This window comes from Lynx canadensis, chromosome B1, assembly GCF_007474595.2.
Source record: "Lynx canadensis isolate LIC74 chromosome B1, mLynCan4.pri.v2, whole genome shotgun sequence".
Taxonomy (NCBI): domain Eukaryota; kingdom Metazoa; phylum Chordata; class Mammalia; order Carnivora; family Felidae; genus Lynx; species Lynx canadensis.
The window spans coordinates 164,277,410-164,349,498 of NC_044306.2; the positions used below are offsets into that span (position 1 = coordinate 164,277,410).

The 72,089-nt window shown below is 42.3% G+C and overlaps 1 non-coding gene across 1 annotated transcript; it reads left to right on the forward strand.

Annotated features, from left to right (window-relative positions):
- The first annotated feature begins 22,530 nt into the window (after nt 1–22,530).
- Nucleotides 22,531–22,633, forward strand: LOC115513156. Its single transcript, XR_003968579.1, has one exon. It is a non-coding gene; the product is annotated as a U6 spliceosomal RNA (small nuclear RNA).
- The last annotated feature ends 49,456 nt before the right edge of the window (nt 22,634–72,089 follow it).

The following is a 72,089-nucleotide window of genomic DNA, read 5'->3' on the forward strand; positions in this document are numbered from 1 at the left end:
TTTTTACCTTTTTATTTTTTTAAATGTGGCTTCTAGAGATCATAAATTATATTTGCCAGAAGAAAGCAAGCATTTGTGGCTTATGTGACATTTCTGTTGGACAGCATGGTCAGCCATTCCCTTGAGATCAGGTTGGAATCCAAGCAAGGTGCCTTCCATGGGGACTGAGCCAGACAGAGTTTGGGCTTGTCTCTGTGGGTCAATAAAGTGGCAGGGCTGGTCTCTATGTGCATGAGGGCTTTGAACTTGGGGCTGAGGGAGGAGTCTGTTTGCAGCTTCTGGGGAGCAGGGCAGGAATGCTGGAGAAGGAAGGAGGTCTTGGGGTTCCCAAGGCCTCCACAGTACTGGGGAAGATAGACGTATTTCCCATGCCTTGGTCCCTTGAAGACAACAACTCCATTTGCCTCCTTGAGTCCTTGGTTCAGGACAGCTTAGTTGTCTCACCACGCAATTTGACAGAGAATACATAGATGGAATATATATTAAATTGCGTCTCAGTAAATTGTTCACATCAAGTTTAACAGGAAAAATTAAACACAGAGCAAGGCATCTTTTCTATACAACTGCCTTTCAAACACACATGCTGGGATTATATACAAGGCAAACCAAGGGGGGAGAATGAGCTGGGCGCTTCCTGGAGACCAGAGCTGCAGACCATATGGAGCTTTTGAGGCCTGCCAAGGTCTGCTTCATGGTGAAATAGCTTTCAGCTGCTCCTCCGAACTGCCGCTCTCAGCCGGCTTCAACAGCTTGCTTTCTGAGCCCAAGAAGGGGGGGAGATCCCTGAAGGCTGCAATTTAAAAACCAAAACAAAACCTTGCTAAATGTGTTCCAGCTTTTCCTGTCCTAACACAGACAGCTGCTTTGTGGAGCTCATGAAGGTTGCTACCATAGAATATTTCAAATAGGAAGGGAGTTCGTATCATTCCCTACTGAAGAAGGGGGCTCAGCGTTTGGGGTTTGGTGAATTACAAAGTATTGACTGTATGGAAGACAATATATGATGTTTTTCATTACGTGATGGTAGTTGGGAGTAAGGGACAAAATACTGGCATCGGTGGATGAACCACAGACATGGTCTTTATTTTGTGGGTTGGATATGAAATATACCCAAGCAATGTGATAAGCTCTCCTGTAAAATAATTAGGGAGTGAGGGAGACCCTGTGCGCTCAGGAAACAAACAGAAATAGAGCCACGACAAGGCCTATCAGGTGACATAACTTGGCAAGATAATTTAGTGCTGGTGGGTAGAAAAGAAAATCCTTTCAGAAGAATTAAAGGAGGCCGTTAAGGTTTGCGTGGTTTGTTAGAACGTAGTAATGTCTTATAGGGAGTAGAAAAGTAATAATAATAGCTACCCTTTAAAAAAAATTTTTTTTATGTTCATTTATTTTTGAGAGCAAGAGAGACAGAGCACAAGCAGGGGAGGAGTAGAGAGAGAGGGAGGCACAGAATCCAAAGCAGGCTCCAGACTCTGAGCTGTCAGCACAGAGCCTGACGCGGGGCTCGAACCCACAGACCGCAAGATCTTGACCTGAGCCAGAGTCAGATGCCTAACCGACTAAGCCACCCAGGCACCCCATAATAGCTACCTTTGTGGGAACACGCTCTACCTGCCTCCAGACACTCTCACGTTCTCATTCTGATTTTCGTATCAGGCCCGCCGGGTAGGTGTTATCTACGTCCGTTTCATGTCAGTTCTCTTTCCAAAGACAGGCTCTGTGGCTAAGCTGTGTTAATGGCAAGGGGTGAGGCCATATAGAGAGAAAAGAAATGTAAAAAGGCATCACATTTGTAGTTTTTTGCATGAAAGGGTCTCGTAGGAAATTGCACTGATGCCACAGAGAATCCTGTGAGACAAGCTATCCCAGAGGTCACGGAACAGAAGTCCTCACAGCCAAAATTAGGATACTTGAATGCATTTAGAACACGTAGCAAGTAGCCAGAGAAAAAGGGATGGGAGAGGATAGCACCCGGGGGATGGGGTGAACGAAGCATGGCAGGACCACGCTGCTACTTTCCCGATTAGGCAATGTTTACATGCTGCTTCCCCCTCTGACACGTCAGCCTTTCTCACTGACGTGCGGCTGCTGAGACCAGAGTTGAGGTCCGAGCAAGGAAGCCCTGAAGGTGGAAAATACCTGGGGCCAAAATACACACTTGCTTCGCGGAACAGATGTGGGAATAAGTACCCTGGGCCACAGCGATTACTTGCCAGTCAGCCTGAAGAGCAAATTTGGGTTGTTCTTGTGTTTTGTGAGCAGAGGGCACATGGGAACAGAATGGGCATCACCAACAGGAGGCCAAATTAAAACTCTGTGAATATTGAAGGGCCTCATATGCCTCGTGCGTATTTAGTGTTTCACGAATACAGGAAAACCTTGGCTTGTGAACTTGATTCATTCCGGAAACATGCTTGTAATCCAAAGCACTCGTGTATCAAAGCGAATTTCACGACCCAGTGGCTCAGTTGTGATCATGTGACATTCGGCGACATGTACTACTCACATTGCAAGACATCGCTTGTTTATCAATATAAAATTTATTAGAAATGTTTGTTCGTCTTGGGGAACAAGTGACTGACAATCCAAGGTTTCACTGTACTTGGTGCCTCATGAATATCAGGTTTCTCTTGGTCCTTCCATTCCTTTCTATGGTCAACACTGATGGGCTCTACTTACTAACTTAGGTTTATTTCACACGTCATGAATTCTGACTATGCCTCACACTCTGTTTGCTTACTCATTATGCTTAACGCACCTCTGAGTTTCACATCTCCTATGGTAGAATAGAAGAATATTTGAGAACCCTCAAATAATACTGGAAATGCTCATCACAATTAATTACTGTAGATCATTCCTGTTGTGATAAAGTCCTCTCTTGTTAGTCCTTGCCTCTCTTGTTTATTGCAGTATCTTTAACATTTCATTTCTTATGAGTGCTCTGTAAATTGCTGAATGAGTGAACGAACGTCTTAGAAATGGGGAAATACAGAGAGAACAATTAGGCTAAAGAAAGGGAGGATCTCATGAATCAAAATCTCCCTCTGCTAAAAAGCCATGGGTCCCAAGGCCAGTGGTCCCCTCCTTTTCTTTCTTTTTTTTTTTATGTTTATTTCTTTTGAAAGAGAAACAGTGCAAACAGGGGAGGGGCAGAGGGAGAGGGAGAGAGAGGATCCCAAGCAGGCCCTTCGCTGTCAGTGCAGAGCCCAATACGGGGCTCGAACCCACAAACTGTGAGACCATGACCTGAGCCGAAACCAAGAATTGGATGCTTCAACAACTGAGCCCCCCAGGCGCCCCTCCTTTTCTTTATGTTAATCAGGTCTTGTGCTTCCCTAGAGCAGCAGCTCCCAAAAGTGTGGCCCCAGAACAGCAGCAGTAGAAATGCAAATGTTCAGCTCCCCAGACCGCTCCCCATCTACTGAATCAGAAACTCTGAAGTTGGGCCCGGCAGTCCGTATCTTCACATACCTTCCAGGCTCCATCAGGCATGCTTAAGTTAGAGTCACGGTGCTAGGGTTTGGTGGTGTCGTAGGGTTCTATTTCAAGACATTTTCCCTCCAGGAGGCTGTGTTTCTGCCCTCTGAAAACAGGGGTCCAGTTTCATTTGTTTATAAATGAAGCCGCACATGTGTTTGCAGCCACCCAGGATGATGATGCTTCCTTGCCCGCAGATGCTATATAAGCAAGACCTGCATGGACCCCCACAGGCCGGACACGACTTCCATGCCAGCTCTTTCTAGAGTGAAAATCTAACCAGGGAAACAGGGCAGAAGGAAAGGTGGAAGACGGAAATAGCAGAAAAAGCCAGCTACGTGAGGGGATCTGTCTCTAAGGCTTGCCTGGGAAGCTCAGGCATGCACGCCCTTTGTAAAGAGCACGCTGTTTTCAGCTTTCCAATCTCCACCAGCAGATGCACTTGGGATCTAATTTGTGGTAACCCTTTCAAACAGAGAAAGAAGGGCCTGGAAGGTAATTCAGCGTCACGTGCCTAAAACAGCCCAGCTTCGTGTTTACCTTTCCATGAATTTTATTTTTTGGAGTTACAAATACACTTTCATTTTTTTAAATTTTTTTAACGTTTATTTATTATTTTTGAGGGATGGACAGGGTGTGAGCGGGGGAGGGGCAGAGAGAGAGGGAGACACAGAATCTAAGCAGGCCCCAGGCTCTGAGCTGTCAGCACAGAGCCCGACACGGGCTCGGACTCACAAACCACCAGATCATGACCTGAGCGAAGTTGGACGCTTAACCGACTGAGTCACCCAAGAGCCCCACAAATATACTTGTAAATAATACTCTGCTTAATTCTTTTTTTAAGTTTATTTATTTATCTTTGAGAGGGGGGAGGTGCAGAGAGAGAGGGAGAGAGAGAATCCAAAGCAGACTCTGCACTGTCAGCCTGACATGGGGCTTGATCCCAGGAACCATGAAATCATGACCTGAGCCGAAATCATAAGTTGAACACTTAACTGACCCAGGCAACCCCTCTGCTTAATTCTAATTGTAAAAGTGATATGTTCATTGCAGAAAGCTTGAAAAACATAGAAAAGGATAAAAAGAAAGTTTAAATCATCCAGTACCCACTGGCCGAAAAGGACCACTCTTAATATTTTGGGGCATTGCTTTTGAGATAGATAGAAAAATAAATAACTGCTTTTAGGAGAGCTAGACTCCACCTTTAGCTTTGCCAGAGATTTGCTGTGAGGTCTAGAACAAGTCACTTTTTCTCTCTGAATGTAAGTTTTCTCATTGTTAAATGAGAGGGCATAGGTTCTTGCATCTCAAACAGAAGTATTGTGCCCCTGAGTTAAAAAATATAAAGCATTACTTTTATATTAAAATAAACTCATATATATTATAGAGCAATTGAAAAACTGAGGTTTTTTTTAAAGATAAAATACAGGGGCTCCTGGGTCTTAGTCTATGTTCAACACTGATGGGCTCTACTTACTTAGGTTTACTTCACCTATCATGAATTCTGACTATGCCTCAAGCTCTATTTGCTTAATTATCTACGCTTAACACACCTAGTGAGTTTCACATCTCCTATAGTAGAATAGAAGAATATTTGAGCGGATGGCTCAGTTGGTTAAGCATCTGACTTTGGTTCAGGTCATGATCTCACGACTTGTGAGTTCGAGCCCCGCATGGGGCTCTGTGCTGACAGTGCAGAGCCTGGAGCCTGCTACAGATTCTGTGTCTCTTCCCTCTCTGCCCCTCCCCCGCTCACTCACGCTCTCTCTCTTTCTCTCTCTCTCAAAAAACTAAATAAACATTTCAAAAATTAAGATAAAATACAGAACTTCCTCCTTGTATTTAGCCAGTTATATTTCTCCCCCAGACCTCCCTCAAGTTTGTGCTCGCTATCCTTGGCCAGTAAGGGCATGTCAATGAAAAAGTCTGAGAAGAATTGGACTGGGTGATCTTGCATATTGCTTACAGTCTGGTTATTCTGTGCATAGAGAGTCCCTGGCATATAAGCTACAATATCTTTAGGACATCTTCCAGGTGTATAATTTAGTCTTCATCCTGGGATTGGGATATTTTCACACATTTTTCTATCGATCAGCTTAATGTAAATTCAGGTTTAAAAAAAATTCCGGAATGTATTTTATTTATTTATTTATTTATTTATTTATTTATTTATTTAAATTCAAGTTAGTTAACAAACAGTGTGATCTTGGCCTCAGGAGTAGAACCCGATGGTTCATCTCTTATGTATGGCACCCAGTGCTCATCCTGAAAAGTGCCCTTCTTAATACCCATCACCCATTTAACCCATCCCCCACTGCCCCCCTCCAGCAACCCTGAGTTTGTTCTCTGTCTTTAAGAGTCTCTTGTGGTTTGCCTCCTTCTCTGTTTTTATCTTATTTTTCCTTCCCTTCCCCTATGTTCATCTGTTGTGTTTCGTTAATTCCACATATGAGTGAAATCAGGTATCTGTCTTTCTCTGATTTATTTCACTTACTATAATACACTCTAATTCCAACTACGTTGTTGCAAATGGCAAGATTTCTTTTTCAGCACTGAGTAGTATTCCACTGTGTGTGTGTGTGTGTGTGTGTGTGTGTGTGTGTGTGTATACCCCATGTCTTCTTTATCCATTTATCAGATGATGGACATTTGGACTCTTTCCATAATTTGCTATTGTCAATAGTACATGTGCCCCTTCAAATCAGCATTTTTATATCCTTTGGATAAATACCAAATAGTGCAATTGCTGGGTTGTAGGGTAGTTCTATTTTTAATTTTTTTAAACCTGATCAATCTGCCCTTAGCCCACAGCTATTCCACCACACATCACACTGGTTCATAAAAGCTCACCTTCGTGTACTTTACTCACACATTTATTTTTGTTCAACACTATTAAGTGTCTGTGTGTCAGACAGCATTGCAATGTCAAGTACAAAGATCAATAAGGTATCATCTCTATCCCTATCTTCTAGGAGTTAATCATTATTTCTCATAAAGCATCCCAGAAAAGACCCAATATCAATAGAGATTAGTTAAAAAAAATAAGTGTTCACATCAAATATGTTTGGGCAGTGCTGAGTTAAATTGAGTTAAGCAGCTTTGTTTACTGGGGGACTTTTCAGAGCCTTTAATATACTAATCTGCATTGTGAAACCTCAACAGGGACATAAAACGTGCAGTGTTCTGAAAGTTATTTGTTCAGGAAACTCTTCATTTGTGGGGCATCTCCAGGAACTACAGACCCATGGCACACAATTTGAGAAATGCTGGTGTAGTAAAATCTGATCAGAGTGTTTACTCAACAAATAGATAGTACTTTTATAGATAAGCCATGAAATACAGAAGAAAGTGAAGACAGATTCTTCCTCTTGAAGAACTTTCAATCTAATAGGAAGCAGAGTCCTGAAACACACACAGGGAATATGCACAAACAAATGAAAATCCGTGTGACAGTGTGGAGACAGGCGTGCAGTTGGCAGAAAACCATGAAGGGAAATAGATAATCACGGAAGGTTTTATGGAAGAAGTAGGTTTTGGAGACAATTTCTCTCACAAACCAAGATTCCAAAATTTTTCTTATGAAAATAATGTTGTTTATTAAGGAAAAAATGTTTTTTCTATTTTTTTTTGTTTTACATTTATTTATTTTTGAGAGACAGAACACAAGTGTGGGAGGGGGAGAGAGAAAGGGAGACACAGAATCCGAAACAGGCTCCAGGCTCTGAGCTGTCAGCACAGAGCCCGACGCGGGGCTCGAACTCACGGACCGCGAGATCGTGACCTGAGCCGAAGTCGGACGCTTAACCTACTGAGCCACCCAGGCACCCTGGAAAATACATTTTAAATACAGAAAAGTAAAGAAACACTCCTGCCCTGCCCACATACATATGTACTTATATGTGTATGTGTATTTATATAATTTTTTTCTTTTAATCAGTAAGGATTTTCTTTTTTTAAGCACATTTATTTATTTTGAGAGAGAAGGAAAGAGAGAATGCAAGTGGGGAGGGGGCAGAGAGAGGAAGAGACAGAATCCCAAGCAGTCTCCATCCCATGCTGTCAGCACAGAGTGGGATGCCAGTCTTGAACTCCTAAACCAGGCAATCATGACCTGAGCTGAGGTCAAAAGTTGGTCACTTAACCAACTGACCCACCCAGGCGCCCCTCTTTTTTTAAATGGCAGACTCTCAGTATATCTTTGTTGAATGTACTAATTATAGAAAGTGCTTTCTAAGGAGTATAGGTTCTATTAACTGGAGAATCCTTTATTTTGCTGAGTCCTTGCAATGAGTTTCCCAGTTTAGGGACAGGAACAGAGGCAGCTAAATGGATCTGGCAAACAGAGGGCAGAAGAATTTGAACTTCCCAGGGCAATCTTCGACTGAGGGAACCAGGAGAAGGGATAGGCACTTCATGGAGAAAAGGAATGAGGGGACATCTGGGTGGCTCAGTCAGTCAAGCTGCCAACTCTTGATTTCAGCTCAGGTCATGATCTCATGATTCGTGCGATCGAGCCCCGCATCAGAGCCTGCTTGGGATCTTATCTCCCTCTCTCTCTGCCCCTCCCCAGCTTGTGCTTTTGTCCTCTCTCCCTATCTCAAAATAAATAAATAAACATTAAAAAAAAAATAAGAAAACAGAGGCGGGGAGAAGACCATTCTGGGTGGAGACTGACGTTGAGACAGGACTTTGGAGAACCTGAACATCTTCATTTTTTGGTTTTTTAATTTAAGTTGCTTGCCGTAGGATGGCAAGACAGACCGTCTCCGTCTTTTTTCAAAGTGCTTCGCAAAGGGTGCCTTACTTACTAAAACTTCTGTGTGGGTAGATTCTTTGGTGGGGGAACTCGCAGAAGGGCTGAGTCCCTCATCGATGGCCACGCAGGGGGTACAGGAGGACAGCAAGTGGGTACACAGGAGTGGGAGAGTGAAGCAACAGGCATATGAGTGAAAGAATGAGAGCGATCCCTCTCCTGAAAGACACTCCCCTCTGTCTGGTGAGCAGAACTCCCAGGGCTGTTTTAAAGCGCAGGTGGTTTGAACCCCTGGTGTAGAGTAAGTGGCTGCGGTGTGGATTGCCTACGGGCAAGCGCTTGTGCACGTCTCAGTTTTATTGCACATTTCCTGACGTGCCTTCCTGGAAGAAAACGTCTGTGACTTCTCACGCGCTGCCTCTCAAATGTCTAAAACTGCACGGCTCGCAAACTTTGAGTTTCGAGAACAGGTTCCTTTTAAACTTCGTATCTAACGATGAATCCTGTCCGCTTTATAGCTCTCCCGTCCCCTATTTCAGATCTGAATTTTGTTAGGCAGCCAATCCAGAGTGGCTTTCGGCTCTCACGGGGCTTTTAGGATTTCATTCTCTTTTGATACGTGCACCTGCAGTCTACATCAGGATGAAAAGGAAACAGCTCTGTTTCCATGCTTGATGTCTACGTTTATGGCGAACGAAAACCGTGAGCCTGACTGAATGACTTTCGTATTTAAAACTGACTCCACCCTCCCGTCTTCCATCTGCTTGTAGTAGCAGAGAGCACAGTACTAGTCGCAGGACTTTGTGGAATTCCCTTTGTAAAAAAACTTCAGTGAAGCTAAAAGCGGCTAAGGGGCACAGTAAAGTGGCCGGGACAGCAGAGTTACTGGTTGTTGACCTACTGGGGAGGCTTGCTACCTCTCCCTCTCCACTTCTTCTTCCCTCGCTGACTAAAGAGCATAATTACTCATATCCTTTATGAACATTTGAAATGTTGGTTCTTAAGGTTTCAAGAAGGAAATTGGATAAATTCGCTTTACGGCCACATTAAAATCCTGCACCCGTTCAGAGTGCGTTGATGTGACTCTGAACTTCCTCTTTGGGGGCGCCTGGGTGGCTCAGTCGGTTAAGCCGTCGACTTCAGCTCAGGTCATGGTCCCCACGGTTCCTGAGTCTGAGCCCTGCATCGGGCTCTGTGCTGATAGCTTAGAGGCTGGAATCAGCTTTGGATTCTGTGTCTCCCTCTCTTTCTGTCCCTCCCCCATTGGAGTGCTCTCAGTCTCTCTCTGTCTCTCTGTCTCTCTCTCAAAAATAAATACGCATTAAAAAAAATTAAACTCACTCTTTTATTCCTGTGAAGTTTTCCTTTTTACCATTTATTTAATTTTCTTATTACAAATATGATTCATGGTAACACAATAAACAACATAAAATATAGACAAGGCTTCTTGCCCTTTATATCTCATGACCTAATTGATCTTTTGATTGAAGGTGACGAGCAGTCTTCCAATGTATGCTAGTCTTTATTGTGCCTCAAACAATTGATCTACTCCAGTTGTTTTCAAATATTTTCTTGGAATGTGATCATGATTTTGAAAATAATATTTCAGGTACGGAACACATTTTCTCCCTCTCTTTCATGAAAGAAAACAAAAAGTTTCTCAAAAGAATACGTATTCTTCCCACATGTGCTAAACATTGAAGCCTCCCATTCTATTCTTTTACTTAAAAAAATTCATTCTACTTCCCTTCCCATCTTTTTAAGATTAGGTTTTTAATGTTCATTCCAGCATGGTTATACTGGATTATACTAGTTATAGTTAACATACAGTGTTATGTTAGTTTCAGGTGTCCAATATAGTGATTCAACAATTCTATACGTTACTCACTACTCATCATGATAAGTGTTCTCTTAATCCCCTTTATTTCCCACCATCCCTCCACCCACTTCCCCTTTGGTAACCATCAGTTTGTTCTCTGCAGTTAAGAGTTTGTTTCTTGGTTTCTCTCTCTTTTTCCTTTGCTTCTGTGTTTTGTTTCTTAAATTCCACATATGAGTGAAATCATATGGCATTTATCTTTCTGACTGGCTTATCTCGCTTAGCATTGTGCTCTCTAGGTCCATCCATGTTGTTGCAAATGGTAATATTTCATGCTTTTTTATGGCTGAATAATATTCCATTATGTATATATACCACATCTTCTTTATCCATTCATGTATCAATGGACACTTGGGCTGCTTCATAACTTGGCTATTGTAAATAATGCTGCTATAAAGAATGCATATATCCTTTTTCCTATTTGGGGGGGTAAATACCCAAATGTGAATACTGGATTGTGGGGTAGTTCTATTTTTAATCTTTTGAGGAACCTCCATACGGTTTTCCACAGTGGCTGCATCAGTTTGCCTTCCCACCAACAGTGCAAGAGGGTGCCTTTTTCTCCATATCCTAACACTTACGTTTTTATTTTAGCCATTCTGACAAGTGTGAGGTGATATCTCATTGTAGTCCTGATTTACATTTCCCTGATGATGAGTAATGATGACCATCTTTTCGTGTGTTTGTTTGCTATGTATATGTCTCTTTTGGAGAAGTATCTGCTCATGTCTTCTGCCTACTTTTTAATTCGATTATTTGGTTTTGGGGGTGTTGAGTTGTATCAGTTCCTTATATATTTTGGATACTAACCTTTTATCAGGTATGTCATTAGCAAATATCTTCTCCCATTCAGTAGGTTGCCTCTTAGTTTTGCTGATTGTTTCCTTCAGTGTGCAGAGGCTTTTTGTTTTGATGTAGTCCCAATACTTTACTTTCGCTTTTATTTCACTTGCCTCGGGAGACATTTCTAGAAAACTGTTGCTATAACCAATGCCAGAGATATTACTGCTTGTGCTCTCTTCTAGGATTTTTATGGTTTCAGGCGTCACATTTAGGTCTCTAATCCCTTCTGTGTTTATTTTCATGTATGGTTTAAGAAGGTGGTCCAGTTTCCTTCTTTTGCATGTAGGTGTCCAGTTTTCCCAGCACCATTTGTAGAAAAGATTCTTTTTCCCATTGCATATTCTTTCCTCCTTTGTCAAAAATAAATTGACCATTAATTGTGGGTTTATTTCTGAGTTTTCTATTCTGTTTCATTGATCCATGTGTCTATTTTTGTGCCAGTATTATACTGTTTTGATTACTACAGCTTAATAATATAACTTGAAGTCTGGAACTGTCACACTTCTAGTTTTGTTTTTCCTTTTCAAGATTGCTTTGGATACTTAGGGTCTTTTGTGGTTCTATACAAATTTTTTAAGATTGTTCCAGTTCTGTGAAAAATGTTGTTGGTATTTTGATAGGGATTGTATTAAATGTGTAGATTGCTGGGGCGCCTGGGTGGCGCAGTCGGTTAAGCGTCCGGGTTACAGTCACTTCAGCCAGGTCACGATCTCGCGGTCCGTGAGTTCGAGCCCCGCGTCGGGCTCTGGGCTGATGGCTCAGAGCCTGGAGCCTGTTTCCGATTCTGTGTCTCCCTCTCTCTCTGCCCCTCCCCCGTTCATGCTCTGTCTCTCTCTGTCCCAAAAATAAATAAACGTTGAAAAAAAAATTTTTTTTTTAAAAAAAATAAATGTGTAGATTGCTTTGGGTAGTATAGACATTTTAACAATATTTCTTCTTTCAATCCATGGAATTGGATTGTCTTTCCATTTCTTTGGGTCATCTTCCATTTCTTCATCAATGGTTTATAGTTTTCAGAGTACAGGTCTTTCACCTTTTGGTTAAGTTTATTCCTAGACATTTTATTCATTTTGGTACAGTTGTAAATGCGATTGTTTTCTTAATTTTACTTTCTGCTGCTTCATTATTTGTGTATAGAAATGCAACATAGTTCTGCATTTTGGTTTTGTATCCTGCAACTTTACTGAATTTGTTTTTCAGTTCTAATAGTTTTTTGGTGGACTCAACAGTTTTCTACATGTAGTATCATGTCATCTGCAAATAGTGAAAGTTTTCTTTCTTTCTTACCAATTCGGATGCCTTTTATTCCTTTTTGTTGTCTGATTGCTGTGGCTAGAATAACCAGTACTCTGTTTAATAACAGTGATGAGAGTGGACAATTCTTGTCTTGTTCCTCACCTTAGGGGAAAAGCTCTCAGTTTTTCCCCATTGAGTATGATGTTTGCTGTGGGATTTCATATAAGGCCTTTATTAAGATGAGGTATGTTCCCTCTAAACCTGCTTTGTTGAGGGTTTTTATCATAAATGGATGCTGTACTTTGTCAAATGCTTTTTCTGCGTGTACTGAAATGATCATATGGTTTTTATCCTTTCTCTTATTGATGTAATGTATCATGTTGATTGATTTGCAAATACTAAACCATCCTTGCATCCCAGGAATAAATCCCACTTGATCATGGTGAATTATTTTTTTAAAGTATTGTTGGATTTGGTTTGTTAGTATTTTGTTGAGGATTTTTGTATCTATGTTCATCAGAGATATTGGCCTGTAATTCTCTCTTGCTCTCTCTCTCTCTCTCTTTGTGGTGTTTTTCTCTAGTTTTGGTATCAAAGTAACGATGGCCTAAAAGAACAAATTTAGAAGTTTTCCTTCTATTTCTATTTTTTTCTGGAATAATTTAGGAAGAATAAGTATTGATTTTTCCTTAAATATTTGGTAGAATTCATCTGTGAAGGCATCTGGTCCTGGACATTTGTTTGTTGGGAGCTTTTTGATTATCGATTCAATTTCATTGCTGGCAATTTTTCTGTGCAAATTTTCTATTCTTCCTGCTTCAGTTTTGGTAGGTTTTATGCTTCTAGGAATTTATCCACTTCTTCTAGATTGTCCAGTTTGTTGGAATATAGCTTTTCATAACATTCTCTTATAATTGTTTCTATTTCTATGGTGTTGGTTATTATTTCTCCTCTTTCATTTGTAATTTTGTTTATTTGAGTCCTTTCTCTTTTTTTCCTGCTAAGTCTAGCTAGATGTTTATCAATTTTGGTGATCTTTTCAAAGAACCAACTCCTGGTTTCATTGATCTGTTCTATTATTTTTTCAGTTCCTATATCATTTATTTCAGGTCTAATCTTTATTATTTTCTTCCCTCTGTTGGGTCTGTGTTTTGTTTTTTCTTCCTTCCCTAGGTGTTTTAGGTGTAAGGTTAGGTTGCTTATTTGAGATTTTTCTTGCTTCTTGAGGTAGGCCTGTACCACTATCAGCTTTCCTCTCAGAACTGGTTTTGCTGCAGCCCAAAGATTTTGGATTATTGTGTTTTCATTTTCATTTGTTTCCATGTACTTTTCAATTTCTCCTTTGATTTCTTGGTTGACTCATCCATCATTTTGTAGCATGATATTTAACCTGCAAGTATTTGTTGTCTTTCCAGATTTTTTCTTGTAGCTGATTTCTAGTTTCATAGCATTGTGATTAGAAATGATTTGTGGCATGACTCCAATCTTTTTGAATTTGTTGAGATTTGTTGTCTAGGCTAAGATGTGATCTATTCTGGAGAATGTTCCATGTGCACTTGAAAAGAATGTGTATTCGGCTGCTTTAGGATGGAATGTTCTGAATATATCAGTTAAATCCATCTGGTCCAGTGTGTAATTCAAAGCCATTGCTTCCTTGTTGGCTTTCTATTTGGATGATCTGTCCATTGAAGTAAATGGGGGTGTTAATGTCCTCTACTATTATTGTGTTACTATTGATTAATCCCTTTGTTTGTTATCAACTGTATTATTATTAACTGATGTATCTGGGTTCCTCCATATTGGGTGCATAAATATTTACAATTTTTATATCCTCTTGTTGGATTGTTTCCTTTATTATTATACAGTGTCCTCCTTTGTCTCTTGTTACAGTCTTTATTTTAAAGTCTATTTTGCCCAATGTAAGTATTGCTACTCCCCTTTCTTTTGGCATCCTTTTGCATGAAAGATGTTTCTCCACCCTCTCACTTTCAATCTGCAGGTGACTTTAGGTCTAAAATGGGTTTCTTGTAGGCAGCATATAGATGGGTCTTGTTTTTGTATCCACTCTCTCACCCTACGTCTTTTGACTAGAGTGTTTAGTCGACTTATGTTGAAAGTAATTATTGATAGATATGTATTGATTGACATTTTGTTACTTGTTTTGTAATTTTTCTCTCATCCTTTTTTCTCTTGCTTTCTTTCATGGTTTTCTCGCTTTCTTTAGTGATATGCTTGTATTTCTTTCTCTTTATTAGTTGCATACGTATGACTGGCTTTTGATTTGTGATTATCATTAGATTTGCATATAATATATTGTGGGTATAGCAGTCTATATTAAGTTGATGGTTGCTTAAGTTTGAATCCATTATTTATTCCTTCCCCCCACACATGCACACATTTTAGGTATATGGTGTCATATTTTATGTCCTTTTATTTTGTGAATACCTTTACAAATATACTTATTTTTACTGCTTTTGTGATTTCTACATTTTATACTCATTTATGGTCTTTCCTTTCTACTCAAAGAGTTCCTTTAATATTTCTTGTAGGGCTGGTTTAGTGGTCATGAATTCCTTTAGTTTTTGTTAGAAACTCTTTATCTCTCGTTCTACTCTGAATGATAGCCTTGCTGTATAGAACATACTTAGCTGCAGATTATTTCCTTCAGCACTTTGAATATGTCATGCCACTCCCTTGTGGACTGCAAAGTTTCTGCTGAAAAATTCCCTGATGGCCTTATGGGATTTCACATGTATGTAACTGTCTTCTTTTCTCTTGCTGCTTTTAATTTTTTTTTCCTTATTGGGGTGCCTGGTGTCTCAGTCGGTTGAGCATCTGACTCTTGATTTTGGCTCAGGTCATGATCGCAAGGTTTGTGAGATCGAGCTGCATCGGGCTCTGTACTGATGGCGTGGAGCCTGCTTTGGATTCTCTCTCCCTCTCTCTCTGCCCCTCCCCCACTTGCATGTGCTCTCTCTCTCTCTCTCTCTCTCAAAAATAAACATAATTTTTTTTAAAAATATTTTTCCCCTCTGGTGAAGCATGTGGCCCTGTTGGCAGTTATGTTTCAATCATGAAGTGAGACAGACATAAGATGAAGCCTATATCTTGGAAGGCAGAGCAAGGAGATAGAAAGAAACTGAGTCTTTGGTGACATATTTGAGTGGTGAAAACAAATCCCAAAGCCTCCCTACCTCTGGACTTTCAGAATCACTTTACATTTCAAAATGAAATGGTGGATATGGCATTATTTGTAGCAGCAAAACGTTGTAAACAACCTAAACATTCATTCATTCACTCATTCACTCAGAAAATGATTAAATAAATTATGCATCAATATGTTAAAAAAATAAATTAATTAAAGAAATAAAAATATTTTTTCCTTTATCACTACTTTTTGCCAATTTAATTACTGTGTGTCTTGGTGTAAACCTCCTTCGGTTGATTTTGTTGTGGGATCTTTCTGTTTCCTGGATCTGGATATCTGTTTCTTTACCCAGATGAGGGAAGTTTTCAGCTATTATTTCTTCAAATCAATTTTCTTCCTTTTTTTCTCTCTCTTCGTCTTCTGGGATTCCTATAGCAAATGTTATTACACTTGATGTAGTCACTGAATTCCCTAAATCTATTCTCAATTTGAATAATTTGTTTTTCTCTCACTTGCTCTGCTTTATTGCTTTCCATTATTCTATTTTCCAGGTTGCTAATTCATTGCTCTGCTTCCTTTAGCCTGCTATTTGTTCCTTCAAGTGTGTGTTTTAATTTTATTTGTTGGGTTCTTCATCTCTGATTGGTTCTTTTTTATCTCATTGTTAAGGGTCCCATTGATGTCCTTCATTCTTCTCAAGTCCAGTGAGTATCTTTATGATCATTACTTTAAATTCTCTATCAGGCATATTATATCTGTTTTGCTTAGGTGTCTTGCTTTGGTTTTGCCCTGTTCTTTCATTTGGGACATATTTCCCTATCTCCTCATTTTGTCTGTGTCCATTTCTGTGTGTTTGGAAAGTCAGCTACATCTCTGCTCTTGAAGGTAATGGCCTTATGAAGGAGAGGTCCTGTAATGCCCTGCAGTGCAATGTCCCCTGTTCCCCAGGACCTGGTGCTTCGGTGAGTGTCTCCTAATTATGTTGCTACCCCTTACTGTTGGGTCCTGGCCACTTTTTCCTTTAGTCCAGTCAGCTTCAGAGGCTCTCTTTTCCTGCTATGAGCAATGTTTTGTGGGGTGGGGAGAATTTTACAAGATGCACACTGCTCTGCTTGTGAAATAAGTCCTGCTATCACAGCTGCCTCCAGAACCAAGGCCCCACAAAATCCATGTGGGTCAGAGATGTGATCTTGGCAGGGTTTGTGCCAGTCTTCTTGGGGAGGGGACCTGCAATACTGGGACTTAGGCAAGATTGACTGGAAAGGGCAGATCCACTGAAGTATAAGGGGGTGGGGCTTTGTGTAAGCAAGTTAGGTAGTGAGTGCCTGCACTGTGCTCATTCCCGAAGGTGGTCATGTGTTTATGCTGGGGTGGGGGAGGGAAATGGTGCCTGCCAGTTCCTTTGTTCCTGGAGAGATTTCTCTGCAATAACTGTTTCTCCAGGGCATGTTCTGAGATAATTTAATAACTCTCTCTCTTGGGTATGCCCCAGAGGTTTTTCAAACTGCAGCTTCTATGCTGTATCTCTGAGGGTTGTTTGTTGTGCTGTCTCTTGAAGGGCAGGGACTCAGCTTCCTAATGCTTTTTGGGCTCTCCCAAAACCAAGATCTCTGATTTTTAAAATTCCAGGCTTTAAGTCCCGCTGGTTGTAAGAACCCATGAAATTCAGCCCTTCTCGCTTTCAAAGCCAAATGTTATCGGGATTCATTTCACCTGTGTGGGCTTCCCAATGTGATAGTCTATTTCTCGTCCTTCTCCTCACCTCTGGCTGTCTCCTAACTGTGCGTGTCCATCGTCCATTTTGCTCGCAAACCACTTCACCCTTCCTATCTCTTCTGTGTGGCCTCTTCTCTACCTTTAGTTGTGGAATTTGTTCTGACAGTCTTGGGATTGTTTCCTGGATTATATTTATGCTGATGTCAGTGTTACCTAGTTGTATCTCTGGGACGATTTGAGCTTAGGCTCCTCTTAATCTGCCATCTTCCAGCCTCTAACAACATTCCCTTCCCATCTTAAGTATTTTGTTAAATACACATTTCCTTGACCAAAGAAATGGTACAGAAATGATGACCAACCCAGAGGAATATAATAAATGTTAATAAAAACTACTGATTAAAAAGAGATACAATCAACGATAATTCGTTGTAGGAAGTTATACAGGAAAAATGACCCTGTTCCTTTAAGAAATAAATCTTAAGGGTTAACAAAAGGAAGGAGAGAAGACCTACAGATTAAAAGAGACATCAGCCAAATGTATCGTAGGGACTTTTTGATCCTGATTTGAGCAAACCAACTGTTTAAAAAAATTATGATGAAAAGGAAAAACTATGGAAATAGTAAAAAGCATCCATAGTTGCTAAGGGTTATGACTAGGCAGAGCACAGGGGATTTTTAGGGCAGCAAAAATACTCAGTATGATACTATCATGGTAGATACATGTCATTGCACATTTGGCCAAACCTATAGAATATACACACCAAGAGTGAACTCTAATGTAAACTATGGATTTGAGGTGATTATTGTGAATCAATATAGATTCATTAGTTGTAACAAATATAGCACTCTGGTGGGGGATGTTGATAATGGGAGAGGCTGAGTGTGTGCAGGGGCAGGGGATATATAGGAAATCTCTATCTTTCTCTTAATTTTGATATGAATTTAAAACTTCTCTTACAGGGGCGCCTGGGTGGCTCAGTCGGTTAAGCGGCCGACTTCGGCTCAGGTCATGATCTCGTGGTCTGTGAGTTCGAGCCCCGCGTCGGGCTCTGTGCTGACAGCTCAGACCCTGGAGCCTGTTTCAGATTCTGTGTCTCTCTCTCTCTCTGACCCTCCCCCATTCATGCTCTGTCTCTCTCTGTCTCAAAAATAAATAAACGTTAAAAAAATGTAAAACAAAACAAAACAAAAAATGATGATAAAAGAAAATTGTCTATTTGATGATATTAAGGAATTATTAACTTGGCTGAGTGGTTGTATATGTTTTATCTTGTAAATAAGGTTCTTAAAATTTAGAGATACTGCTTACAAAAGAACTTCATGTAAAAATTATAATTGCTTTGAAATTTAGTCTTGTGTTCATGGAAAAGCAGAGAAGGGAATACATCTGTGTACAGATGAAATGAGATTGGCTCTGAATTAATCCTTGTTAAGCTGGGTGACTGGTTCATGGGTCTAGTATAGGCTTCTTAAACTAATCCCTCTACTTTTGTGAATTTTGAAATTTCTGTAACAGCAAGGTGAAAACTGCCAAAGCCAGTATGTTTTGGATCAAGTTATCAAACAGCATCAAGAGATCCTGGAACACACAGTGGACCAAGACTGGGGAAAATGACTGCTCAGGAAACGTTGACGGAGGCACAGCAGGCAGCAGGGATGAGGATTGCGCTCAGGCTAAGAGAGCAGAGATGGTGTATTACCCAGATTTGGGCCACCGGGGAGAGTCAGCAGACCTGTGGCCACCTTAGAATGGACATCTGCCAAAGGAAGGAAGGCACAACCAAAAGGAGGTGGGAGAGGTACCATCTGATGCAGAGCTGACAGGGCATCGGCAGCAGCCAGCTGAAGTTTCACTTGGAGGCCTCAGCAAGGGAAATCAGAGTCCCAGATGCATTTCAAAAACAAATAAGGAAGATTGGAACACCCATCAGACTCAAAGGAACTCAGCTGTATACTCTCCTATCCTTGTTTAGGTGCCGCTTCTGACTGGCATCTTCACTTTGTGTGTAACGCAAAGCAAGACGCCGTCTTGTTTCCTAGAGTCAAAACCTCCAATCACTTGTCAAATAGCTCATATGTTGAAATGATGTTGAATGCCCAGGGCAGTGCCTGCCCACAGCAGGTGCTCAGCTGAAATGCTGTAAAGCAGATGGCTGGAGCACTACAGCAATTCTTCTTCTTCTTTTTTTTTTTAACCACTGACCCCCCCCTCCCCACCCTGCACCCACTTTATATTTTGTTTCTTTATATGTTAATAGGCTATCATAGCCTTTTTAACATGTCTCTAGCACACGTTTCTTCAAGTATTCATGTTCAGTGTGGATGTATTACTCAAACTACAGGAAAACCTTGGTTCGTGAGCATAATTCGTTTTGGAAACACGCTTGTAATCCAAAGCATTCATATATCAAAGCGAATTTCAAGAACCATTGGCTCAGTTGTGATCATGTGACATTCGGCATCACGTACGACTCGTATTGCAAGACACTGCTTGTTTCTCAAGTTAAAATGTATTAGAAATGTTTGCTTGTCTTATGGAACACTCACAGAACAAGTTACTAACAATCGAAGGTTTTACTGTATATCCTTGAAGTGCTCATGATCTCATAAGAGAGGAAACTATCATCAAAACAAAAACCAAAACACACGAAAAAGAGACTCAGCTTTATACTTCTGCCAGGGCTGGAGGAAACCAACACCAGATTCATGGGTGCCAGGCAAACACAGCTCCCCTGTCTTTGACTTTCCCATCTCCTCTTCTTCAATCCTAGAAGACCCAGGCAATTTGCACGCGGGGTGCTGAGAACTGACAGGTGAACCTCATCAAGCAGGTGTGTGGGAGCTGGGGAGGTGGTAGGGGTTGGGGAGCCTTCACTTCAAAGGAAAGAGAGTTTCCACTATGACCTGTGACTAAACAGTTTAACCACAAAAGTGCTACCATTCTTACAATGAAAATAAACAGATACATCGTGAGATCTAAGAAAAACATAATTCCACAGAACAAGTTTGAATAGTGAGAAGGGATAATAATTGGATGGTATTCTCCTGAACTCACCAGTTCTGCTGCCACAACCAGCACCGTTCAGCGACGTGTTACATGCAGTGTATTCCAGCTTAGCAAAGATACACTGCTTTGCTTTGGTTACCGCCAACAAATTGAGATCGAGAAAATGTTCCTCCCAGATATTACTGTAGGAAGAGCTTTGCATTCATTTGGCAGGAATACTTGGATAACTCATGGGAGCATATTCAAACAGCAAGGGTGACTCTAAGCTCCTGGACAAGGAAAGGAGATGGGGACAAAGGAGACAAAAGGAAAGAGTGAGAGGTTGTATACTGTACAAAGTGACCTCCCACCCCAGCCCTTCAAATTCTTCATTGCCTAGAAGCTCAGTTAGGTCTGGCGTTCCTCCAAAGAAGCAATGAAGGTCAAAGGTCAGTGTAGGACCCTCCGCTAATCTACCTGGCTACTTTTGTACAAATTAGAAAAGGAGGCCCTTAGGGTAAAACAAATTCCAAAACGGTGTACCCTCGGGGTGGAGGAACTACCTCAGACCCTTCCCTCTGGTCTTTCTTCGGAAATCTGAACTGAAGCTAGCTTTAGTTGCCACCCTGCCCCTGGGCAGGGCACCCGTGTGCAGGGTCCAACCTGGTTCTGCATCCTGGTGAACAGCTGTCCTGGTTCTCAGCCCAGGTTGATAGAAGAAGAGATGGCACAAATGGACAAGGAGCCAAAAGTCAAAAAAGGCTGTCAAAGCATAAGCCCTCAAAGCTTTGCAAGAAAAATGAAGAAGGGCTGTGGAGTTAGGATTTCAGGCAACCTCACACAATCTTACAAGTCAATCTGGCTATATACATGTCAGGTTCTGTGTGCTCTCTCCTTGGTTTATCTCATCTTGCCAAACTGTATACAATTCAGGGGATAAAAATCTCAGGACTGCCTCATCTATCACTGTTCACCTTCCTAACAACTGGATAAAAGAAACTAATCAAAATGAACTAATGAGGTGTGTGGCCTGCCTTGGACTTTTTCTGGAATCCCCCTCTCCCTGCCACAGCTGGATCTCAGCCCCTCTCTGCCAGGCAGCAGCCTGAGCTCCAAGGGGCCCATGTGTAGACGATCATGTCCAGGGACCCCACCAGCTGCATCTGCACACTCCACACTTTGTTCAAAGCAGAACCATATGGCAGGTCTAGGTAAGGGTCCCCTGAAAGAAAAACAAAATGTGTAGGCAAAGAAAATAAATATAGAGGAGAAAGAGACAAAAGCAGCAAGTAAGAAGAGGAATGGGGATTTGCAGCTGCTGGTGGGAAAACGTGGGCATCTGGCTGAAGAGATGCTTCAAATGCAGATGGAGAAGACCCCCCGCTAACCAGATCTGCTTCTGCATCTGAGGTCGAATCAAGGGTGTTTCCTTGGGCTGTGAATTTGTGCCACGTCTTGTGGTCAGACTTAGACAACAACAACTCTCTGCCTTTACTGGTAAGCACCCGGGTGCATGGGGAGAAGGAAAGGGGAGTGGCCTTGAGTGGAAGGATGTGGTGGAGGGTGGCTGGAACCCTGGGAAGGTAAGTTTCACTCAAAAGGTGGATGAATCATGGCTGTGAGGCTGGAAGAGGAGAGGGAAAGATGATTCAAGCCACAGATCACAAGAGGGAATACTCTGTGCTGTACTTTGGTGAGTGAGCTGAGCCCTTTTCTGACGTCCCTTCAGATGCACATTGGGAGCAATCTCAGGGACTATTTCAACGATAGCAGGAACATAAATGTTGCAGCAGCTGGACAATGAGAAGAACATTTAGGAGTTGGGGCTTAAGCGTGTTAGAAGAGCAATCAATCAAGTGTGGATTGAGGGTGTAGGCAAGCAAGGTAAGAGGAAATATAAAATGAGATTCTCGACTGTTCACTGGGTATTCTGCTTTCCCACTCACTCCAGTCATGAGGAGCTATGGGAGCTCCCAATCATGGTGGCCTGTGGTGTTCAAAGTGTTCTCAGATGAGGCTGCTTTCAGCTGCAGCTTAGGAGGAAATTCTACCTTCCACTGTGGAAACAATAGAAATATTTATAAACTCTCAGAATAATAAGACTGTTGGTAGGGCCATTCCAGGGTGATTAATTCAATGGCTAAAAGACTTCATCAAGGACCCAGGCTCTTTCCATCCTTCAGCTTGGCCAGCATCAGCATGAAGGCTTTGACCTCAGCCTGGCTCCCCACCTGGTGACAAGATGGCCTCCAGATTTCCAGCAGCCATATCCATGCAAGACATGATCCGGAAACAAAAAGATCATGTCTTCCATGCTTCTTTTTAAGTGTAGGGAAATCTCTCCCAGAAGATTCCCAGCAGATTTCATCTCGCATCCTGTTGTCCAAGTTGTATCACATGTTCTGGTCTAAAACAGCCATATCATGGTAATGATTAGCTTAGACCAGGGGTCAGAATGTTTTTTACCTAGTTAAAAAAAAAAAATCAGTTCGCTTTGGCAGCATATATACTAAAATTGGAACAATCCAGAGGATACTGGCATGGCCCCTGAGCAAGGATGACACACAAATCTGTGAAGTATTCCACATTTAAAAAAAAAAAAATCAAAAGAAGAATAATATTTCATGACATGTAAAAAGAATATGAAATTCAAATTTCCATGTCCATAAATAAAGTTTTATTGGAACACAGCCACACTGCCATTCATTTACATGTTGTCTATGGCTGTCTGAGCCGAGTCAGAGGTGAAAATGCACAAAGCAGATTGAGAGTCGGCCAGTCTGACCAATTCTGTGGCCTGTAGGTGAGTCAGGAGACATCCAAAGTCGTGTGAATCCCCTGACAGTTGATAAACAGGGGTCTGGCATGATGCCATTTGTGGTTAGTATTATTATTACTTGGCCAGATTCTGATGCAGCTTTGTTTACGCATCTGGAATGTGCAGCAACATTCTGAATTCTCTTTTACTACGTGTATGCTAGTAACCCTCCTTAGGAAAGTACTCAGTAGAGTTGAGATCATTTTTAATGTCCTTCCAAAATTATACATCAGACACTAAGTCAGAGTGACCAGGCTCTGCCCAGTATTACTGAACTGAACAAATCAGGGAAGCTCCCACACTCCATAATTCCCTAAGTCAGCCTTTTTGACACATTGAAAGATGAGGCAGGGAAATGGCCGGTCTCCTGGTAATTATCACCACCTGTTCTCCAAGTGGCTCTCCCCAAATAGAATAGTCTCCCCAGAGGGCAGAGAAGGAGGGAGGGAGGGAGAGAGCCGGACCTATGTATTCAGCAGTTCTGCCCAGTGAGAGTCGCTTCGGGAGACCTCTCTGCAAGGACACAGTCTCTGTTTTGGAAACTGGACTGGAGCTTGGCAAAACTGGGAAAAGGCCAACATTTGTCTTTGAGGCCTCCTGTCTCCGGTTAGTGGTTTCTTCTAAACCATCTTCCCCAACCTTCTACCTTTCTCGGGCTCTTGGAAGTGGCCCAGCGCAATTTTGCTGTCAAGATCTCATTCTTGTCAGCCTGCACAAAGTACCTCATCGTGGACATGACTGGGAGCATGCCGACAGCCTCTGTTTAGCCTTCCTGTGCCCAGCTGCGGTCCACTCAAGGGACTCCTCCACGCTATGGCAGTCTGAGCTTTGGAAAACGTCGTTGTGAGCCTGTAACCCCCTCCCACCTGGATTCACATCCTTCAAGGATCTTACACTGCCTGTGAATAAAGTTCAAGTGCCTTGGATTGATGTAGACCAGTGGTTATTAAGTGTGGCCCCCGATCAGGAGCAGCATCACCTGGGCCTCCATCCCAGCCCTACTGAAATAGGGGTCTGGCCTTGGGGTCTGGAAATCTTTGTGTTCACAAGCTCTCCGGGCAGTTCTGCTGTAATGCCAAGTTTGAGAACCCACAGACGCAGACTCGTTGCTTACCGTTCACTATGTATCCTGTGTTTTCGTCCAGAGATGGCAAAGAGATTCCACCAAGTCTGTCAAGTCTCTCTAGGCTATAGTGGCCACCTGGCATGCTGTTGGAAGATGATGAAGCCTCAGTCTCAGCTTCTCAGGCAGGAGACCTACTCCATGGTTGATGAGTGACGTCTACACGTGTGAGGGGTGGGGTAGGCAGGCACATGTCAGGCACTCCCCAGTTCCGGCTCTAGCCACACACTTTCAACTCCCACGTGTCACCAAGGCTTGGCGTGGAACCATTTGGTGGAGATTCCAGCCATTCTGGCAGAAAGATGGGTATTTCAAAAGATGACACCCTAGGGGCACCTGGGGGGCTCAGTTGGTTGAGCATCGGACTCTTGACTTCAGCTCAAAGTTGGGATCTCATGGCAGTGGGATCAAGCCCTACATCGGGCTCTGTGCCAGTGTGCAGCCCGCTTTGGACTCCGTCTGCCCCTCCCTGCTTGTGCCCTCTCTCTCTCTCTCTCAAAATAAGCAAATAAACGTTAAAAAAAAAAAAGGGTTAATTTAGTCCTAAAGAATCGATCCCTAACAAGGAATTGGGGGGGACCAAGGTGGAATTTTGAGAGGAGGGGATCTCTGCACGGGAGCTGCGCTATACCTTTTTCTTTGTGTGCTTAGCTGGAACTGATTAGGGGCAGGGAGAAGAGCTTAGCCACAGGGCAGAAAGGAGACACCCCTTGTGAGGCAAGCCAGCTTGTCATCTGTTGCTGGAGATGGATACTGTGGCAAGGCTCCTGCTCGGGATCCCCAAGTCCTAAGGGGGGATTTAAGTGCGATACTTAATTTTTCCTCCACGAGAGAGACGGAGGGCAAGAAGGCCAGACGGGGAGGAGCGAGAGGGGCTGTAAGAGCCAGCGCAGCTGGAAGAGATTAAGCCCAGCCCAGAAGGCAGCAGACAGGTAATAGTCTGGAACCCGTAGAGCCCCAGAAAGAAACCTTTGCCCTAGAAGTGTTTGGCAAGCCCTCCCCCTCCTCCACCATCTTGACTCCCCGTCTGCTATGCTGTGGAGGTTTCCACAGTGAAAAATGAAAACTGTCTAGCGAGTTCTTTGGCATTCTGGCAGTGGCGGCCATTTCTGTCCAATTCCCTTATGCAAGGAGCAAGATGCTCCCTCCAGGCCTCCCTGAATTAAAAATAACAGAGTTTAGAATTTCCTGTGGACTCTCTTAATTCCCTGAAGTCTTGAAGTTTCTCGCTTGGGACATTTCAGCTGCACTTTCCTTCAGATGACTCTTCAAGGTGTGCTTGGTCCCTTTGCTTTGTCTCCTGACTTCCTCCCTCACCTACCTTTGTCCCCGGTCCAGGCCAAGCAGGGCCACTGTCAGGGCAAGGAGGCCCCTCTCTTCCCTCCAGTTTGGGAGTTTTCTTCCCACTGCTGGAAAACTCTGAAGTTCGTCTTTCCTCCTGGACATTATACATCTAACTCATGTTTTATTTTTTCAAGGAAATTTACTTACCAAAAACAGAGCCCTATGTCTCTCTTTGTTTTGGGGGAAAAGTGCCATGGGACTTCTTTATACTGATCCGTACGTGAAATATTGCAACAAATCCTGCAGTAATTCACCTGTTGTAATATGTCAAGGAGGAAAGCCAACAAGAAGGTGTTTGTGTCTCATCTTAGATATTTCACGCATGCAGCTCCAGGAAAAAAGAACAAACTAAAATGCAGAGGCATTTTTAGGAACTCTGTTCAATGCACTGTTTCCCCTGAATTGAGCATGCTTTGCAGGAATGCAATCTGCACACCATTATCCCTAATTTTCTAAGTCCTTGCTAAGTTATATCAGACCTGCCACCCTGGCTGTTAAATGTCAGTTAAGACCTAATTAATTTAACTGGTCTGACAAGTTTAACTTAGTTCCCACAGAGACTGTAATTTGCCTTTTCCCAACTGATAGTGCTACAGGCATATTTTAAAATAACTCTCATTGTTTTAAAAGACTTTAGCCAAGTAGTATATGTTCATCGTAGAAGTCAGAAAATAAAAATCGAAACAAGATTTAAAAACCACATCATTTTGTCGTACAGTGATAAACACTATAAATATCTTATAAATCCTTTTCCTTTTTTTGGCATCTGTGATGAAAGGTAATATTTCAAAAACTATTAATGAGCATTCCTCTTGCATTTTCATGTTCACGAATCAAAATAGGATTTTGCAGACAGCCTGAAAGCCAGGTTTGGTTCAGAGAGGGAGGATTTTTTTTTATTAAGATATAATTGATGCATAATGTTATACTAGTTCCAGGCGTACGACATAATTATTCAATATTTGCATATATTGGCAAATGACCATCACAGTAAGTCTAGTTAACGTCTGTCACCTCCATAGTTACAAATGTTTTTTTTCTTGTGAGGAGAACTCTTGAGAGCTACTCTCTTACCAACTTTCAAATATGCAATACAGTAGTATTAGGTATAGTCACCATGCTGTGCGTTATGCCCCCAGGACTTATTTATTTTATCACTGGAATGGGGGAGGGGGAATCTGAAGTCCACATACATGTGCTTATAAATTATGGAGAGAGTCAGGGAGAAAGAGGCTGGACTTGTGGAACTCAGTCTCCCTGCTCCAAGACAGAGGGATATGTCAGGTAGGATGAGAGGAACTCCCAGAATAGAGGACTTTAGCTTAAGTAATATATTCTAGTCACTTAGTGTAAGACCGGATGTGGCCTTCCCTGACTGCGATCAGTTCCTCTCAGCTGCTGTTGGAACACTGCTGCTTTCATCCAGCGGCTCAACTCAACTATAGGGTCATTAGAAGGAAAAAAAGTTCTCTCCTAGAATGATCTAAGGTGAGTTTCCAGGCTGGTGGTCAGCTCTTCATTCAGGGACTCAGAGTAGTTGTCCTGCCACCAAGCCTAGCACGCTGTCATCAACTGTACGTGACTGCCACTGGGGGACTGCCATGTCTAGGTTTCATTTGGTAGGAAGGGAAAAGAGAGGGTAGAGGAGATACACCCCAAGTCATAAGACTCTGGCCCAAAAGCAACAGACATCACCTCTACTCATATTTCATTGGCCGGAACTTGGTCACCCGACCGAATCTAACCACAAGGAATGCTGGGAAATTAGTGTAGCAAAGCAGCCATGTTTGCCCAGGTACAATTCTATTATCACGGAACAGAGGGAAGACAGCTTTTGGTTGCTGCTAGCGAGTCTTTTCCGTACCTTGTATTATATATAGGGCCCTGAAGTTCCTGTGTGCACTTTGAAGGCAACAATTTGAGAGCCACGGTTTACCATCAGGCACCATGAAGAGCCTTCACAGCTGAGGCTAAGGCTGAATCACCTACACGCACAGAGGTCTACAGAATCAGTGAGAGATGAAATGAGGCTAGCCCCAAAAGGCCACACCATTATTCCTGGCCAGGCTGAGAGAAACTAGACCATAGTTTATACCAGAGGCCAACGTCAACTGCAAAGCCCAGCCGGATGGGCAGCAACAAGACTGACAAAGAACACCCCAAAATCCAGAGGGGCTGGAGGCCATGTCATAGCTCTGAAGACCCATCACTCCAGTGCCTTAAATCCACAGTAAGCATCCTTCATACTCTGATTGCCATCTGAGGGACAAGAAGTAGATGATGAAGTTCTGAAAAACTGAGTATATAGACCCATAAAGGACTACCTGGACAGACGGCCCACAGAACAGAAGAGCTGATCAAATTGGATGAAATTCATTCAACCCCCATTTCTACGCAGCAGAGAGCTTGTGAGAAAATCCAGATCAAGTCGTGAGTTAATAAAGAAACTACTATTTCTTTTCCTGCACATCTGAGTGTGGTCTGAGCGAATAAATTTTACACACCAAAACTTACATATAATGTTGTCTTGGAAACGCCGGAGCTAGGATTGGAAGATGTAAGCTGATGATGTCAGCTGCTTCCCACCCCCACCCTGGAGCTTTACTGTGCAGACCAAAAATCACTTAGCAGCCACAGAATACTTACCTGGACGTTGGGAGTCCCAGGAGAGGGCACTTGAGCTACGTAGAAGTGAAGTGCAGACATAGTGGGTAGACAGGGTGGGGACAGGGTCAGAGTTGACATTTGATTTGAGGGAGAGACTCCAGGGCATCAGAAGTAAAGAAGACCCCAGTGCTTGGACTGAGCTCAGCAGCAGGGCCTGGGGGTCAGAGGGAGAAGGGGTCCGGGTGCAGTAGGAGACCAGGTCTGAACTGACTACCATCCATTCTCTCCCAAGCCACAGTGGGTCCCGCAAAGGAGGGGGATGGGCTAAGGGGTACACAAAATCCAGGGGAAATGCACTGAATTCCCAATTTCTTCAAAACAGTGAAAAAATCCCCAAGATCTGAGCAAAAAAAAAAAAAAGTTTTTTCTAAGTTGGACACATCTAAACTAAGCTGAAGCCCTTTATGGGTTTCTACTTATCCCACTTAGTATAAATATTCTTACATTTCACTGCAGACCTAATAATAACCCCAGACCAGGGGTGTTATGTAATATATAGTGTTTTCACCATGCTGCCTTTCTCAAATCTGAGACATTGTGAATTTGAAATACATCTGGCCAAGAGCTCATTACCAAGGCATTCATAACGTATATTTCAGAATTGTCCTTGCCACCACGCAATGCCCAGTCTTAACTGGCCAAAATCTTCTTTGTTGTTCTGGCACTAGATTTCCTCTAATACTTAAAGCGTTTCATCTGACAAAGATACAACTGACATTTATTTTCTTCGTCTGGTTTTTAATGCTGATTTTATGGATAAATGAAAATTCAGCCAACTTTTTATTTCTAGTTTATGAGGAAGTAGGAAATGCCATAATATTTTCCCCCATTTTTATTTACTTTCTTCCGTGTGTTTTTCTTAGATTGTATGAAGCAGTGATGTAATCGTACAGTGGGTCAATGGCTAGTTATGCAACACTAAATATTTGGGCATGCACTTTGGAACTGTACACTCAGGATAGAGATCATGAGGAAAAGGAGATTAAGACTGAGTGTCCACTATGTAGCGCAATGTGTCCTATACCGTTTCACATAATCCTTATTGCATTTATCGTTTAATCTATTTAATGGAATCCCCATGGAATGATAAAATAGCCATGTTACCATTACCATGTAATGTGATCCTCACGAAAAGTTTGTAAAGTAAAACTTCCCATGTGTACAGTTGAGCAAGATAAAGCTCAGAGAGGTTGAATCATTTGCCCAAGATCACACAGCCAGTAAGTAGCAGAGTCAGGTTTCCCTTCTCAGGAAACAGTTCCATCTAGGACCTGAATGTTCCCAATAAAATCCCTTCCTGCTTACCCACCACAGATACCAGTCTTCTGTTTTACCATAAATCCATTACCCATATCTTTGTCTGTGCTCTTTTTAATGGAAAGAAATACTCCCCAAAGCACTTCTTCATGCCCTACTCATCGTTTAGAGAATGAGATAGAATGGTCATCCAAGTTCTCAGATAAATCTTGGTTGGTCCCTTCTTCTACTGTCTCTGCACCCCAGACTCAAGAGAAGTGGGAGGCAATGGGGAGTTAGCTTAACCTGTCAGTTTTCCAAACCAGGGCATGCTGGACACCCCACCTCCTCCTTCTCCACTCAGCCTTGCAGGGTTGTAGACAAAGAGATTTGCCCCCAGACAATTAGGCCCTAGAGAGACGTGAGGGGAGGGAGCATACTGACCTAAGAAAAACATCTAAAGATTCCTTTATTTAAAAAAAAATTTTTTTTAATGTTTGTTTATTTTTGAGAGACAGAGAACAAGCAGGAGAGGGGCAGAGAGAGAGGGAGACACAGAATCCGACGCAGGCTCCACGCTCTGAGCTGTCGGCACAGAGCCTGATGCGGGGCTCAAACCCACCAACTGTGAGATCATGACCTGAGCCAAAGTCGGACGCTCAACCGACTGAGCCACCTAGGCGCCCCAGGGTTCCTTTAAATATACAGTCCTTTTAGTATACAGGGCAATAAAGAAAGTATATAAGTAATTGTTTTTAAAATCGATATTCTATAAGCATATTTCTATAATAGTCTATAAGCCTATTTAAAATCAATACTCTATAAGCATACTTTAAAATTCCATTTCTGTTTTATTAACTTCTAATTACATTAGTATATTATAATCAACTAAGTGTTGGTAGCTGTATTCTCGTACGTCCATAATAAATAGATGCCTGATACTGATGACTGCTTAAGGAAATAGCTCTCCATCAGACATCATACAATTCTATGCCGTATTATGAAGATGACTTTTGTCATTCTCTTCCGTTATCGTCATCCCACCTCACTTCTCATATCCTTTTTGCTCAGTGAATTCTTCTGCCAAATGAATTCTTTTCCCCATTCTTTTGCTAAATGGAATCATTTTGTTCAGTGCTTTATAGAAATTGACGAATTTCAAAGACAGAAGAAAATGGGCTTTTTTTATTTGCCTTCCAACAGAGGGTGCAGAATAGACCAGGAGAAATCAAAATCTTTAAAACTACGTGAACACTCATCGGAATGGTAATCCCATGGGAACCTGACCCCATCCGGCTCAACTTGGAGGAAATAATAGGACGCAGGCAGAGCAAACTCTAACCTTGCCTCAACGACCAGGCAGGGCAGGGCCTCAAGGAAAGCTCTCCACCCCGCTGGCCTGGAGGCCTGGAGACTAACCTTTTAGGAGGCGAAGGCCCCCTCTGAGAAAGAAGGCTGCTCCCTGGCACCCTAAGAACTATAGCTTGAGGCTCTGCAGGCACACTTTCTTGCTCCAGAAGGCAGTGAGAGTCTCTTAGGACAGTGTGCAGCTGCAGGAGCTCATGAAGCCAGGGCCATGACTTCATCTCTGGCCTGCGAGCTGACTATTACACAGACCAGGAGCCACCCACTGGTGGTAAATCAGGGGGAACAGGACAGACTGGAAAGGACTGAAGAGTCTGTTTGCATGCATTAAACACTGCACCCTACCAAGAATGGAGTAATTTTGCTGTAAGTTAACAATATCTTGACTAAGCATGGTGGGGGACTGACGAGTGTGCAGGCACCCGACCCAGGTTTCCTTTAACAGATGCCCAGGATTCCTCATCTGACTTCTAAATGGCTGGCCAAGCTCCATATAATAGGGCGTTTATCCTAGCTTTAAGTTGGTTTTGGTCTTTCCCTAATGTTGACGGGGTGTGTGTGTATGTGTTGAATGGTAACTATTTCAGTAGGGGCATATAATAATCTGTGCTGAGGGCTCGTTCTGCAAATGGTATTGGCTGTGGTGTTGTTGACTTTGAATAGCTAGGCATTTAAGGTCAAGGTCTCCTCATATGGTCACGTGGTTTTTTATAGCTCATGTAAATAGCTTTCCGTATTATTTAGGACAATACATTGAGTTACTCATTTTGGGGCATTATGCTAGGTACATATGTATTTGAATTCTAATTCTTTGTATTGAATCATATTTCATAAACACTAGGGCCATCCGTTATTTAAAGGATGCTTTGTGAATCCTTTTGTTTGGTGGGCCTGGGGGAATAAATACATTCCTCAGATGAAAGAAATCTTCTATTATAATAGTAATCTTACTATTCATACAAATCAGAACTCATCAATGTTATATATGAAGTCCTTCAATTTAAAAAAATAACATATTTTTCTTATCACCTATTAAAGATACACTCTATGTGGTAACATTTTTAAAAAACAAAGGTAGCAGAGGACAGCTCTCAAAGCATCGAGGTAATAAGTAACGGCGATGTTTTCTCATTTGTTTCTCAAAGTATCTTTATGACGTTGTGAAGTCCCTGACACGTCCTGGGCACTATAAGTTGACCATCCTCGCCCTTCTGTAGGTATTTCCGGTTAGCAAGTCATTTAAAGCAAAGGTTCCAAACTTAGGTTGCCCACCCCAAGCCAGTTCTGAGTCACCCTGTGGTTAATCTGCTGCCCCACGCCTGACCTTCAGGACTGGTGAGATGTCACCAGGGTTATCTCCTTCCCAAGTCTAGGATTAAATGGGGCTTTTAGAGTAGAAGTCAGAATTCTCCAACACGTCAGACCGCAAATCCTCAGAGGGCAGCTGTGAAGAGAGGGGAGGAGTATTTATCTAAGAAGCATCATAACCAACATGAGAATGAACGTCGGTGGTAGTTAGCAATCTGTGCTGCATACACACTACTCTCACAAGTAAGAAAACTGAGGCCCAGAGAGGTTAGGTGCTTAGTTCCAACAGCCAAAATATTTAAACACCAATTGGAGCCAAAAGGCACGCTTTCCTTTCCACCGATCAACATGTAATGGTTCCACAAGCAGTAACTGAGTGCCCTTCATGAACCAAGCATATCAGGTGTCACCGAGAGGTGAACAGAGTCCCAGCTTTTGAAAGGTTTTGCAGTCCGGTGGGGCGGACGGCCGGGGGCCAGGTGATAATAAGCATTGCCATGTCCCACTGTTGCTGCTTCTCTTACGACGGCCTTCTTCTTTGGTCCAAGTTGAGATCGTTAACTTAGACTTGGACCAACTCCATCTTTCCATCCTATCTGGTTACCAAGGGACCATTACCCCAAAATGTGCCACCTTTTATTTCACAGAAGACAAGAGTGACCATTTGAGAGACATAGCTTTGAGTTGACTTTCTAGTGCTGGTGATGAGTTCATGACAACATTGATTCTGTCCATCTTTTGACTAAAGAGTCCTTTTATTTATTTTATTTATTTTTTTAGTGTTTGTTTTTCAGAGAGAGAGAGAGAGAGAGAGAGAGAGACAGAGTGTGAGTGTGGGGAGCGGGGACAGAGAGAGAGGGGGAGACACAGAATCTGAAGCAGACTCCAGGCTCCGAGCTGTCAGCACACACACCCCAACGCAGGGTCTGAACTCGTGAACCGCATGATCATGACCCGAGCGGAAGTCGCACGCTTAACCGACTGAGCCACCCGGGCACCCCTACTGAAGATGGCTTTTAAATAGCAGAAACTCCATAAATAATGACACATCAACCCAGCTTGGAGCACAATCTGGACTTCCAAATGGGGAAAAAAACCCACAAGATAACAGCAGAGTAAGGAGAATAAAAACTACAAAAAGGGATTGTATCGTCCTCTGCAGCTGTTTAGTTCATTTTGTTTGATCTAATTCCCCAGTTTGGGTGAGGCCGAAGCTGTGCACACATTTAGCCACATTCCTACTTCGTCGTGGAGCACCACCCTTGTTTTTCTTTCTCCTTTCATCCTTTTAATTTACGTTTTCCTGCTGTATACTTGATTCCCTATAAGCCTCCTTAAATCCTTTCAGGAACAAGGCAAAATAGAAATTAATCAATAGAGCAAAGACTAGTCTACAATCACGGTCATATTTTTCCATCTTCTCCTCTCTATTCACTGTACTGGCTTCCACCTCCTCTGTTCCCTTGTCACGGCTCTGTCATGAGCCACTGCAGTTTTCCTTATGGCTTTTATCATTCTTCCTCTCTTTGCCAGCTCAGCCCATGGCTCTGGTCGCCACCTTCTCTTCTTCCAGTGGGTTTTCATACCTGGTTCTCCCCTTATCTCTTCGTCTGCTGGTTTGGGGACCCTCTCCTGGTTTCTCTTTCTAATCCCGTTCACTAATTATGGCATCACTTGGAGATTCGGTTCCTGGCATTCCATGTCCCTCTATCTCAAGGTATCTCAACTCATATCTTGTTCCCCCCTTATCTCTTCGCCTGCTGGTTTGGGGACCCTCTCCTGGTTTCTCTTTCTAATCCCGTTCACTAATTATGGCATCACTTGGAGATTCGGTTCCTGGCATTCCGTGTCCCTCTATCTCAAGGAGAGCGCATTTACTGACTTCAAGGTGACTATAAGCGCCTTGAGGACAAGGACCATCTATTTTTTTAACACCACAGAAAGCTCTGCACATGCTCAGAGCTCAACACGCATCACTGATTTAACGTGACAACACAGGACTTCTGGCTGTGGAGGTCTGTAGTGTCCCCCTAGAGAGTTTAGAGAAGTATTTTAAGGGAAAAAAAAATCAACTATTTATGGAATATATATAATTATATTGTCCAATGAAGTCCATAGTCTCAAACTTATGAAATTAAAATAGTCAAGAATCGGATTGGAATCTTTTATGTATAGTGCTAACTTTGGTACATCTTACAGGTGGTGACAAAGAGCCCGTGTCTTATTGTTTTTTTTTTTCTTACACATAGTCTCTAAAACATATTCCTTCACCTCTCCCACTGTGCCACATGCTGCTTGCAGCCCTATCGCCTGTCACCTGGATGACAGCAAGGGACCTCCTACATGGTGGCCCTGCTGTCTTCTACCCTCTCCGTGTTCTCTGCACAGCAGCCACAGAGACGTTTAAAAGCTGCAATCTGGATGTGTGATTCCCATGCTCCATAACCTTCCATGGCTTCCTATTGCTCTGTGGATATATTCCTATCCTTTTGTGTGGACTGCAAGGCCCTGCGTGACCTCAGCAGCCTTTCTCAGTCCCTGGGACACTCCACACTCCTGGCCCCAGTGCCTTTTCATGTGCTTCCTCTCTGCCTGGGATACTCTGAACCTATCCTGAAGGGCTCAGCTTCATCAGACAGACCTGCCCTGACTCCTCAGATTAGTTCAGAAATCCTGATTGTCCATTGTCTCTCCTCACCGTGCTTTTCCTTCATAGGTTTTATGACACCTGACGTGCAACGGCGTTTTGAGCATTCGTTTGCATAACGTCTGCTTTCCCTTGCTGCACGGGAATCTCTCCCGAGGCGGGCGTGGCACCTCTCTCGCCACTTTATTCAAAGCAACTAACCTAGCGCATAGGAGGGGCTCCATACATGTTTGTCGAGCATAGGAATTCATACAGATTGTGAAAGAATCAGACCCTGCTGTCTGGTATCCCAATAAGACCCTTGAGTTTAGAACGATGTGTAAGGGCGTTGCTAGAGCTGGACTAAAGAGGAGGTCTGAGTCCTGGGTGTTGTGGTGAAGGAATACTTAAAACAGGCTGAAGGAGCTGATTGGAATGTGAGTTTAATGAGGATGCACATGAATGTTGAGGAGAGTAGCCCAGTTGGGGCTTTTTCTCAGTTGGGGAAAACAAAGACCTATCTGATTTTCTCCACCTGCTAAGCCCGCACATAAATCCCTGGCCCTATTTGTGTCCTTTTTTTTTTTTTTTTTTTTTTGCACAGAGTTAGATAAATCTGTGATTATCTTCTAGGAATTCTGCTAGGTTGAGGCCAACACACTAAGCAAGTCACAAGTCATGATTCCTTTTAAAAATAACTACACGTTGAATTTCCCCTCACCTTTCCTTGGCTTCTCTTTGGAATTTTGACATATTTCTTAGCATTTCAGGATAAATTAAGGGCTTTGGGAAATGAAAGGCAGCATCTCTGGTTTGAGACATCCAAAAATAACCCATATGAAACTGAGCATCCCTACAATTCTCGACTTGACCGTTCATTTGGAGTCCCAGAGCTAATGCCACCGCATCTTTCTTATATTCGGTAACGTCTATTTCATTATTTTTTTTTTGCATACATTAACCATAGCAAAGTACCTATGTGAAGTTTTTAAATCTCAGAGTTATCTATTTCATTAAAAAGATGTAGGCTTTTTAATTCTGAGAGAGTAAATTTTGGGGGAATCTTGCAGGAACACAGAATCTGCCCAAAGATACGCATCATCTTTCACTCAAAAAGGATTTACTGACAACTGCCTACAACAGGCAGGGGTGGGGAGATGGGCATTAAGAGACAGAAAAAAGACTCAAACACAGTCCCTGCTCTCAAAACACTTACAATGTACTCTGGGAGACAAGAAAACTTGACACTTTTATTGTTTAGTTCACTTGGGTGGCTGGGGTAAGCGTCCGACTTCGGCTCAGCTCATGGTCTCTTAGTTCTTGAGTTCAAGCCCCGCATGGAGCCCCACACAGAGCCCCACATCAGGCTTTGTGCTGACTGTGGAGCTTGCTTGGGATTCTCTCTCTCCCTCTCTCTCTGCCCCTCCCCTACTTGCACTCCCTCCCTCTATATATCAAAATAATAAAAACAAATAAACAAACAAAAAACTATAGTTCAAGGAAGAAAGTTTTAAGTGTTGTTATAGAGACATGTATGCAATTCTATGTACCCTACATGTTTTATGTGTTTTTTACGTATGTTTAGATAAGGGAAGGCTTCTTCCTAGATAGTGCTCGCTGTCTTGAAAGATTCTGAAAGAAGGTAAGATTTGAAACTGGCCATAAAAGACGGCAGGTTTTCTTTTCTTTTGCTTATTAATTTATTTTATTTATCATACATAAATATATGTAGATAGTATTGATGAGTGAAAAGGATCAAATGAAAACCTAATATCACTACGTAGAGATACTCACTATTAGCTTCCTTTTGTCTGCGCCTATTTATGTGCCTATTATGTTGTTTTGCGAAACTGGAATCACACACTATACAACACTCGTAACCTGCTTTCCCACTCAACAGTTTATCACAAACCTCTCCCTGTGTCTGCTTGCCAGTGAACGCTTGAACACTTGGGCCCATTTTTTTTTTTAAGTTTATTTATTTTGAGAGAAAGAGAGAGCACGAGCAGGGGAGGGACAGAGAGAGAGAGAGAAAGAGAGAAAGAGAGAGCATGAGCAGGGGAGGGGCAGAGAGAGAGAGAGAGAGAGAGAAAGAGAGAACACGAGCAGGGGAGGGGCAGAGAGAGAGAGAAAGAATCCCAAGCAGGCTCTGCATTGTTAGCACAGAGCCCGACTTGGGGCTCAAACTCGCCAACCAAGAGATCATGACCTGAGCCAAAACCAAGAGCCGGGCACACTTACCCAGTGCGCCACCCAGGCACCTGGGCACGTGGGCACATGGGCACATTTTTACTGAACAGGGACAGGGAGGGAAATACCTAAATCTGAGCTGCAGGATCTTTGAGCACAAAGGTCTAGGAGAAAGCGCGGGCGACGCAGGCGAAGCCACACTCTCGGTGACGGCCAGGGAGCTCCTACTGAAGACTCAGTCCCAACGTGACCATATCTTCCTTGGCATCAGCCAATGCTGGCTGCTCTTCAGAAACACACCAAAGCATGCCATCTCACCATCTGATTAATGCCCTGATCGACACAACCAGCCTGAGTGCCACTGAGGTATTCGGGGAAACACAAGGTCATTAAGAAAACCATTCTCTACTTGGTGAAGCAGCACTGTGGTCACCGTGGGGAGCGTCCTTGCCTTCTGACTCAGTGCCAACTGGAGCAAACGTGGCCTGTGGGCGGGTATATTTTTACTGGGGAAAGAGCTGCCAACTGGACGGAAAAGGCCTGCAATTTTCGGAATGTCTGTAATCTAGATGGGCGGGCGTGCTCAGGGTGCGGCCCGGTGAGAAGCTTAACGTTCCGTTTGAAAACGGACTAACCAAGGGTAAAGGTGCACAGACTGGTGGTTGTTTTTCTCTGAAACGGAATACGGGTTCAAGGGCCCAGCATGAATGTGAGGCTGATTCAGAGTGTCTGAGGCTGAGTCAGAGTGTTTGTCGCTGTGACAGTGTCTCAGAGAAGAAACGTCGGTGGGCCAAAGTGCGTGACAATAACGCGATGAATTTTTGGACCTGCTCATGTCCCACAAATGGAGACTATTAGCATCTTGAAAATAAGTGGCCTGTGTCCAGGTTGGAGGTGGCAACAACCTGCCCATGGTTTTATTATTCATCCTGCTTATTCTCTCTCATACTCTCTCTCTCTCTCTCTCTCTCTCTCACACACACACACACACACACACACCAATTTACCGAGTCGATTACTATGTGCCAGCAACACAGCAAAATCCCTCTAATGACAAAGAAGGGGCTTTCAAATCTGCCTTATTCATGGGAACAAACAGAGAACATGGTCCCTGGCCAAGCTTGGTCCGGTTACCCGAAGACCACTGCACAAAGAATCAAGACTAGACTGAACCAAACAGTGGGTGTTGAGTTCGTAGAAGAGGTGCACTGTGACTCCATTCTGAGAGTTTATGAGGTCAGGGTTAGATGTTCCCACAATGAAAGAGCCCTTGGGGAGATCCCTTTGATTGATAAAGTACAGACTTCATGGGCAAAGTCTGTACCCGTCTTAACTGCCCCCCAGAGAGAGGAGGGCTTACCTCAAGACCCTCCTAAGAGTCTGTCCAGTAGTTGCTCCTATGCATGAGTTCTCTGCCTTGTGCTCCCAGAATGTGCCAGAATGCACCCATTCTGCCTCACCTGCAAGGAGTCAATACTGCTCATTGTTTCTCCAAGAGAAGTGTTCATTCCTTTTCTTTGTTCCCTCCAACCTGCCTCCCACCTTGCTTGCAATTGTGCGCCTCAGGCCCACTTACTAAACTCTTCCTCCCCAGCCTTTGTGAGAGGAACCTTTGTGACCTGTCTTTCCAGTCACACATTTATTAAGTGGGTGCCCAAGAGGTAGTCAAGAGGGCAGGCTTTGAGACGTGAACCCTATGAATCCACGTGGGTACAAACGGTGGCTTTGATAATAATTCACCGTGTGAACTTGAACAAATTATTTCACCTCTCTGTGCCTCAGTTTCCTCATCTAAAAAGGAGGGGAAATAATATTATCTACATCCTAGGGTTATTGTGATTATAAGACATAATCACTGCACCCAGTGAAGCATGAGGGAGGGGAGGGGAGAGGAGAGCCAAGGGCATCCTGTACCTCCCAAGAGCTCCTTATGGTCTTCTTTGTGCCCAGAGGCAGGATGCAGATGAACACCCGAGAGGAGGGGTATTATGGGAGTTGCAGATGCCCTTTGGGGTCTCAGGATTTGAGGTATTATTTCAACACCGGCTGCAACACCAACCCCAAAGTTTTGCAGGGTGACATAAACCACCAAATCTTCCACCTTTGTTTTTATGGGGAACTTTGCTAAATGTTTTTCCTGTGCCCTCATGTCTGGACACACCTCTGTTTTGAGTCAGGAAAATGATCTCTCTACTATGACTAAGAGGTCCCAAAACATTATATTTAAAATTCGATCAGTGTATCACACATTATTCCACAAGCCAGAAGGGAGCCGGGGCCAGAATGGCCTTTTGGGACTGTTTTATCCCAGAGAAGCCAAAGGGAATTTGAGTTAGGTACAGGGCCGCAGGCCCAAATAGGTTTTTAATACTCCCCAGAATCTGCAAACCACTAAGTAGTTCATAAAAGTGTTACTGAGAAATTTCAGTCTAATCCAAAATGCAAAACATTAAAAATTGCATGGTGGGTTTGTAACACAGTCTGGCACAGAGATTATGAGTATTACCTCTGAAGGAGAATTCCTGGGTTCAGATCTTGGCTCCACTATTTATTATCTGTGCGACCTTGAGCCAATTAGTTGACCTTCGCTGTGTTGGTTTCCTTATCTCTCATGTGAGGACCAGAGTAGCTGCCTTAAAATCCCATCATCCAAACCATAAGCTTCAGGCTCAACCTTTCTACCTCCTTCTTCACCTTTTATGCAAATCTTCACCAAGTCTTATTAGTTTTACCTCTTAAATTGCTACTGAAGCAGCTACTTCTTCTATATGCGAGTACTTCAGTCCTCACTACCAGCACTCAAGTTCAAACTGCCCACATTGCTCATCTGGGCCACTGCCTTTTAGCCAGATGTCCTGCATCCATTCTGGTCCCTCCAAAAATCCCTTCTCCAAACTGAAGCCAGAGTACTCTTTTCAAATCTAAGTCACCTCCCTGCTTAAAATATCCAAATGACTTTTCACTGTTATTATTCTTAGAATAAAGTTAACTTCTCTCTTTTTTTTTTTTTTAAGTTTATTTATCTGAGAGGCAGTGCAAGCCAAAAAGGGGCAGAGAAAGAGGAGAGAGAGAGAATACCAAGCAGGCTCCACACAACCAGCACGGAGCCTGATGTGGGGCTCAAACTCACAAACCACGTGATTATGTCCCGGGCCAAAGTCCAACGCTAAACCGACGGAGCCACCCAGGCGCCCCTAGAATAAAGTTAACTTCTTGACTTCATAGTTCAGCGTGCAAGATCCTGCACGGCCTGACTCCACCCTCCCTTGCCTGTTTCATCTTGCCCTCCTAATTCACTTAGTCTTTCCTCTTCTGTCCTTCAAGCCTTCTTTCTGTTTTTTATATTCTTCATGATCCCTCTTGCCCCAGGGTCTTTGCACACATTGCCTTGAATGATCTTCTATACCTTCTCAACCTAAACAATGCCTACTTTTCTTTTCTTTTATTAAAATATATAATCTACTTGCCTTCATTTTCATTATTTATTTACTTACTTACTTATTTATTTAAATTCAAGTTAGTTAACCTACAATGTAGGATGGTATGAACCCCGTGATTCTTCTCTTACATATAACAACCAATGTTCATCCCAACAAGGGCCCTCCTTAATGCCCATCACCCATTTAGCCCATCCTCCCACCCACCTCCCCTCTAGCAGCCCTCAGTTTGTTTTCTACAGTTAAGAGTCTGTTTCTTGGTTTGCCTCTCTCTTTTTTTCCCCCACTTTGCTCATTTGTTTTGTTTCTTAAAATCCACATATGAGTGAAATCATATGGTATTTACCTTCCTCTGACTGACTTATTTCTCTTAGTATAATACGTTCTAGTTCCATCCACATTGTTGCAAATGGCAAGATTTCATTCTTTTTCATCACCGAGTAGTATTCCTTTGTATGTATATACCACGCCTTCTTTATCCTCTCATCAGTTGATGGAAATTTGGGCTCTTTTCATAATTTGGCTATTTTTGATAGTGCTACTATAAACAGTGGGGTGCATGTGCCCCTTCAATCAGCATTTTTGTATCCTTTGGATAAATACTTGGTAGTGCAGTTGCTGGGTTATAGGGTAGTGCTATTTTTAATTTTTTGAGGAGCTTCCATACTGTTTTCCAGAAGTGGCCGAACCAGTTTGCCTTCCCACCAACAGTGCAAAAGTGTTTTCCTTTCTCCGCACCCTCGCCAACATCTGTTGTCTCGAGTTGTGAATTTCAGCCATTCTGACATGGTATCTCATTGTGGTTAATGCCTACTTTTCATCTCAACTCAAGCATCATTGTTACGGATCTTCCTTGATCTCCCTGATGTGGTTGACTTCTTCTAGTAAAGAATCTCATGACATCAAGTACTTCTCTTGATAGTATTTTATTAATTAAGTTCACTCAACAAATATTTATTGAGCACCTACCGCACGTCAAGTTGGGATACGTCACTGGACAGAACAAAGTGTCTTTTATAGAGCTGCCATTCTAGGATGGGAAACAGACAACAAACAAATCAATATAAATGTCACAGGGTAAGTACTCTAAAAACAAATAAAGCAGGGAAATGGGAACAGACACAGGGAAGGGGGGGGATCAGATTTGTAGTTTTCCATATGTTGGTGTGATTATTTCGTCAGTATTTGTAGCTTCCACTAGATTATAAGCTCCAGGGCTAAGTTTTCTCACTATTTATGCTCAGCACTAGCACATACACGTTAGATTGTGCCTATCTTATCATAGACACCCAGGAAAAATGACTGAGTAATTTTCATTCCAACTAACAGCCATTTGTACAGAGTGGAATGCAACACAGTTGGATTATTTTACGTGAGAAGATACCAATAATTCTTAAGAAGTATTTGAAAATGAATACTTTATGTATTCATGCATGTCTCACTTCAAAACAATTCAGTTTTCTAAATCCCGATGTTTGAAGGAGCAGAGTTTTCTCAGGAAATTTCAGGTATTTAATCCTTTAAGTTCCCTTTGTTCTTAGAGGAAAAACAAATCATGAAAACATCCTGCACGTTCTTAATTTTTATGCTGGTAAATGATTTTTCAGGTTGAAAGTCAAAAAAGCAATTAATTAGTGAATTCTGCTGTGACCAAATAAGCCAGGGAAAACATGGACCTTACTTTTGGAAGGAACATCCCTCTCCTGAAAGACTGGACATGGGCTCTAAAGCCCATATGCTTTAGCTTGAGCTTTTTAGCTATTTCCAGGGAGCAAAAATAGCTACAGTTTCAAGAGATTTGTTTTTCTTTTCGGTAGAGACAGTCAGCAGTTTGGAAAAACAGAGGGTTCGCCTACTAAGCATTTCTGGTAACACAGAGCTTGTCTCTGCAATTGCTGCTTTATATCTCAATTAGAAGGAAAGCTAAAAAAAAAATGAAAATGAGGCAATGATAATAGGATAGTGAGAAAAATGAATGTAAACAGGATGTTTTGAAGTGACATTTAATTTTACAAGTGCTAAGTCTGTGTGCAATAAATATTCTAAATCATTTTGGGAGTTTATATAATGTTTTCTCTTCATTTTCACATGTTTTACTAAAGAAACTTCTGAAAGAATGACTTGGGGGGCAGCTGAGTGGTTCAGTTGGTTAAGTTTCCAACTCTTGGTTTCGGCTCAGGTCACGGTCTCATGGCTCATGAGATCGAGCCCTGCATCAGGGTTGTCAGTGTGGATGGAGCCCTGTTTGGGATTCTCTCTCTCTCTCTCTCTCTCTCTGCCCCTCCCCCTGCTCACTCGCATGCACACACACACTCTCTCTCTCTCTCTCTCAAAATAAATAAACATTTTTAAAAAAGAATGATTTTGTAGGAATGCTTCCAGCAAATGAAAAGAGGGAGGCTCCAACGAGGCAGAAAATTGTGCCAAAACCTGAATTCTGGTCAATGGACATGAAGGTAGGTGTGGGGTGCGATACCTGAATTCATGGCCATTTGGTAAGAAATGCAAAATAAGCCAAGAACAGATGGTCCTGGCCAGGTAGTGGTACCAGTTGAACCATAGAGCTCTACTGACATCTAGTGCACAAAAACATAATTATCTTCTAGGAAATGAAATATTCTCCATAGTTCTACATACTACCAAGTAAAATATTTATGTATTAAATAGGTCAAGGGAAACTATAGCAATCAAAGCCCGTCAATGAAAGCCTTTCTTACATAACGTCTCATTTGATTCCTTCTACTATAAGCCTGCTAGCAAAGCAGAGAAATTATTACCAGTCTCATTTCACAGATGAGGAAACTGAGGCTTGGAGAAAGAGACATGTAGTGATTTTTCCAACATGACATGCCTACTGAGGGACAGAACCAGGACAACACCAAAAGCCTTCTTTCCTCTTAGACCTCTCCCTTCTGCAAATGTCTCTGCATCAACAGTTCTGCCTTCCCAGCTTCAGAGGACACTGAAAGACGTCCTGCAAAGGTAGGTGAGAAGGCCATTCTTCATTTGAGAGAAGCAGGGGAAGTAGAAGCACAGTTTTGTCTCAACCCCATAAAAATTAGGGTTGAATATTCTCTCTGGATTTATGCCAGCCACCCTGGCGTCTGAAACTACAAGTTAGAAAAATCCAACTCCTTAAGGGAAATACCCCAAACTAGGGAGGAATTAGAAAGTACCAAATGTCCTTTCCCCCTTTTCAAATGAAGAGAAGACACACACACGCACATGCACGCACACACGCACACACGCCCGCACGCGTGTGTACCCACATATAAGTTTTGGGCTATCTCTCTCCTACCACATTTTACACCGGTGGCAGATACCAAGCACCTAATTTTAAGTTTGTCCATTAACAGCAAAAACAAAAAACACGCAAAAACCCGGGCGGCCAAATGACTAGAAATAAATAGCAGAGAAATGACAAGAAGAGATGCAGGGAGATAGCCATCTTCCCATCTAAGGAGTAAAGGTAACTTTGTGTGAGACAGCATCTGCCTTCATCTGGGCCCAAATTATTTACTTGGGGATAACTACAGGCCCAATTCAGATTTCTGATCTGACCTCAGTCTTTCCAAAAGCTTTTTAAAATTTTAAGGTCTCTTATTAAAATGCTATGAAGTCAACTTATTTTGAATAAAATTTGATAAGAACTATGCACTAAAAAGGGAATTTATATGAACAGTCAAATTATTTGGGGGAAAATATAACTTTCATTATTCACCTAGGGAAATAATGATTTGTTTAATGAATTTTATAGAAGGGTTTTTATTGTTGAAAAAATCATTACCTATGTCTTCATATATTTTAAAAACCGTAACCTTAATTCCTCAAAGTCTAACTTAAAGAGCAAGCAAATAAAGCAGACATTTTTTTTCTTCATCTGACATATAATCAGCATTAAACTTTCCACGAAAAATTAAGGATTTTTTAATAACTCATTATGCAATCTGATTATTTTATTTTGAGTTAGTTAGGAAAAAATGTCCAAAGAACACTCTAGAAAATTTAAAATGAGATGCGGGAGTAGTTAGAATTTAAGGATTTTCCCAGGCATTCAGTTTTAGGCTTTGTTAAGATATATTTTCATTGGCGTCCTAAAAGCAAGAAAGGTTTTAATTCAGGTTATTTCCTGAAACAATATAATTGTTTGCTCAACCAGAAAATTACTATAATTTCTTAAACTCCCATACAGCTCAGGATTTCATTTTCATATGTTTCCTTCGACATAGAAAATGAACATGTCGGAAGCTTCTGAGAGATTTATTAGTCCATCTTTATCTGAACAAAAAACCAATTTTGTGTATCTTTAGAATTTGTTTTGTGCCCATAGCAGTTCTAGCACAATAAGCAAAGGAATGGTTTGATAGCTGCTGTGTTAATTTCAACAACGTCGGAGCCAACTCAGGTCATTCTAGCTTACACAGCCCCCTACACTGACTGAATTAACCTAATGCTATACTTCCTCTGACAGGGTATACGATAGTCAAAAAACGTAGAAATACAAACAGGAAAGAAGTTATGAAAACCTGGCAGGAGCTGTCGGTCTCCAGAAACAAACAAAAGCTGATATGGTCGTGACGTTACCTACAACAAGAGTTGCGAATGCAAATATCCTTAGGAACCAGACAGATGACACAGAGAGGTAGTGATGGCTATGGTGATAACCAGGGGTCATAACAAATGCGAAGAAGTGGACTTGCACACACCCTGTCCCCAGAGGCACCATCTACAACCCACCTCCAGTCCATTATACAAGATAAGAATGTGGGGAGAGGTCAGGAATCTGGAGTGTTAGTTGAAATCTTCCAATATCTAAGATGTTGCCTGTTAAGTCCACCTAAAATCTCAGTGGGGGCCAAACCAAGAAGGTCTGTAGATTTCATTCAACTCATGAGTCATCAGTTTATTGATATCTAACATACACCATCTGGGCTGCATCAACTTTGCATTTTCTCAGTGTGTATGAATGTGTGTGTTTATGTGTATGTGTGTCTACAGACACAGATTTGCATACCTTAGACCTCCTAGTTACATATCCCAGCATGAGTCAAATTGGCAAATTAAAATAACAGCCAAAAAAAAAGTCAGTTGGCTTCGCTGATCCCTTTAAGCTATGTGATAGACATTGTCAGGCCCCTACAGCACTGGTGAGGCCAAAAGGGTCACCCTCCATCAGACCCCCTCGCTTCCTTATTCTTCATGAACACAACCTACCCCCACACCCCATCTGCCACCTTGGCTGTACTTTTGTGTCCAACAGAGAGTGTTTGCAGCTTTTTTATACAAGACTACCTTAGACCGACTGGAACCACTTTGCTGACAGGTACAGAGGGCCAGAAGTACATCTCTCCAGGGCAGGCAGCCTTTAACTGTTGACTTTTAGGCAATGGGAGCATGAAAGTCCAGCTCCCCTGCCTTGGATTGGGGTGACTTTGAGCTATAACTTACACTCCAGAGATCCCCTGCAAGATTAGGCTGATGCTCCCTTTTGCCAGACTTTGTCTCCATCGGACCTTTGTTTGGCTTCTTCCTCTTTCTCCTTCCATCTCTTTAGTCCCTACTGAAGCTCCCTGGAAACAAGCACTTCCTTAATCAATCACTTGCACACAAATCCTCATCTCAGAATTATGTTGAATCTAACCTGAGGCCACCAGTCTCCACTGGGCCTTAATTTCCTCTTGCTTAATATGAGGACAGTAATATTCCCTTCTGCATAGGGTGTTGATGATGATCCCATGAGTTAGCATGCATGAAGAGCTTAGAACAATCTCCAGCAATTACCATATAAGTAAGTCTCGGCCAAAATCATTCTCTCATGATAAGAGGATGCAAATAATAATGAAACCATCACATCTTTAAGCCAAGTTCTGTTTTCTAGTGGAAGCACATATTGATTTAAAATTTGACACACACACACACACACACACACACACACACACATATATATATATATATATATATATATGTCAGCTCAATAGTATATCTTCTTGTTCTCCAAGAATCACACATGACTACATGACCTGTCTCCAGGATGAAGTAGGACCCCCATATAACAAGCCCGACCTAAGCATAAGAATAGGGATGTGTTTGTATATAGGTGGAAAACCCACCAGACCGTGGCATAGGACATCTCTGACACCTCAGACATCCTAATGAAGCATCGCAATTGGTTCAGCTGCAGCCCATCTGTCAAATGAACAGGCCATGGTAAGCTTAACTCCCGTGGCCCATTTGTTTCTTCCATATTGACACGACCTAAGCTTCCTGTCTTTCTGCAGAAATAGGCGTCTCTTTCTCCATTGTTGTCAACAGCATCGTCATCTTTCTAATCCCTCAAGATTAGAAGCTTAGGATAGTTTATTTCCAACTCTATCCCCCAAACCAATCTATCATCATGTTTTGCTTATTGTTTTTTCACGAGGCCCAGCAGATCTTTCCCTTTCTGAAGCTGTAACTGTAATTAATATAAACCCTGGTAATGTCACGTTCAGGGATTCCCACTGCTGACTTGTTCAATACCTTCTTATTTCTTCTGTCTTAAAGTCATTTTCAGTAGAGCTGGTAGAATACTCCAACAGCTCGTGAATTCTCTCCATAGCCAAAGAGCATGTGTAACCTGCTCACATAACTTAACGTGCAAATATACAGTGCTGACTGTGTGCCCGGGACTGTTCCAAGTGCTTTACAAATAGGAACAACCCTCTGAGGTAGGCGCTATTATTGCCCCAGTTTTATAGATGAGGGAACTGAGAGATAAATAACTTGTCTGGGGTTATAAAGCTAGTCAATGTCAGAGCCAGGACTCAAAGCCATGCAGTCTGGCTCTGGGGTCGGTACACTCACTGTCAGGCACTTCTTACCAACATGCAAAACCAACACTGTCTCTTAATCAGTGTTGGCCATCACCATCATCAACCTTTACCACTATCTTCTCCCAAACCCCGACTCCCAAGTTACACCCATTTCTGAGTTTGTGTCATTCTGTAGGCAAAATAAAGCAAGAAACATCCTGTGAGTGGTAAGAGATAGCTCATCTGGGAGATCTAAACAGGGAAATAATAGGAAATCACACGGGGGTGGGGGTAAGCCATCTTGTTGTAAAGGCTGATCTGTTCGCAAATGCCCAAACCAGTGGACATATTTATAACTGGCTCTCAAAATGTTAATAACCTCAGGTTTTACAGCCTCCCACTTTGAGATAAGTTCTTAGGGAACTTGGCCAGAGGCTATTTTATGGCTCTACTAAGTCCTTTGCCTCATGGACCAGGAACCAACCTCAGACAGAGTCTAATGTAACTCTTGTACTCATGAGTTCCCTATACCTCCAAGACCCTCCCTGAATGGTTGGAGCATGATTTTTTTCCTTTGCTAGGAAGTATTAATTCCAAATTTCCCCTGCCACCTCGTCAGTATTTTCTCAGGATGGCTAAGGGGTCCTCAAGCAAATAGGACCCTGATGGCCTGCCTAATGTCCCAAAGTCCCACAATCAATGTGTACATTAGGACTATGGCCCCATTACACTTGAATATATATTTTTTTAGCTTTAAAGATTTGGTGAATTATAAGTAACTCTTCCATAATAACAACACTGATGTATATTTCATATTCAGAAGGACTGTCAACATTTTATTTCTCTTCATGGCTATGGTGGTAGAGCTTTAGTAATTTGCGAATCCTTGCCATAATTCCTTCCCAATTAATTTTCAGAGTAATTGCTTAAATGATCATTTATATCTTCCTTAGGAATGCATTAATATTTGCTTAATTATTTAACCAAAATAGAATTACTAGGAGTGGTTTCCGTAAACGATTGCTGGATGGAGTGGTAAAAATAGACAACGCTGTCACATGTCCCAGAAGTTTCACAATGTGAACTATTAAACTGGAGAAAATAAATGAAACCCTTCAAAAATGGTGTTCAGTCACCATCTGGAATGGCTTAATATAGTAAAATAGAAAAACAAAAAATATATAGAACACATCTTACTGTAGTTCTTCAAACTAACTCAATTATAGAGCCATAGAGTGGGAGCAGATTGTGGTTATTCAGTTGGGGGCAAACACAAGTTTTTAAATTATTGCTTTCATTTGGAGCCCAAAAGGAGATGACAGAGAATAGTTGGATGCTAATTCCTTTAAAGTTTTCCCTTGGGGGAGCACAGCAACAATTTCATTTCCTTATAACTAAGATGTAATACCAATATAGCTAATCTAGTTGGATACAACATGACAAATGACAGGGTCACTGGGCACATATGAGCTGGTGGCATGAGATCAAAGCATGAAGAGGCAGAAGGTACTCAGAGTCCAGTTCTCTTGGCCAAAATTTCTGCAAACTTTAAATAATTCTTAAGATAATGTCTCAGGATTCAGAACAAGGTGACAGAGAGTTTATAGTCTTTTACAAAGTCCTGCCTTTGGCTGGAATCTTAATTCTACCAGTCACATATGGTCCACCCCATCACAGGTATCTGTATTCAATAATTCCTGGAGGGAATCTTCAACAAGAGATTAGTTAAGGATGCCAAAACCCATTTTAAAACATCAATACTCTGTAAAGCTTTCCATACATTAATTTGGACATGAATGACTATTATTTACCCAAGCCTTAATGTATACCAAATCTCATTTTAAAAGGGGTGTAATTTATAATATGGAAATACAAATAAATGTCGAAAATTAGCAAGAGAAAATTCAGAGTAGGAACATATTGAAAGTCAGGGGCAAGGTTAGTACATTAAACTGTAATGTACTCTTGCTGGAAATAGGTAACAAAATTGGCTCCAAGTTTGGCTCCTCACGGCCAAAGCAAAGAGAAAAGTATCTTGATTTATGAGAGTCGCAGAATCTGGAAACCCAGTCTCTCTTGGTGTGAAGACTTGAAAGGAATTTCTTCTATAATTCCTCATAAAGGAAGCCTGGTCAAATTCAGTTTTACTCATAGAATCTTCCTCAACAGTCAAGTACATGGACTCGTTCCTATCTCTAAACGCTTCACATGTTAATACGTCTTTCACTCCAAAATATTTATTGAGTACCTGGCATTTGTGTCAGATGTTGGGAAGTAACAATGGTGAGCAGAACTTAATCCTGCCGTTACAGAGTTTATAGTCTGGTGAGCCAGAGAGATATAAATTTTTCAGAAACCACATACATAAACATATATAAAATTCTATTGTATCTCTAATACAATATATAAATATATTCTAAACTATGATCAGTGCTATAAAGGAAAACGATGAGATACTATGAACACAGATGGTTTTTTGACCTACCCTAAGAGGTCAGAGAAGGCTTCCCTGAGGAAATGAATAAAGAATAAGGGGAAAATGAATAAAGCTATGAGAGGAGTAAGTACTATCTCACTGAATACTACATGGTGCTATATTTTTTCTATTGTTTCAGGAGGAGGGAATCTGGGCTTTTCCCAATTTTCCTTGTGGACACTGGGCTCCTCTAGGCATAAATCATAATTCCTCCTTCTGTATCCCCCTCCTGCCTCAACCATGCTAGGGACACTGAAGTACTCAAGAATCCTCAAATAGGTTAACTGTCGTTGAAGGAGAATAGAATATGGCTTAACACCACCACCAAAAAAGCTCAGCAAGAAAATATAGCTCCCTTTAGCCTTAGTTCTTAGTATTCTCAACTAACAAATGTTTTAATTGACAGGAAATTCAAATACATCTTCCAGGCACTTTATTATTATTACAATTTTGAGGGGGGACTGGAGATCCCCTGGAGAGAAATTTAAGCTGGAGAGCTAGAAAAACCCATGCTTTGTAACAAACTGGGAATTTCTCTTCACATGCTGTTTTTCTCCTGCTCGTGGTAACTGATACTTCAATATTCCCTCTGCAGCAAGGAAGCACACAGCACCTGCAGACCTGTTCTCTTGTTCCTGCCATAACAAATTTTTAATTATTCACAAATACCACCAAATTGTTTTAACACACCATTGAGGTCACCTGAATCAGCCTTGATTCTTCTCTTCCTATCTCTCCTTTTTGTTCTCCTTCTCATCTTCCTTCTCATCCTCCTCTTTTCTTTCCTGCAACCCTTACACTCCTCTCTCTCCCTCTCTCTCTCTACTGGCTCCCCTTCTCAAAATGTAAAAACAATAAAACCTGATGGTCAGATGTTGCATAATGACTCAAAGCCTCTGGAGGTCAGTGATTCTGTGTTTGATGACTTCACCACACCCCTACCCCAAGTCTTTCTACCCCCTGCGTGAGGGCTTTTCCTGCCTGGAGTTGCAGGATGTGGGGCTGGCCTTGGAGGGCACCTACATGTCTGTTGGGGCCGCTTACAGTATAGATGAGGAAAGAAGGCCTGGCAGGACAACAGAGAACTGGTATCCCTGTCCTACATGGGGAGGAACAAAGAGCAGGGAAGATAGAAAGAACAAAACCAATAGAAGTGGGCAGAGAGCAAGACCGGAATCCAAAAAAAGGGCCCTCAGTGGGGAATGGGCAAGGCCAAGTTAGGGAGGCTGACTTAGGAGACAGAATTTAGAGAAATTCCCAGAGCCGAGGACGTAAGGGAGAGAGCTGACTCTCAGGCTGAATCTAGAAGGAAGGAATTGATATTGAGGACCATGACCTGTCCAGACATTGTTTTTCCCCCAGCTTTATTGAGATATAACTGACACACAACATTGTGTAAGTTTAAGGCACACAACATGTTGATTTGATATGCTTACATGTTGCAAAATGATTACCCACCGTAGCGTTAGGTTCCACCTCTGTCAGGTCACATCACTACCATAGCAAAGTGATGATAGCGTGTGGGGATTAACTGTAGAGCTCTGGACTCAGATGACCCAAATCTGAATCCTGACTCTACTTCTTAAGCTATATGACCTTGGACAAGTGATTTACGTTCTCTAAGCCTTGTTGCTTAACCTGTAAAATGGGGAGAATGACACTGACCTACAGTCGTATTATCCAGCAAATGGCAGCTCTTTTTATTTCTTCTACCATTACTATTATAATAGTGTCTAGCAGATAGTAGGCACTATATTTTTTTGTTCTTGTGGATTGTGGAGGGGATATATGTGCTATATATGAGCAATCAGGATAGATTTTTCTCATAGAACAAAGCACAACCAATCAGCACAGACTTTAAACAACTTCTTTCACGTACCACAAATATTGGCTGGACATTAAAAGCTCACTGTAGCCTTGAAGTCTCCATGTGGCCCAAGGACTCTGCTTGCTTGTTTTCCTGGATGTCCTCCTATCATACAATCAGGTTTGCTTCATTCTTTGATAGTTACAACCTGCCAATGGAAACACCAGCATCTTCTTCCCTCAGGCCAGCAAGCTATGCTATAGAAAAGAAAACAGTACTCCTGACCTGCACTGAGATGCAACCTTGATTTGGGGCATCTAGGAGTTATGAGGCTGGGCTCTGTGTTGATGGTCGCTGGGCAAAGATCACATTTCCAATGATGTGGATTTCTAGCCACAATATGGCAAGAAAAAGGACTGCATGTAATTTGCACTCTTTATGACCCTGACAACATGATTGTTAGGAACACCCGTGCCAATTTGGATGACCAAAGCAAATGAGAAGAAGCCTTAAATAAACCAAGCAGAGATGTCAAAATATTAGGATGATCAGATCCCATCTGGAATACTATGATGAATTTTGGAGACCATATTTTCAATGAATACCCTAAAGCTGTGTTCCAAGGAGAGCAGCATGATGAAAATGATAATGACAATTTAGGGAACACAGCACATTGATGTGTCAGGTACTGAATAAAGAGCTAAAACACTTTTTATAAGCATCATCCCATGGAATGTTCACTACAACCCTAAAAGAGAGCGAATGTGGTCTTCACATTACAGATGAACATGCAAATAGTAGGGAACCATACATAACTTTTCTAAAGTCACAGCTAAAAATCTATAAACATGGGTTATATCCTCAGGTCTTTTTCACTCCAAAATCTCTCCTCTTTACAATGACAGAGATTTGGACCATGACTTTTCAGAAGGAGCTGGAGGCCCTTAAGAATGGTTGAAATGGAGAGAAACTGATAAAGACAGAACATGGAATTTATCTTCAGTGTAAGAAAAACATTTCTGTTCTGTTTAGTCATAGACCTTATTTCTAGGATGGAAATTGCCTGGAAGCATATTTGACTTAATTGTAGTAGGAGTTCTTTAACAGCCAGAGCAGACTTTCAGAGAAATGGGCAGACCTAGGAGAGGTAACTCTGCATCGGGTGATGGCCAGACCATCACTTCTAAGGTCCCTTCGATGCCAGGAATATGCCGTCCTAAATTACCACTTTCACTGTGTCTTATCAGGTCACCGACACACACAAAATGGCCAGCTCTTTTGTACTGCAGTGTCTAAATGAGGGCTCTTCTGATCTCAAAAGATAGAAATCCCAACTCAAACTTGCCTAAGCAAAACATCATAAAAATGGAAATAAATAAACCAGTGGGCACTTATTGGCTCAAACAACTGAAGAGTCACATGGATGTGGATGTGACTAGAAACGACTTTGGATCTAGAGTCACACACGAGAGCCCCTTCTTTTCATCTCTCTGCTCTGCTCCGTTTCTCTTGAGTGATTCTAACACAGGCTCTCTCTTACTATTTTTTAATATTAAGATGGTTGCCAGAATTTCAGGAGGATTACACTTTAACAGCTTCAAACCCAGCAGGAAAAAAAAAAAAAATCTGAGCTGAGTGTATTTGTCCCAACATTTCCGATGAGTCTTGTGATTCTCTCTGATAAAACTGGCTTCAGTTCTGTGTGTGTACCTGGAACTTACTATTATGACTAGAGAAACAGGACGATCTGATTGGCTTGGGCCAGGTCACATGTTAAATTCCCAGAAGCCCCATCCAGACCACATGGACAGAAGTGGGAGAAGACTTTTGAGTCATTCAATGAATATTACCGAGGACTTACTGTGTGAATAAAGCATTGTATAAGCACTGAAGAACATACAAAGATGACTAAAAAAAATATTAAAGCTGTTGTGTATGACAAAGAGAAGGAAGGTTTATTTGTACTGAATGGCACTTAGGAAGTAGCTTATAATCATCATTCAGCGTTTCTTATATTATGAAATCTGGGGAACAGTTACTGGTTCTTTACCAGGCAATTTTGTTCTCCAATCCCCAGCCACCTCCCACTCCCACCCCCACCAGGGGACATTTAACAAGAGATCTGGAGATCTCTTTGGTTGTCACAACCAGAGGAATGATCCTGGCATCTGGTGGGTAGAGGCCAGGGTGTTGCTAAATATTGTAACAATACACAGGACAACCCCTCAGAGTAAAGAATTATCCAGACCAAATATCAACGGCGTCGGCGTGAGAAAACTTGCTCTAGTGGAAAGCACAAAAACATGCATTTGCAATGTCTAGAAGCCCCTCAGCTACAGGTGAAACTCTGGAGTACTATAGCACTTGAGTAGAGTGCTAAAAACGGAGCTACGTGCCACATTCATGGTAGGAACAAAGGGTAGACTACCAGGCCCGGGTCCTATTTTATCTGAAGCACAACTAGTAATTACTTGCAGGTGGTTGGTCACCCATACCCTTATTCTAACTAAACCATCCCCAGCTGGAACTCATACCACATTACCTTCCAGCTCCCAGGCAGATCACCCAACAACCAGGGACCCAGAATCCCTAGGAATTCATACCTGCTGGAAACGAGCGGCATAGCTAATGAATCGCACAGGGTTTGTGTCAAACACACATCTTTAATTGGTCAAGAGACCTAACTTCATTTCAAAACTATTTGCTTGCATCTCAGATGGGTGTTCCAGATGTCAAGGACAGAACCCTGTTGATGATCCGGGAATGGTGCCAAAAATATTCTCTGGAAGCCCTCCAAGGAATTGACTTCACACTCTTCACAGTGGGCTGGAGTCAGCCAGTGGTCGTGTTAGGATTATTATTGAATTTGTGCTGCACAGCCAGACCTCACAGTCCAGAAGCTTCATTAGCCTGCAGTGAAACTCTTCCCGTTTTAGTAAGTTTGAAGCAGACAGGCTGACTGAAGGATAGAACACGAAAGAACATGTTGAAACGGTACTATTTCAAACCAATAGTTCTACCTCGCTTTGAATTTGTATAAACCCGCTTTAATAAACAAATCGACAATATCACCTGTAGACCATGTCTATTCAAAACCCCAACGCAATCATTTTACTTGTTCCATTTTGTCAATGGGGGCAACAAGTCAAAACGATGGGCTAAATCAGCATTGATTTTACTTAAATCAATAGTTCTCCATCTTGACTTACCATTAGAACCATTTATAGACCTTTTATAAGTTCTGGTGCCCAGGCTAGCTCCTCGATGAATTATGTAAAAATCTCCGGAGGTGGAGTTTCGGAATCAGTAGTTTTTAAAGCTCCCCTGATTCTAAAGTGCTCCTGCCTATGTATCTCTTCTTTGCACTTTATGACCTGGCTGTCACAGATGACTTTGGGACTCTGCAATATAAAAGTGGTTTCCTATAATTTATGCAATTGGAAAAGAAAATCATAGACATTTCAGACCAGAGAATGTGGCCAATGGTGAGCTAGATCATTTTCTGCTAGTATTACCCGTTTGCCCATGTTAATAAAAATATTCAGTAATAGGCAACTGGAGGGTGGCAGGGGAGAGACTTCTGACTTTTTTTTTTTTTAAGTAGGCTTCACCTCTAGCCCAGAGCCCAACGTGGGGCTTGTACTCATGACTCTGAGATCAAGACCTGAGCTGAGATCAAGAGTTGGACACTTAACCGACTAAGCCACCCAGCTACCCTAAGACTATACGAACTTTCATGTTAGTCAATCTAGGAAAGCACTGATGACTTCTGTATACATGTGTGGTGGCCTGAAAAGCAGGCCTCAGTTCTGTTATGGATCCTTGGCCTCCCTCGGGTCATTAGAGCCAAGAGATGCCATCCACTCCCCTGAGAGTAGATTTTCCTAACAACGGAACGCAAAGAGATATGATAAGCTGCCTTCCTCTCTGGTGCAATTAGCTTCTCTGCAGGAACTAAAACTACCCTGAAAAACTTTATAAATTCTGCCCGAGGGTAATGTTTTTTAAATCCTAGGTTCTGAGTACAAACTGCCTCCTGAAATGAACGAGCCGGAAAGAATGTATGTTTGGAGTCTGCGTACATGCACATCGTGTATCGATCTCAGGCCTAGATCCCCTTTTTCCTGGGAGAGGTGTGCTTCTCAGCCTCTGATATCTCATCACAAAATTGCTAAATTACTTGCCGTCGTTCCCAATGGACACAGAAATGTTTAATGCCGTTTCAAGCAGTGAGGACACTCAGAGGGCAGGGCAGACATGGAATAGGTGTGGGGCAGGTGGTCTACTCCACTGAGACCTTCCATCCACCACAGGCTTCATAGACACGCTCTTCATTTATATCCAAACCATAGAATTTGTAGGGTCATGAAGAAGAATGAGCAGGATTCAAAGAAGATGTTCATTATTAAGTTTAACAAACGCTCCATTCGCAGTTTACGGTGACTCCATTCCACTACGAATCAGTGTTTTTATAAATCCTGAGTATCTTGTGAATAACATCATTACATGGCATTGTTTCCTCAAGGGTTGAAAGTGTTCATATAGGAAATGTGAACGTGTAAAATACGCTTCAATTTTTAAAAACACATTTTGATATGTTCGTTTTTTGAACGAACCCAAACTCGAACATTCTGAGAGGCCATGGTATCAGGGCGTACGGGAGGAGATGCTCAGCAGAACTCGCACAGAGGGAGAGAGGTCCTCAATGTGGCCTCTCTCGTCTGAAGTGGCCGGGCTGGGGATGGGAGTGGTAGTTCTTTGATCTCCCACTTGCTGACAGAACCGCATTTGGCTCTCCCTTGAGCTGACAGAAAGGAGAGACCAGATCCCCTTCGAGTGGCTCCCGCACAACAGAATGCAGACAGATGGCCTGCGGTGGGGGGCGGTGCCCCCAGCCGAGAGGACTACTGGAATAACTCTGGCGTGGGCTGCTGCTCGACACCTTCCCTGGTGAGCAGCCAGAGGCTGAGTTCAAGGGATACACATGAAGAGCCCCGGTCCCACTGGTGAGCACTCAAGGACCATATCCCAACATGCCCTAGACCTTGAGTTGAAGACTTTTAAACATGTGTCTACAGGTTCCTTCTCAGATGACAATTGCACAGTGGAAAATTCTTTTCAATGCCCCAGCTCCCTGGGCAGAGGTGTCATGGCTGACAGGAAAGGAAGAGTGGGAGGTGGTTAGGCTAAATAAGGAAAAATAGCCAGTTCTAAACTGGTTGTTATCATGGCGCTGAGGGTAGTATATTCATTTTCTATTGCTGCTGGAATGAATTACCACAAACTTAGAGGCTTAAAGCAACACAGATTTATTATCTCACAGTTCTGGAGGTCTGACTGGGCTAAAATCAAGTTAGCAGGGCTGTGTTCCTCGGTGACTCTAGGGGAGAATCTTTCCTTGCCTTTCTCGGTTTCTAGAAACTTCCCACATTCCTTTCCTTCTGGCACCCTACCTCTACCTTCAAAGCCAGCATGGTGATGTGAGCCCTTCTCACACAGTATCTCTTTGATTCTGTCTTCTGATTCACTCGTCTGCATTTAAGGACCTTTTTGATTATATTGGACTTCCCAGATAACTGAGGCTAATCTTTCTATTTTAAAATCAGATGCTTAGCAACCTTAATTCCATCTGTAACCCTAACTCCTCTGCTTAGCATGTAACCTAACGTATTCATAAGTCCCGGGAATTAAGGGGTATATCTCTTTGGGAAGCCATTATCTGCCTACTGCAGATGGCACGTATAAATCACAATTAGAGTTCAAGCTGCCCTTTATTAACAAACATTTACTGAACACTAATTTGCACCAGGGACATAAACAATGGATATGAGTAGAGAGGGCAGTGTGATAAGTAACGTGAGGGAAGTCTTTGCAAAGGGGAACAGCTTACGGCCTGGGTGGGGCAGACAGGTCCTCATGCTGAAGATGTTGTCTATCCAAGCATCTCACTTGTTGCCACCACTTCTCGGACAATCATATCCAAGCTTCACAAAAGGTGGACAAATCCTCATCATTGCTAATGTTAATTGAGCACTTACTGTGTCCCAGGTATAGACCTAAGATGCTGTACTTCTATTATTAACCCATTTATTAACCCTCATAGCAATTCAATGAGGCAAGTACTATTATCTCCATTCAGTAAGGAAGGAAACTGAGGCCCAGACTTTATATAAGTTGCCTAAATTCACAGAACTAGAAAATACTCTCACTCTTCCTCCTTCAGGTGGCTGGATTTGACATTTGTGTGGCAAAAAGACAGGAGAAAATAATAGTAGCAGTTGTAGTAATAGCAACCATTTGAATGTTTTCTTTTTAACTGTTTATCGAGTGTTTATCTAACAGTTCTAAGTGGTCTACATACATTAACTCAGTTAATCCCAGCAACAATCCTGAGATATGATTATTATTCCCACTTTACTAACAAATACATAGAAACTCCAAGACATCACCTTGACCGTGGTCACCTAAGTGGAAAGTAGCATCTTCTGCCTGCCTACCTTCAAACCTGGTGCTTGGGAAGAGGCAAGAAGACAAAGTATGGCACAGTGCGGGGCATCTCACACTTCAGCGTGCATCAGAATCACCTGGAGGGCTTGTTACAATCCAGATGTTTCTGATTCGGTGGGTCTAGGGTGAGGCCCCAGAATTTGCATTCCTAACACGTTCCAGGTGATGCGGGTCCTGCTTTGAGACTCATTGGCACAGGGCGATCAGCACGTGCATTGGAATCAGACCTGGCTTTGAATCTGGCCGTGTCACTTACCAGCTGTGCAACCTTGAGCAAATCCCTAGCCCCTTTAATTTCACATCTGGATAATGACAACGACCCCTACCCTCTTCGTTGTAGTGAAGGATTTAGGTGAGATAATACATGCAAATCACGAAGCAAAAGGCAGACCACGAGTAAACTTGGGTTTCTTTTCCCCACCAACCTCCACACTGGACATTGGAGGAAGCTCAGGATCAATGTTATCTGGAGGGCTGCCGAGGGCTCTGAGTTCCCAGGCCTGAGTCGGGATATCTCCTAACTAGTTAGATCTAGAACTCTAAGCTCTGGCTACAGAAACGACCGCTTCCTTGTTCTTTCAGCCTATCAGCTATGCTGCACTTTAACCTTTGCCCTCAGCAATCACACAATTAACAAATCAGTGGCTTGCAAAAACTCCACCACAGAATTGCCTTACTATATGATCATGGGTTCAGGCCTCCCAGAAACCTGGATAACAGTTTCATCTTAGGAGAATCATGCTAAGGCCAACAGCTCTATCCTCCTGGAACTTCTCCTGGTAACAGTGATGGGGAGAGAGAGCCCTCTGTGGCTGCAAAAACCGACCAAGGGCTTAGAAAAATGAACACTTCGATGATTGGATCATTACCTTTCTTCTTTAAAGGGGAAGCCTTGCCTCATTTCAAATGTTCCTCTTTCACTCATGTACTTGAAACAAAATCAGCACAGCGCCTTTTGGATCTGGTGAAAGGTTGGCGTCATTTTTCCCAGGAGAAGTCCCATTGCCCTGCCAACCTCCTGGTCTCCACGGCGGCATTAACCGCCAATCATGACCCTCTTCTCGCGTTTTCTGATACACCTGATAGATCAGTTTCAAGATGCTAAAATCACCAGGAAGAGCCACACTCTAAGAAACTTTTTCGTTGTTAAGATATAATAACAAAACTGGCTTCTTGAATATTTTTTTTATATTGTCTCCCTTGAACACAAAATATATTCCTGGGAGAGTTTAATCTCCTAAAAGAAAATGAGAAGCCAATATGTGATTCATTAGGAAGATAACCTTTGGACTGGGATGGGCAGTCCCATTAGGGTCAGCAAGGCCCCAACATGTCGAATCATCAGAATGAAGGAAATAAAAAGACACGATCGATACACACACACACACACACACACACACACACACACAGCTGGAAATTTTACGACACAACACCACATATCAGACAGCTGTTTAGTTTCGGGGTTGTTTTGTCTACAGACCCTTTGTTGGTGGCTTAGCTGTAGGTGTCTTTTGTCCCCCCTGAAAGTAGTGGGCATGGCTGCCTTGTCTCAGCACCACGCATTGTTTCTATCACCAGCATCATGGTACGAGGGGAGGCGGACTGGGGTTTGAGCTCACAGGGCCTTCCAGAAGCTGCCTCAGCACTAAAAGAAAAGTGAGATCTAAATTGGGTGTAAGTCTGATAGGAAAGAAAAAAAGGCCCCAAAGACAGACGGGCATGCTGATGATAGCAATTCCTTATATCATAGGTACAGAAAGTGTCAAGGAGTTTGGCAGACATAGATTTTCTCAATATTTTCAAGAGCCGAATAAGAGGCATATGGGATCTTTAGCGTCTATTTTCCAGCACTTACATCCTTGCCCCTCTCTGGTACCACACCCAGCCGACTCCCTCTCCCACCACTGATCTTTGGACAATCTCTCCCACCGACACCCCCACGAAGGTGGGTGTGTGACCCAGGTGCATGGAGCCACCACGCTGGAACAATTCTGGTCCTCCTGTAAGGGAAGTACTATTATTGTCCCTATTATAAAAAAAGGAAACCGAGGCACAGGACAATTAAAAATTTGCTCAAGGTCATGATGACCTCTGGGTGGTAGAGCCAGGACGCTGCTGCTTGAGGCAGTCTGACTCCTGAAGCCCAGCTCTGAATCATTATTGTCTATTTTCTCTGGAATTGCTGACAGCTGCTTTCCCTGCTGCTTGGGGAAAGCTGATATATGGCAGAAGAAAATAAACTTTCCCATTAGGAATTGTTTTCAGCTGCATATCATAGAAAACCCAAATAACACAGGCTTCAACGAGATTTAGGGGTTTATTTTTCTCTTGCAGGATGTGAAGTACAGAAGTAGGTGGTTCACGGCTGGAATGTAGGCTTTCAATGTCATCAGGGATTCTGGCTGTTTCTATCTGTCTTCTCCATCCTTAGTGCCTGGTTTCCACCATCAAGGTTGCATCATCCAAAATGGCTGCTGGAGTGCCAACCATCAGCTTATGATTCCAGGCAGGAAATGGGAAGATTTGGGAAAGGGGGGAAGATGGTAGTCGTATTAATAGCACCAACTCTTGAAGACCCACCCTACAGCTTTTGCTTATGTCTCACTGGCCACTCTGGATGAAGGGAACTAGGAATACAGCCTTCAAGGGGTATTCCTAAGGAAGGAGGGAAGATTAGATAGCAGCTCTCAGGCCCTGCCACAAATGCAGATATGCGCTAACAGGACATTAATGAGCAAGCTTCCACGTGTCCAACTCACTAGCTCATAGTTGCAGAATGGAGAAAAGACCTCAGTCTTCTGGACTCCAGCCCAGGAAATTTATCATCACACAAAGCACTCACCTCCTAAAAGCAGCGTGTAATGTTGAATTTGGCGTCCTTATAACCTCAGGAAAGCTGGCAAAATTTAGCAGAATCCACTGGCCTCTCCATGTTATCTTGAGGCTCGTGGAAAGCCGAATGTAAGAGAACTAGCTTGTTAGAAGTGAAACGTGACGCCAGCTTTCTCCAGGGGCCACCAGAGAAAACCCTGACTGACATTTCAGGCAAATCACACAGGCTGGCGTTCAAGTTCTGCCGCACATTGCAACCCACCAAGGACTGAGACCACCAAATCCATTCCATAAAGAACCTAATCATGCGGTTATCAAAAGGTCCCCAGAGCAAATGAGAATGCTTTGTTGACAAAGTCAAATAGCCCTTGTAAACAGGCCCTGGAGTCAGACTTCTCTCTAAATTTATGAGGGCAGTGAAATGATGTTATTGCATATATCAAACAAAACTGGATGGTTAGGTGACATTTTAGGACCCTTTCTCTCCTGTGTTATTCTTTCCTCAATATATATTCATATGTACACAGCATAGACTGGACTTAATCTTTAAGAATTACATAAAAAAATGCAAGGGTGAGAGCATTGCTGGTAGTCAGCCCTAAACATCTCTCTGTCTTTATAAGATAGACGAAGACGCTGATTCTTCGCAGATGCACACACACCCTATATACACATTCAGTTGGTCTTTAAGCAGCCTTGGCTGGCCCCCACACACCCAGGGGGCTGTTTGTTTGGTTGTTTGTTTGTTCATTTATGCTTCCATGCCTTTGCACATTCTTTCCCCCTTTGCCCAAAGCACTTTTCTCCACTTTTCAGTCTCACGGACTCCAATTTGTCCTTCAAAACTCCACTTAGATGTCACCTCCTCTGATAACCCTACATTCTAAATTCCCTAAGGTTCCCAAAATAAATCCATTCCCCTTTCTCCTGTCCCATGCAGGTACTTACCATAATTATCATAATAAAATGCTATTCATTTGTTTTCACATCTGTCTCCCTGACTAGAGGGTAAGCTCACCAGCAGGAACCGTGACCTATTTACTTCCGTATTCAGTACTGGGTACATAGGAAGCTTATAAATGTGCTCAAACTCTAAAATGAACAAAGCATAAGAGACTCTTAGAAACTGAGAACAAACTGAGGGTTGATGGGGGGTGGGAGGGTGGAGAGGGTGGGTGATGGGTATTGAGGAGGGCACCTTTTGGGAAGAGCACTGGGTGTTGTATGGAAACCAATGTGACAATAAATTTCATATTTAAAAAAAATTTTTTAAATAAAATGAACTGAGTTGGATAATAGCTCCCATCTTATACTGGTTTTCCCTGGACTTACGACCCCATGTTATTATTTTCCTCACTCAGATGCTTTTGCTCTGTAAGGAATTGTGAAAACCTCACAATGTTCAAGTTGCCTCATTTGCCTGAGCAACTGGGTCCAAAATTTCAAAAGCTTCACACTCCGTTTCCAGGAAATCCATTTTCTCTTTGCACGCTGGTTATTTTTACTTAGCTTCTCAGTATCAGAACCTGGAAAAGAGGCAAATATATCTTTTAACTCAGCAGTTAGAGATACAAATTTTAATTAAAACTCCCTAACTGGTCCAAGAAAACGAAGTGGCTATCATTGGATCAGAAAAGTTCTGTAAGATACTTCTTATCTCTAAATTAGATTGGCAAACGCTGAGCTCTGCTGGAGCCCGTGGACTGTGGTTGGGGAGCTGTTTGTGGGTGGAGTGGAGGACTGGATGAAGGTGTTGGCAAGTGACATTTGAGGGAGGGTGTGCGGGAGGCCTGGGTCAGATGTGGTTCATGCACAAAGTTATTGGACTAAGTTTTTGGATCAAATTTCATACGGTTGCTGGACATAAGGAGTCCCAGCTTTGGAGTTAGCTTGATTAAGTTTCAAATGATGGGGTTGTCAATTACTAAGCTTAATTAATTATTAAGCTTGTGAGCTTGGGCATATTCCGATGAACCTCAGTTTTGTCATCTGTAAAATGAAGATCTAACATTCACAGGGTACCCATTGTGATGCAATGAACTCATCTCTTTAAAATATCTCCTGGTACCTAACTGGAACATAGCAAGCTGTGTATTTATCTCCTTTCTTATTCGAAAGATTTGGGTCAAGAGAAGCAGAGACCATCATCCCTGATTTCTCTCCCACGCCACCCTTCTCCCACCAACTCTGGAAGGAAAAGAAGACTTAGTTTTTATTTGCCATTGAATAGAACCAGTGTAGATGCTTTCATTCATTCAATGAATATTTAATTATGAGCTGGACTACAGTCCTTTCTCCCAAAGAACTCACACTCCAGAAAGAAAGATCAGTAAGGAGTTAAGATTTTGTCCTAAGAGCAAAAGAAAGCCATCGAAAAGATGATCATACAGGTATACAGTGTAGAGAATGGACCGGCAGCAGAGAGCTGTGGCAGCAATGCAGGTGAGATTTTGTACCTGATGGAAGGGGTTGCAGTGGAGAACTTGCAGAAGAGCAGTTAGATCAAGTGTGCTGATTGAAGACACTTTAAAGAGATAGAGCTGACAAAACTTGATAGACTGGGCATAAAAAAGATGAGGAAAGGGGCGCCTGGATGGTTAGTCTGTTAAGTGACTGACTCTTGAGTTTGGCTCAGGTCATGATCTCACGGTTTGTGAGTTTGAGCGTCGCACTGGGCTCTGCACTGACAGCGTGGAGTCTGCTTGGGATTCTCTCTCTCTCTTTCTGCCTCATCCCCCCCTCCCTCTCTCAAAAATAAACAAACGTTTTTGTTTTGAAAGGTGAGGGAGAAAAGGAAACAATGTCTTTTCCTGAGATAGGAATACAAGGTAAAGCGTCTGTTGTGGAAACTGGGAAGAAGGGATGTTAAGTTCAATTTTAGACATTGAGTTTGTGATCCTGTGGGCCCTCCAAATAGAGATGTCTAGTGGGCAAAAATGGATGTGCCATCCTTAACCACAGTAAAGAAATGTGGACCAAAGCTGGGAGTCACAATATAGACAGTAAATAATCTTGACGAGATTATCTAAGAAGGATATGTAGATTAACTCTGCCTTTGATCAGGAAACCTAATAAATGATTTCCTTATGGTTTTTAATTATAAAGTTGAATATGTCTTTGGGACCTGAGGTTGTGTGGCTAAAATGCGGGCAGAGAGTAATCTGCAAGCTCAGAAACAGGACCCTCCCTAACCACAGCTTCAAGAATCCACTGATTCTGTAGGGTTCAAAGATAGTGACTGTCCCCTGGTTCTCTGGGTCCTTCTTCACCAAATGTGTTTTGATTTAACTGTCATTCAGAAAAAGGCTAGAGATGCAGGTGAACGGATGCATGACAAACATAAGGGTCTCTCTGACCCAGATTCTCATTGCACCTTCATTTAAGGTGCAAGTGAGTGTGGGCAGGTGCCGTGAAGACAGAACTTTGTCCTAACTTGAAGGCAAGCTGATCCTTCTCCCAAACTTCCTATAAAGATGCAGTCTTGTTTATCCTGATATCTTCCAATGAGGCCTCTGTTTTTCAACATTCAGTTCAATGTGTCCACAGCCTGAGTTCCCTAGGTGCGTGGCGTTAGTTCTGCCTCGGCCATTTGGCCATGTAAATAGCATATAGGCAAGTCTCTGGGACAAGAGTAGAATTTCTTACCGTGAATTGTGTGTAGTCTTGAGATACCCTCTGGGATCAGATTACACAGAAAGATATCCACCCTGAGCATATAGATCCAACTTCAGCTGCTCCCTTCTTGGCCACAGGAATCTGTATGGGCATTTTTACAAGTGCCGTATATTGAATGATCGCAAATCTTAGCACACGTCAGTCACTGAGCTAGTTGTCTAAGGAAGCTAATGTTGGCAGGGCTATTCACTGATGTTTCTCACATCCAGGATAAGAAAATGCAGTTTATCATGGACACGAGTCATAGTAGCATACAACAATTACTTGGTAGTCAGAAGCACTGGCTCCAGAGCCGGACTGATTGGGTTCGGTCTGTGGCTTCAATGTCTACTAGCTGCAAACTCAAGCTTCCGTTTTCCCACCTTTAAAATGGAAATAATAATCCTACCCATCTCGCTGGGTTATTATGAGAAACGGATACAGAAAAAGGCCATGGAGCAGTGGCTGGCACACAGAAAACGCTCAATAAATGTAAGGTTTTATTATTTATGTTACTATTTCCACATCCGTTCTAGAGAGAATAATGTGCTCAAACCTGCCTCAGTCTCACATAGGCATCCAAGGAAAACATCACAAATTTGGAGTTAATTGAGAAAAGGTGCATGGAAGTGTACCATAGAGTCAGCTTAGAATAGCTGGACTTGGAACACGAGCTACACACAATCTGGTTGGTGACGTCTTGCAGAAGCAAAGGTCATCGATGTGCTATGGAAAGACTCAGAGCACCACTTAGAGTCCAGTTAGCTCTGACCAACCACATCCTAATGACCTAGGTGCAAATGAGTCAAAAACACATGGACTAGATTTCCTGCCAAATACACATGGGTTTCAAAATTAAGGGGAAGGAGAGCTTGCCAATAGGCATTTTGTAATAATCACCATAATAATGAATGGTTCACTGAGCCGGAAACATCAATGGATCATCTGCGATGCTCATTAAACCCACGAGGCAGCAGGTTGAAATACTTAGAAAGAGATCAAAGAGGTTCTGTCTCATCCGTGCTTGAAAGTTGAAATGTAAATAGATTTGGGAAGGAAAAAGATGTTTGTTAACTGCAGTCATGAGTATGGCACTAGGAAGGAGAAAGAGACAGGTTGCTTCTCTGGACCGATTGCGGGATGGCATATTGGGAGATTGGACCCTGCACCCAGTTCCTTCCTTGGGCGAGTTCCTTCATCTCCTCAGGACTGTTTCTTCCATCTGCAAACTGAGGATTCTCCATTCGATGTCTTCTAAACGTCCTTGCCATTCTGAACGTCAACAGGCATTTCTCGGCAGAAAATAAGGACATGAATCCTCTTGGTGTCCAGTAAGCAAAACCCACGTCTAAATTAGAAACAAGAAGTTAAGTATTTGAAGATTTGGAAGACCAGTATGTTCAAGAAGAGAAAACTTTCCTGATAGTAGAGAATCTCTGCTTTTGCCAGTTGAATGCCTCATCGAGGAAAGCTGAAAAACTCACATCCAGACAGGAATGTTTTAACGAGGCAGGTCTGGCCCGGTCTCCCGCTGCTGCAGTCAACAGCAGTTTTTGCTAATGCGCTTTGACAGGATTAGAGATATTAAAGTAAATTAGAGATATGCCAAATGCACATTTTGACTGAATTGCAAATGTCTGGGTTTAAAAAAAAAAACAAACCAATATTCATCCAAAGCCAAATATCCTAATCAGAGAACATGCTTCTGGGATAACCACAATAAGTCTAAATTATTATTATTATTACTATTATTACTATTATTATTTAACCTTTATTAGCGAAATTTCACAAAGTTACCATCAAGATTCAGAGCACTCATTCTTTAGCTTTGTCAGTTGCTTGATTGCTCCTGGGACTTGACTTCACGTTTGCTGTGCTAGTCATTCACTCTAAACTGATGGTGGAAGAGAAAGGAAGAGTTTATTAGATACTTCATTTTTCTCCAGTACTTTCTTGTTTTCATTGTAGTTTATATTTCTGATAGCCAGATCAGCTAGAATTTACTAGGGATGCTGTTCTACTTGATTATGAAGGTTCTCCTCTTTAGAAAACTTTGAGATGGACAGATTGGCATTCTGCTTTTTTTTTTTTTTTTTTTTTGGCATTCTGCTTTTAATTCATTCATGGAAACTCTTAAAAATGAATTTTTTTAAAGTTTGTTTATTTTGAGAGAGACAGAGTGAGCGGGGGAGGGACAGAGAGAGAGGGAGACAGAGGATCTGAAGCGGGCTCTGCACCCACAGCAGAGCCCGATGTGGGGCTTGAACACTCAAACTGCAAGATGGTGACCTGAGCCGAAGTTGGACACTCAATCGACTGAACCACCCAGGCATCCTCCCCCCACCCAGAAAAGGTATTTTTTTTTGAAAGATGGCGAGGTTAAATCACTCAAAATTAAATAATTTATTTACGAGTTTGCTTAACGTTATGAAAGCTAGTATACCAAATGATTCCACAAAAATTCTAATTAGGAATAAAACTGAGTTCTATTATTTGGCCTTATATTATTAACTTTTTTAGGCACTTGTTGGCTAGAAAAGGATGTAAAGTTCTTCCTCAAGTTATTTAGCTAATAGATTCTCTCAATGTTCATACTGACAGTGAATCAATTTACCTATTTAGCTGTTTGAAAATTCTTATTGTTCTCGTGCATAAAGTTAACAGATTTTACAATAGTTAGTAATTATTGCAATATTACTCTTGAAATTAGTAAGTGTATACATGCTTCAAAGAAATAATAGAATTTCAACAGATAAAACACAGGGAGCGATTTTTACCCCCACAATGCTTTCCTATATTTAAAAGTGAGTATTCAAATGCTAATAGATTTGACTGACATGCTTTGTTCCTATCCTTGACTTTTGTTACAATGATTAGATATGATAGATGTGACTGGAACTTAACTGCTGACACAATTATTGAGGCCAACCAAGTGCAGAAAGGCCGGAAACGATACGAAAGAAGCAAACTTAGGCTGTTCAGCCTTCCAAAGGCGCCGGCCAATACTTAAATTAAGTGGGGACTTTTGGCCAAAGCCAACCAGCACTGCACTTCTGCGATGCTCACAGGGCTCCCGTGACCCCAACCAAAGCTCCTGAAGAGAGTTCCTTGTTCAATCCATTTCTGGGCCTTCATTTCACTCACCAGGGCTACGGTTAGAAATTGACTCTAGAAAAACCAGAGCTGACGTTTATTTACATGAACCTGGCCTGGATGTGGGTCTGGAAAGTGGAAGTACAGGGTGAGAGAGATCAGCTGGGGTTGGAGAGAAAAGAGAGACAAGGGATTTTGAGGGGGAAGCAGCCGTTATAATAATCTTACGATTATTGCCTCCGCAACTCGGAGGCGAGAGAGATGTTTAAAGACAGTGTTTAGGAAATTATGCTGTGTGTTGTGTAGCAGTTTCCCATTTGCTGGCTCTTCAAAGAGACTTTCATAAATTTTCTTTCAAGACTTTGATGTGAAATTTCTTTTCCTTCGAGATGAATCACATGTTTTTGTTTTGTTGTTTTTAGAACAAGAAGACTATTTAAATGGCAAAGAAGAAAGCCAGTCACGCTGTCCTTACAACACTGCTCACATTTAAATACCTCTTAATGAGAAATGACAAATGGAAATATGCCTCAAGTGTATTAGAAGTGTTCATTTTGACTCAGCAATGCCACTTCGAGTGATCTAGGATAATTAGAACGTGGACAAAGATCTCTGCGCACAGGTATTCATTATGCCATTATTTGTAGGAACAAAACACAGTAGGAATCTCCAAAAGGTAAATGGTCCAATAAATTACATACAATCACATAACGGAATGTTCTTTATTAAGATGATGTTTACAAGAGCATTTTATCAATTTAGAAAAGTCTCACGTATATTTTAAGGGGTTTTTTTTGACACTACAAAATATAACTTTCTAATATAAAATATAAAATGATTGAGATGTATTTTTACCAGGATAAAGTTTAGGTAGGAGACAGGGGTTCTGTTTGCACCTTCCTGACAGTTTTCCTAGCTGAAACAGATTTGGCCAGGCTAATGGAATAGAATTTGAAGCTTCAAGTGCCCATTTGCCTGTGATTTGTAGTCCTTTGAAAACAATTTCCCCAAGCGAAAGCCCGGCCTTACTTGGGGACAAGCCACTTCTTCAGCTCACTTCTATAGAAATAATGGAATGGCTTTCTGAAACGGTGAGTTAGATTAGACTACTCAGTCCTTCAAAGAGGATTTCAACCCTACCCTCCGTATTTCAACCCACAATCTCCACCATGGTTACCACCCAAATAGTCTCTCAAAACCCAAGGGTCCGTTTCGTGGTTCTCAAAAAGTAGTGCCCGAAGCAGTAATACCTGGGAACTCAGATGCAAATTATCGGGTCCCACCCCAGACCCTCCAAACCTAAGATTCTCAGGGTGGGCTGATAATCTAGGTTTTAATAAGCCTTCCTGAGATTCTGATGTAAGTTTACGTTTGAGAACCACTGGTCCATATTTAACTCCCAATGCTCATTAGTGAAAAACCTCACCAGTACCCGATAGTCACCAGTCCCTGGATGAACAACATTTCAAAACTATATTTACAGGTAATTAATTACAGATAAGAAGTTCATATATTTTTTCCTTATAATCTAAAATCTGCCTCCATAGATTGATCAGGGATCGTGCTGGTCTCCCACGTGACCGCCTTTCCTGAATTCCACTTGGTCTTTATCGAGGGATGTTACAAGACATGGACCACAAACTTCAACATTTTCCCCAGTTGGGATGTCTGCCACCCCCAATCCTCTCCCTCTACTTAAAATGATATATTTTTCATGTACTCACTTGCTTATCGTCAGTTTCTTCCCCTACAATATAAGATCGCTAACACAAAAACGTATTAACCAGTATCTTGCTAGCACCCAGAACAATGTCTGACCCAGAGTAGGTGCTTAATGATAAGGAAGTGATAAATGAACAAATAGCATCATTTGTCACATTATACAATGGCCTAGTATTTATAAGATTACTTTTGCCTGGTCATAATATCAACAATAGCAGTATTTCTGTTGATGAGTTGATCTGCTTTTAATCTCACTCACACTGAGAAGTTTGTAATTGATCAGACTCCGATTTTGGACGTGGTAGCACACAAACTTAGAGAAAACTTTGTAGAGTGCCAGAGGCCAGGATAAAGGTTTTTATGGCTTGGAATTTTTAGTCCGTTTCTGATTTTATTTTATGGTCCTACCCTGGTTTTTTCCTTCTGCGGCTCCTGTTTGTAACAGATGTTCCATCACTGCATTTCGTGACTTGGCGTGTGAGTGTCCTGGCTCAAATCCCAGTCTTGCAACTTACTTGTCATGTGACCCTGGGCAAATGCTATAACCTTTGTCTGCCTCAGTTTCCTCATCTGTGAAATAAAGATCCTAAGGCTTTCTACTTCATCTGGTACAGTGCTCAGAACAGCGCCAAGCCCTCAGTAAGGGCTGTCATGGTGGGGGTAGTAATAGAAACCCATCAGTCAACGTAGAGACATAGAGAAAATAAACCCAAGTGTTTATAGTGATTATCTCTAGGTGGAGGGGTTGTGGACTTATTTTCTTCGTACGCTTTCTGTCGTTTTCAAAAACCTTAAACCAAAAAACATGTGAAAACAAAAAAGAAAGGAAGGAAAAGAAATGGCATATGGGATCCTGGACTTTTGTAACTGAATTAAAAAAAACAAAAACAAAAACATGACAAGAGGATTTACTCCAGTCAAATCCCTAAAGAAGCAATATATAGATCTGTCAGGAAACAATCAGCTCTCTGGTTTATCCTAAGATATGTGGATGGAGCCTACAACCGTGAGATACAAGGGAAGATGATTCAATCATAAAGATGACAGCGTTGGTTTATTTCCCTCAAGAATTCCTGAAATCTGACTATGGCCTTATATTTCCCTTCTGTGTCTTTGACCACAACAAATGGTGTTATTTTAGGGTTTTACAGCCATTTCTAAACTTGTTGCACCCATTTATCTTTTTTATACTCAGCCTAGTTTTAAATTAGAAAAATAACATGAGGTAATAAGTAGCAAATGACAAAAGGCACAGCTGTAATAAAAGCCACTGAAAGTGTAAAGCTCATTTCTAGTAAAGATGGGCCACTGATAGTCTCTGCTCGCCCTTCCAGATCCCCCCCTTTACGCTGCTCTGTGTCCTGGGACACTGACCTCCATGGAGTTTATCAGGCGGGCTCCTATGCCTACTGATTTCTGGATGTTTTTGCCAATGACCATGCCTGGCAAGGGATTGTAGGGCAAAAAGAGAAAGGTGTTGGTATATTTGCTCCAGCCTCCTTCTCTGAAGGGCCTTGGATTGCCAGTGGCTACATGCCCTCCACCAAGAGCCAGAGCTCCGGCTGCCAGCCCTCTCTTCCAGTGGTAAGATCCTTCCATGTTCCAGCAACGGCTGCCTCTCATTTCTTCTCCAGGCCCGGGCTGGAAGGGTTTGCCAGCCCCCGGACAAGACAGCTGGCCTCAGAACATTCCACCATAACTTGTTGGTTTCCCTTAGCTCTCCCCAGATCTTCTTTCATTTCTCCACAGTGACCTTACGTAAGGGTCAGGAGGTCTGACTGATACAGAGAGAAACATACCAGAAGAGATGCAGTGAAGGAAACTAACCAGATACCCGTAAAACATAGTTCTGAGCCTCTTAGCAGCTGAGTCAAAAAGTAGACATGATGCATTACATGGCTCCCCTGATTATGACAGAAGGCAACCTATTGGGGAGCAGAAGACATTTTTTTAAAATTTTATTTTAGTTTTTTAAATTTACATCCAAATTAGTTAGCATATAGTGCAACAATGATTTCAGGAGTAGATTCCTTAGTGCCTCTTACCCATTTAGCCCCTCCCTCCTCCCACAACCCCTCCAGTAACCCTCAGTTTGTCCTCCATATTTGTGAGTCTTTTCTGTTTTGTCCTTCCCCGTTTTTATAGTTCCTTATAGTTCCCTTATGTTCATCTGTTTTGTCTCTTAAAGTCCTCATATGAGTGAAGTCATATGATTTTTGTCTTTCTCTGACTAATTTCACTTAGCATCATACCCTCCAGTTCCATCCACATAGTTGCAAATGGCAAAAGTTCATTCTTTTTGATTGGCAAGTAATATTCCATTGTTTATATATATACCACATCTTCTTTTTTTTTTTTTTTTAATTTTTTTTTCAACGTTTATTTATTTTTTGGGACAGAGAGAGACAGAGCATGAATGGGGGAGGGGCAGAGAGAGAGGGAGACACAGAATCGGAAACAGGCTCCAGGCTCTGAGCCATCAGCCCAGAGCCTGACGCGGGGCTCGAACTCACGGACCGCGAGATCGTGACCTGGCTGAAGTCGGACGCTTAACCGACTGCGCCACCCAGGCGCCCCTATACCACATCTTCTTTATCCATTCACCCATCGATGGACATTGGGCTCTTTCCATACTTTGGCTATTGTTGATAGTACAGCTATAAACATGGGGGTGCATGTGTCCCTTTGAAACAGCACACCTGTATCCCATGGATAAATGCCTAGTAGTGCAATTGCTGGGTCGTAGGGTAGTTCTACTTTTAGTTTTTTGAGGAACCTCCATGATGTTTTCCAGAGTGGCTGCACCAGCTTGCATTCCCAGAGCAGAAGACATTTTTCTTCACACTGAGCTCTGAGGGAATTTTTCACATGCATCTCCACACAGTGGAAGACTTCTTAGTGTTCACGTAGCCCTCTGCTGTCAGAGAGCTTTACAACCTCACATAGGAAGAACCTGATGAGCATCAGGGTCAAATTAGTGGTCCAAGAGTGAAAAAGATTCAGCACCATGAGAGAAGGTCACTCTGTCTCACCAAGGTGATAATAATGCCAG